Source organism: Aphis gossypii, chromosome 2 (assembly GCF_020184175.1).
Source record: "Aphis gossypii isolate Hap1 chromosome 2, ASM2018417v2, whole genome shotgun sequence".
NCBI lineage: Eukaryota > Metazoa > Arthropoda > Insecta > Hemiptera > Aphididae > Aphis > Aphis gossypii.
In genome coordinates, this window is record NC_065531.1 from 29671793 (window position 1) to 29728450 (window position 56658).

The window sequence follows — 56658 nt, forward strand, 5'->3', positions numbered from 1 at the left end:
TTTAAATACTTACTATTAGTTGTTAGGATATTTCATCCCAAATCATACTTAAATCCTCAGATTAAATCCTATTATTTCTATAACATTACCTTTTAAGGGTCTAATAGGTCTTTGTATTTATTACTTTGACCAGTAGTATTTTGATCAAAGTATATATTATTTAGAAAAATAACATAATATCCAATATATTAATGTTATTTAAAAAAAGACTACATAATAATATTTATAAAAATATAAATTCCAAGAAAATAATAGTAAGTTTTAAGAGTTCGTAATTATTAATTTTCATAGTATTAAAAACTAATTATTTAAGTAGTTGTTAACTTAATTTTTAAATTGATATATTCAAAGTACACAACCATATTTATTTTTATTTATCTAAGTCCTGCTTAAATATTCAATAATATTTAATCAATTTGTATATCTTACTGACTTATTTAAATTGTAGGTACATGTAATTTCAAAAATATGCTTGATCAAAGCATTTTGGTTCAAATACATTAAAAATATTCATGTACTACACCTACATAATAAATGCTTTTTTAATCCATAATAATGATTGTTACGTCGTTTTTATATTAAGCTAAATACCAAATAATATAAACTTATAAAATCTAAATGAAAAACAATTAATTCTAATTGTTATATATCTTTATACATAGTAGGCAAATGGGAGACAATAGACAATAATTAATTGTAATTATATTTTGTCTTAGAATTCACCACGCCCTGTAGCGCAGACTTGAGTGTTCTGTATTTAATGAGGTTTTTTTTATATATTATTGTTATACGGTTGACAATCACAAATTGCCATTTTCCAGTGTCGCAGTCTTTTTTAAACACGAAGACGCCAAGAGGCCTGACAGTGGCACGAGAAGCAAAACCGTGATTAACGACTCGCTATAACGCATTGACCATGTCATAAAATAATGACTATTGTCGTCTTACATTATAACCCTAATCAAAATATCAAAAGCGATATTGTTTTTATGAACTTTAGTCAACACAACGAGTACAGTCAATAGAAAAACATCAACTTTTGTTTTCATGTAATAGCCATTAGGTAATAGTAATTACGATGAGTACTATTCACATAAAAATATCAGCTTTCTAAATTTAACACGGCGTATTTTACTGATACTCTTAAAAATAGATTGTGAACGTTCTAAAAAAATAAAGATATTACATTTCTTTTATACTTCGTAATGTAAAAAAAAAATAGTGTATTTACTAAAATTACATTTAATATATCGATTATATTATATAATATTTAATTTAATCTAATAATAATATGTTCTCGATTTAACCAATCGTGATTTTAAGAAACCGACCGATTTTGAATGCTGTTCAGTCATTTACATAGACATAGCTTATGTCTATGTCACACAGGCCACGAATAATTACCAGAATTAATCAAAATTGAAAATCATCTCGAGAAGGAAACGACATATCGTATTGTCGATATTATATTAATTTTTAACGTATACGTACAGTAAAATATTGAGTTAATATTATATATTCCGAAATTTAACATTAATACAAGTAACATGTCAACAACAGGCATTTTTCATTCCAAAATCAATAATTTTTATACATGTGCACGACATATTATATAATATTATATAAATGCTAAGCTATTCTTAAATAATAACGTTATGTATTATTATATTTCCGCATATCACGTAGTACCTATAACAAATAACGAACGAGCTGATATTGTGCACCCTTATATTGAAAAATATATTTCAGTCGATATAATTATAACCATACTGTAGCTAAATTATTACAACCTTATCACATGTCACGCGGGAATATAATATGTACGAACTAAATTAATTTTGATTGGCTTTTGATGTCGTAACCGCGTTATAGTACGTATAACCAAATATCCAGCACGTTGCACGTACACGTGAAACAAAAACTTTATTGAACAAGATTTCACGTGCATGCATCTTAATAGCTTTTGTCTTAGTTTGGGAGTTTTAAGACAATAATAATTGTAATGCATATAGTTCTATTTGCGAAAGAAGGGGAAGACGTGTTATATTGTTTCTTCAAAATAAGCCAACCTCATAAAAGGTGCTTTTATGTATTATTATTATAGTACTGTTGTTTTGATGTCAACGTATTTTAACATTTTTAATTAGGTGTGACGATAATCTAACTTATCGATTTACACATCTTTCATTCACTATTAATTATAATAATCCAAAACATCGGAAAACATTTTTAGATTTCAATTTAAATTTGTATCTATATTCTAAAATAATTAATAACCGGTACATCGAGAAAATATAATAACATTTTTTTGTTTTTTTAATTATTACAGATTAGAAATAATATCATTTAGTTCAACTGCAAGATACCCGTTAATAAAATATGCAATAAATGCATTTATTTTTTTTTTTATTAACAGAAAAAAATCGTGATTAATTCAAATATCATAGAAGCTAAACTCGAAATTTCAAAAATCTAAAATACGTGTATAATACTATATCATACATTACAATGTCAAAATTACTAAACCATCACGAAATGTTCAAAATGATTATATGATTTACAAATGAAAAAAAAAAATGGGCAAGTGAGTACTACTCTACTGTACAGTAGGTGTCGAGTGGGTTACTGTGATGGATGTATTAAATTTGAATTCAATGATAAATCATTGTATACGAAAAACGATTCTGAGCGGAGACAGTTTGTCAGCCTATATCATTAAGTATATTTCATGATATGCTTTTTAATATTTCTATTAAAATAATTTATTTTACTATTATTATTACAGTAAGTTTATTTAATTTTTTCAAAAACATTGCATTTACTTTATTATTAACATTTAATTTTTATAAATAATAATAATAATAATAATAATATATATAATATATATAATTTATTCCATAATAATATATTGCTGTTATTAATTTATGATTCAATACAACACATAACGTGAAAAGTAAGAACAGGTTTATGGTATAAATATTAAATATATAATAGATATTATCTTAAAATAAATCTATGATATTGAAAATAGCATTATTCATTATTTAAATGTTATTTAATTTGTAATTCAAATGTCTTAATAAATTAAGAAAAATAATTAAATTAAAAAAAAATAAATTAATAAAATATATTAATATATTAATATATTAATTTATAAATTAATTAAATTTAATTAAATTAATTATTTATTAATGTCTTTACTTCAGTTATATTATATTATGTTTTAGATATTTTGATTCGAGTTTCTTAGTAATTTTAACTACTCAGAATAATCTTGTATTAAAATTTCAAATCTTAGAAGTAAATAGAAATATTTTAATAATTTTTTTACTAATAATTAATAGTTTGTAAATTTTTGTGGTTTTTTTTCAAAATTTTAATTTCAAATACATATAAAAAAAAATTGTGCCTATATATTTTTTAATATTTGTATTGTATACAAATATTTCTGATATTTTTAATGAGGAATCTCGTATTCAATTTTAAAATTTTTGGCAAGATTTTTATTGATATTTATAAAAAAATAACCAAACAATTTCATTTGTTTATAAATATTTCAAAAATATAAGAATTTGAACTCTTGTTGAAAATTTCAAGTTATTATGGTTGATCCTTTTTGAATTATAACAAAATAAAGAAATCAATTTTGTCAAAAATTGGTTTAGTAGAAATTTTTACTTTTGATACGATAATAACTGTAACTGGGATATTATTACTCATTACATCAAATTTTAAATTTAAAAACAAAACATTATATAAAAAATGATTAATGTTTTATCAAATAATATATGTATTGCCAAATATTCTTTTATTCTTCTGAATAAATTCTTATATTCCAAGTAAGTCAAGTACCTTTTGAAACAATCCCAGGAGAACATGGCCATATTTTAGTAATGCTAGTGTTATTTTTTCTTTTGTTTGTGTACAAACAAATAACAATCGAGATCATATTATTTTTAATTTTAGTTGCACTTTTACATATTTCGATACCATATTTTAATTATGCAAAGCTGAAAATTGTCATATGGAAAAATCAATATCCAACCATGTCGTTTTTAAACGGCCTAGAAAAGTCGTAGAATTTAATTTGTTGATATAACTATAGGAAAATAATATTATAGTTAATTACGAGAAATGCGTTACGTCTCACAATAGTAAAACACAGGAAGTATAATTTACTCTATTATATTAATATTATTACTTTTGGTCTGCCGGTCGGTCCGTGGCGGGTACTCAAAATACCTACACGTAGAGAGCCTATATATTATATAGGCTCTCTACCTACACGTATACGTGTGTATTTTTTCTCTCTTCCGTGTTCAATGTGTCACACGAGTCTTGATGGTCAAGAGCCCATTGTCGAGTGCAATATGTACACGATATGTGTACAATCGTATTGGCGAGTGGACTACTTGAATCCCGGTGAAAAACGACCACACCGCACGTTTCTCGACATTAATTGTCGCCTCCTGCATTTCACCCGGATGCTAAGTAATATTATTCCAAGTGACGAAATTTAATACACAAGCCTGAACTCGTGTATGCTATTAAGTAAAATAGTTTATTTTGTGTTCTTTGTGACCGGAAAAATATTTTTACGTCCGTATTATAATTTTCATTAAAAAGTATAATATAATATAATATTATAGTGTATTAGTTGTCCATACAGATACACATTTTAAATCACATGACAAATAAAAATATCAAATTGATAACAGTGTAATACTTTTAATGAAATAACATTATATACGTTTATCAAATTAAGTGTATATAATACATATTACTTTTATTTTGTCTTCACAAATAATTTAACAACTTCAAAATGCATACGTAGAAGATAATATTATTATACTAATATCTTTTAAATTAAATCTTTTATTTAAATTGTTAGTTAATTTTTTTTCCTTATCTCTTTCTGTGAATATTAGCATTTATGTAGCTACATTAGATCCATGAATTTTATAAACCAACCACGTCTCAGTCAACTGATTTTTCTTCGTTAAATCCACTTACAATTTTATTTTTTCTGTAGAATAATCTGTCAACTACTTTTTATACATTTTATTAAGATTGATATAATTGTCACAGTCACAAACTTTAAAAAAAAAAAAAATAAGTTTTAAAATAATAATTTTCACTATACTTATTACTTACTGATAATGAATTACTCTTGTAAATATTATACCAAATTAATGTAATTAGTACATAAATAAAAAATTATTATAATAAGTAAAATTCATAAAATATAATAAAAAATATTTATTTTCTCTTTTTAGTATTCACGTGTTCAAATTCAAAAAAGTTGAATCATTAGATTACTAACAATTTGTTTTTCATAAAGTACCTAATACATATTAATATACTCATATAATTTTAAACTTCATTATATCGATTGATTAGTGATAAAATAAAAATAAGTACCTATAATATAAGTACACATAATCAATATTATTATGATTTTAGTATTTATTATACTATCATGCATGTTTAAATTAAAATTACATATTTTTTTTACATAGTTTAAATTATAAGTATAACCTACGTATTAGGTAATTATTTTGTATTTTGTTGTTTTAAAAACAATAGGTAACCATATTTATAAAATAAATAGGATTAAAGTTGACATGAAACTTTAAAGAGAATAGTTAGTAACTTCAAGTCAAATTATTTTGTTTCTTAATTTTCTGAAAATACATTTTAACATTAAACCTATTATATATAGGTAACTTATCTGTACACATATAGGTAATATGTGTTACAATTCGACTTTTTTTTTTAGTTTATTTTGCTTGGATTGTTGATAATTCGGTCATTGTATTTTCACACTAAGTTCATAAGTGTATCCTGGTAGTATTTCACATACCTACTTGACAGATGAGTTGTGGTCTTTGATAATTATAAATACACCATATTTCACTCTTATAAGTGTAATGTAATTTGTAAGTATAAATGTGATAGGAGTGTGTCGTTTTTGAATAATACTAGAAAGCATGTATATAAGATTTTATATGGTATATCATATGACATATTTCAACTATATACAAATGAAAACAACATAGTGTTCTCATTTCTATAAATAAAAACATATTCTTTAAATATGTTTATAAATCCTAAAATTAAGTTAAAAAAGCCTCTTTAAATTACATTTTGTATGAAAAAAATATTTTTAATACCAACATTAATGTTAAAATTCAAATAATATAGAACTATTGTTTGGTTTACAATTTTTACTAAATGCACGACAGGGGTCATTAGGAATTTATCATTTACTATGTAATTATAAAACAATAAAGACTTAATGCAAATATAATTTTTAAGTTTTTATCTTATTAATAGTTATTATTGTTAAGCTTATTTATGTTATATTTTTTTTATTATTTTATACACAATGAGTTCTAGCTGTTTAGTTCATTTTGTTTTAATTTTGAAAATTATCTGACACCTATTCTCGAGTGAGCTACTTAAACCACTATTTTTTTAAGTTTAAGCTTAAGCATTATAATAAATTGATTAGCCTGTACTTGATACAATGACATACCTAGTATATTTAGGCCAATTTTTTTAATTAAAAATCTTATTTTAAAAAAAAAGCACCCATAAGAATCCTCCATTCAATGCGGGTTTTAAAAGGCGGCAACGCTATTTCCTTTTCAATTTCCTGAGCGGATATCCTAGGATTTGTTTTCTTTAAAATACACACCGACAAAACATTTCACGTACTCGTAGATTTAAAATATTCAATGAGTTTTTTCATAAATATAATAAAACATATAATATACAAGTTTTCGTTTAGTTTCGGAACACAGGTCATAAATGTTTCGTTCGTTGTATTTACAGTATTATTGGTAGAGTGATTCTTAAATCAAACAACATTCATTATTTAAAAATGTATTTACATTTTTGAAAATATTTTTCTTAAATAATTTATAGTCAAAAGAAAACAATATTTTTTATTAAATTATATTTTTTAACATATCTTAATTCTTTAACATATCTTATCGTTATAATTGTGTAGCTTTATATTTATTTTTTTGATTAACAACATACATTTTAAGCTCATATTCTGAAGCAGAATGTTTTTCAGGGTATTAAGTAAAAAAAATCGAAATTTTGTCTAATAATATGAAGCAGTAGACCAACATTTTGAGATATTATGGCCGATATTCCATTACACAAACCAAAACTTTAAATTTCTATAACCCAAATTTACTCGTTTAAATTTTGATTTTTATTAATCAAAATAAGTATGGAAACTTATCTAGAAAAGTATTCTATAATAAGTATAATAGTCATTTAATAAAATAAAAACTTAAAGAATATTAACGATAAAAAATGTTAAAAATTATAATTATTTTAAACGATAATGTTTTATTTTTGTCAGGAAATCATGCAAGAAAAATTTTCTCAAAAATATTTATCAATTTTGAAATAATAAGTGATTCAGAGATAAAAATATCGCTCTGTGTAAAATGTCTTTACGTGCGCGAGTAAAAACTCAGTTCTTAGTCCGAACTCATGAACTTCTTAAAACGTATACAATACGTATAATTTTTACGTAAATTGTCGATTTCTATCTATCAATTATTAATGTATTTTTATTTCGAACATCCATCAGAGCATTTTATTATTATTTTTTTAAACGAATAACGTGTCATTTAATCGACTGCAAAGTTATATTACCATGCTGTGTAATATATTATAGTCGTGTAAATGAATTTTGTGTGTGTGTGTAGGTGTCGTTTTGGAACAAGGCTGAGAAAAAGTGTTTGCTATAGCTCATCGTGTATTGTTGGTGAACCGCGGTGGCCATATCGCATTTGAAGAGCCCTTAACGCATTACACGCACACACACACATACACATGTGCGGTGTGTTTAATTAGGCGTTATTGTGCGAAAGTTTTCACCGTCACCGTCACCGTTGCTAAGCTCACTGAATAGGACAAAAAACTTTTTGTTGTCTACCTCTCTTTTCCGATGCTACTATATATATATATGTATAATGTATCTGTGACTAAGGAGAAGGGATGTCTTTTTCCGTGTATAAGTTGTTCGAAAACCGTTTTTCAAGTTTCGACTATAATATACCGTTGCCACGACGATTGGAAGAAAGCGCGGTCGAGATCGTAAAATAAAAAAAAAATAAATAAAAAGTAAAAAAATCCCTCGCGAATTTTCACGCTAAAGATAAAATAACAATAATAATAAATACCTGCACCCGCGATTAAATACAATATCCGTTGTCTTCTTTATTTTAGTCTTAAAACGAAAATCACGTGCGCCAAACTGTTGTTTTATTTTCCAGTTGAGTTTTTATTCTTCTAAGATATATTTTTAATATATTAAATCGTATGTGCAGTAAGATAATTTTTTTATAGTATAACTGAATTTAATCCCACTAATTAATGTTGTTTCAACAACTTAAGTTACTTTTATAATATATATTATACATAATGTATACCTATAAGTATTTCAAGTATACGGTAGATAATAAAGTATTATGTCATAAACACTTATAAATTTTGTTCCGGTTGGAATTTTTTTTTTTCAAATACGATTGTTAAACGATCTTTTTGAATTTTCAATCGATATAATATTTTAAAACAATAGATATACTGCTGTCATGTATATTGTACATATTATGTAAAAAAGCTAATTGAGACGAGTACCTAACTAGTGTCATCCAGTCATGTCTGGTCGGGTTTTTTTCAAAAACAAAAAACATAAGTTTTGTATAAAAAAAATTTAATTTACGGGTATATCATTCACATTTCACCTATGAAAAAATTTATTTCAAAACATATCCATTTAAAGACATAGATAACAATATTTTAATCAACTGATTATCTGGTTTATCATTTAAATACATTTTGTTATTTTATTTATAAGGACTTCCACAATGATGAAATGGTAATTAATTTTTTTGCAAAATCAATCTCTCACCGCTCCAAAGAATTCAATTTTATTTACTTTACTTTATTTTTTTATAAATTTTATTGTATTGTATTATATTCGGTGCACCATTATTTAAGACTGTTATTAGAATTCGAACAACGTTATTTTTAAAGAAAACGAATTTAAGTAGCTGAAAAAACGTTTGTCTCCGTGCAGTGTAATAATATTGAAGTTTTTACAATGAGCTATCGGCGTATTGTGTTATTCGATTTGTTCATAATAAATCGTCATCCATCGTTTATATTATATTATATAGTTTTCGTTTTAGATTTGTATATTTTTCACTAAAATCCTATCTATTACATTATTATCCTTAGCGAGCCCGTATCGATGTATCTTTTTATAATAATATATATAAACATAAATGTATGTATTGTGTATGGTGTATCAACTCGAAAACATTTCCTAGGACATGATGGTTGTCATCATCGAGATGGTCGTCAATACGTTACTGCGTTACCAGTAGAATATTTCATAACCGCGTTCCACTCAAACGATATACCTACACACCGTCACACCTATTATTTTCGCGTGAAATAACCAATTCGGTGACTAATAGGTATGTTATAATATTGTGAACCACTCACCACTTAATAACAAATTGTTTCGACGTTAATTTTGTATATGGATGACGAACTTATTATTGATGCACTACAACCACGCGCGTTTATGAAAATGAAAAATTACACGCACAAGAAAATTCCATGTCAAACAAAACGTTACGAAATGTTTGTATATGAAAAAAAAGATGTATTATGTAAAATGTACTTACCTTCTTAAACGAAATGTGCCATGTACCATCGACTAGCGGTTGGCGTAATTATGTTATGAGTACCTAAACACTAAAACACTGATCATAGTGTTATTATTATACGAATATACATAAGTTATTATTATAATCTGCTGACCAATCATAAGCCATGAAAATATAATATTATTAAATACTGAAGTTCAATTAATTAGTATATTATTTAACTCATACAAAACTCAATTAATAATAAATACCGCTTCAAATATATGTAAAAATCATAATAATCGAAAGCCAATGTTAATTTACTAGTTTCAAAAATCATTCCCCTCGAAAAACAGTACTTTGTAAAAGTTTTACAACTTTTACTCGTACAACGCAATTATTATTGACACTAATTAAAAACGGACTCAGTTAGTATTCGATAAATTCATAAATTAATTAAAATTAAAATTAAAGTTATATATAACTTAAAAATTATTATTTCTAAAGATTTCTATTTTCTTAAAAACTAATAAAATGCATATTATGCGGTGTAACGCGTAGTACAATTTCCTTAAGTACTGATATCGGTGGATATTCTGCTAGGAAAAAATGTGCCTCCTTCCGATTTATTTAACATTAGCGAATAAAATCATAACCATACAAAGTACCTATCTATAAGATATTGCTGGTGTTAATTCGTAAATAATTAAATTATATTGTATAGTTCTCTAACCGTCGCAAGTACGTCAATTTTCTGTTACGCGTACTTCGTTCTGAATAAACCGTCTCGTATTAATACGTGATGAAATTTTTTAGTCGGTTTATTTCAAAATGAAAAACGTTTTCAATCTTGACGACGCGTACCGCGGATCTCGTTGTGTTTTCTCGGTATACCTGTTGTCATACACATGGAGATACAGTACCTACATTATAAACGTTATAATATTGTAAATATGTAATATAAATTGATATTGTATACAGGCACACGCCCGGCCATCCGAGGAAATTGCGCAACACAATAAAATCCTGTCGCGCGGGATCTGCGGGGTTCCGTCGAGGACTATACAGGGTGTATCCGGCGAGAGTGCAGATAATAATGCTCATATAGTCCGTTAAGTCCTCTAAATATATGTGCTCTGTATATGCAACCCCCGGTGCGCATCTTTGTCGTCGTCGTCGCCGTCGTCGGTATTGCTAGATCACTACAACTACAAACGCGCGCATGCTCGGGGGGGATTCGCACGGCGATTAAACGACTGGAAGGTCCACCAAGCGCGACCCGATTTAATTAAAACTTACACCGCCGGCGAAACGAAAACCGCGGCGAGAACAGTGATTTTATTCCCATGACGTGTGTACACGTTGATATCGTTTATATGTACACGTCGTCGCCCGGCCGTGGTCCCGATATCATAACTTTATCAAACGATAATAATATTATATTAATACCGATCGTGTTTTGTATCGTCATTAGTGTTATTTTATTATTATATAAAAATCGGTCGTTGCGCCGTCAAAGAACTGACAAAAACGCGTACAACAACAAATATCGATTACGGCGACTAATATTCAACACATCATACACGCAGCCGCGAAATATTACACATACTAGCCGGATACTGTTTTCGATGCAGTTATTATTTTGAGTTACAACCTGGTTTTTGAATTATTTATTATTATTTTTTTTTTTTTACCAGAAATTCTCGGTTATTTTCACGGCTGTTTTATTTCCCCCTTTCGATTTTTTTCTATCCGCACGAGTCAAATCTCTTCATCGTTTATACTTTAAGAATCATCCGTGATTGTTAATCCTGATACTTACACGTCGACGTCGTTTCGGCAATATACACGTTTTCGATAGGAAATAATCGATGACCGTGTTATATAAATATACTTTTACACCTAAAACGTTTTCCACTCACCGAAGAATTACGTATTTGGTTAACGATAACTCGTTGAAAACGTCAGCGTGATTTTAATTTTAGTTAGTGCCTCAATTTATTCCTAGTCAAAAGTTTCAGTCTAGTATTAAACTTGGATATTTTTCTCTACTTTTGAGTCTATACTTACAGTGTATACCTATATATAATATATATAATATATATATATATATGTGTGTATATATATGTATATATATTTATGTGTGTGTGTGGTATATACCTCTACGAATGTTTGGCAATGGGTGAAAAATTGTGAAAGTGAAAATCGACCGAAATACGTACTCATTCAATGTGCAGACATAATTAGTATTGTAACCAAACATAAAACTCTATTTCTTTTCGTTCCAGAAAGCAATTTTGATTTACACATTTTTCGTCTGGTTTTGTGAAATAAATATTAAAAATAAAACGTGGTAATAACAAAAACTATAACAAGTACAACATTTTACAGCAATATTAAATTAAAAATAAAATTTTAAACAGTACAGCAGTCAGTACATTGGATTATTATGTTATACATATTTTATATTTTTATTTAAAAATCTACAAAATATATATTAACATTATATTGTAATTGATTGATGTCCGAATACCAAAAATTATTCTCATTTTTTTTTTATTCTAATATTATTTAACATTGTCATATATAATATTAGATTACTTAAAAAACACTGAATCAAATTTTAATTATTAATATAGTTTTTTAACTTCTTTCCATCAAAATGATTTATGAAAAATACATCTTGAACTTAATCAAGTATACAAGTATAATATATTTATACAATGTTCAATATTTTAAAATATTATGTATTAATTATCTGGAAAAAAGAAGAAAAATTGTGTTTATTTACACCAAATGCTCATAATTTATTTATGAGTAATGAATTGTCAAATGCCAAACACACTCATTTAAAAATCTTATATATACATTAATACTTTTATATATTTATCGAGTAATAATTAATTTGTGTTTAATAATACATTTAATTTTCAACTTAAAAATCAAATCAAAAATAATTGATATTTTAAACATTTGAAAATGTGAATATCAAGTAGCAATCAGTACAACATTTGCATACAAGTTAATTTATTTTACCTACAAAAAATAAATAAATTATTGATATATACTATATACTAATAAACACGTATAATAAGAGCATATACAATTTTTGATTCTAAAATGATAAAAAATTATTAATTATTGTTATCTTTACAAGCAAATTCAATATTATGTAAAAATTGACTTAGCCTAAAATATGTTATTGATTAATTCACTGGCGTTTATACAATATAATATAATACCTACTATACATTTACGGCATTAAACAAGAAAAATTAATTAATTTAAAGTCAATAAAATAATAAGATTATAGATTAAAGGCAATTAATATTACATATTATCTCAGAAAACATTTTAAGAGACAATAACATTTTAGAAATATCTTAAAAGTAGAATCGTTATTATATCATATTTATACTAGTTAAAATATTCTTAAATATACTTGGAACATTGTCATTTCAAAATACTGTATAATATATATTATAGGATAGCTACTTAGTAGTAAAAGTTAAGAAAAAAAATAGTGTTAAATAATATGATTATAAAATAGTAAATAGTATTTGTGAATGGTAACCATGTCAATTAAAAACTGAATTAAAAAGCAACAGATTGACAAGTCAAAATAGTGATAATAAGTTATTTTACAATATTATAATTATTATGTGTGAATCCAAAAATTAATTTAAATGTAATAAGTATTACAAACAAATTGGTTGGATTTTCAAATAAATCAGTCATTGAATAAATTATAAATAAATAAATATAAATATAAACATACAAAAATATAAGTACAATAATTATATAAATAAATAAGTAGTTTAGTTTTTTATCACAGTTATGAATTGTGAACGATTGAGTTTCCAAAACGCCTGGAATGCTGGATCTCTGAATTTGATTCCGAAAGTTCAGGAAATGCACCACCACAACGAGGTCAATATAATACACAAGGCAGTGACTGTGTGTTTTGGTGAACTACTTCTAGCAAACCTCGACTGCGTCTCGTTGAATTTTCTAGAGTTATCTTTAAAAAAAAAATTACAATTTTTGCATTTTTCATTTGTAAAATATTGCACAAAATTATAATGATCCCTTTTGCGCGGGATGAGAAGGACATTGGAAGTCACTTGAATTATTTTACAGGGACACTTGTCTATGTACCACTATCGAATGTATCCCTTAATAAGGCACTTGACCTTATTGATTGCTACTCTTTGGAAAAACCACGATATTGTAGTGTTGGTATATGCGCCCCCTGGTGGAGTATTCATATTCAGAACCTAAGTACTTGTGTTTTTTCAAAATTAAAATAAATAATTACTAAAAAATTTTTATTCAATTATATAAATTATACGATAAATTAAAATACGGTGAACATAGATTAAATATGCATTTACATAAATAATGCATATTTAATCCATGTTGTAAATTAAAATAAGTTTTTTTTTCAATTAAATTAAACTTAAACTAAACGCTCTTTAATAGTCTTTTAGATGGTGTACGATTATATGATGTTATAACAAATAATAGTCTTATAAATAAAATCTGTTAAGCTCTTATTATTTGAATTTAATATATTGTAATTTTTGTTTTTCATAAACCATATCATTCGACATTAAATTATAAACTTAAAACTAAACTTTAATTTTAAATATTTAAGTTAATTTCATAAATCTTCAGAAAAAAAAAACTCGTTTAAACTTTTTTTATGAATCATATGTTTTAATAACTAACATTTGTAGAACTAGTAATACCTAACACAATAACACGTATTCTGTTGACTAGAAAAAGATATTAAGAAAGACTACTAAAATATTTATGAGTATGTACCATTGATAGTTGAGATAATTGTAACATATAGCTATAAAAAATGTGATTATCTACTTGAAGTCATAAAAACTTTGAACTTATCAAGCTTTATTCGATTTTTAGTAGTATAAATAGTACCTAAATCATTAAATTATTAAAAAAAAAAAAAAAATAATAAATTATTAGCTAGAAGGTAAACAATTTGTGTAATTGAAATTTTTTACATCTAAACACGATAATATTATTTTAAAAATACATTTTAGTTATAAGTTCTAGTGGTATTTACAGTTACATATACAATTTAAGTGAAACAATATCATAATCCTTATAGTCATAAAACAGATTTATTAATATATACTATATTTGGAGTCTTGTCACTTGAGATTGACTTACCAATGCAGAATAATTTATTATTTTGTGAAAACCCATTTTTAAAGAACTAGATAACATGCTAATATTGCCAGAAAAAAAATATTTCAGAGTACAGATGAATAAGTCAAATGAATAAGCATACAAAAAAAAGACATCTCAAACCAGACTTCGATGTCAAGAGTCTCTACGCCAGCCGGTGCTTCAAAAAAGCTATTGTAACAAGTTACTACATTTTTTTTTTTTATTTTAATTTTAAACCACTTTTTATATTCTTTAAAATGTATTGAATATTACATATTTTCTAAGATCTTCTTTTATAGTTATCTCAAAGCAGATCACTAACCAACGAGACAACCATCATCTCGAAAAAAAAACCAAACTCATTCTATAATCTTTATGACAGATATACACCAGTAAAATATAGTACACAATGTATTATATTTTAAAGTTTATGAAATATTAAAATTATTTTTCTTTCATAGATAAAACACTCGATATTAAAAACATAATTATCATAATATTCCTATATATTTTTCTAATCACTTGAATAATAACTGTAATTAATCTTTTAACTATTTTCACAACTCAAGAACAATGAAATTTCAATTTCAATTTGACAAAAATGTACATTATAAACAGCTTAAAGAAGTGTAGTTTTACAATTATTAATTATTTCTCTATACATTTCATAAATAGTCAAAAACTTTTTGAATTAATGCTTTTACAGAATACTAATCAGTCAAAGTGTTGAATCTATAATATTATTAAAATATGAAAATATATAAATAAATGTCCTCGTACTTAGATGTCAGTATTAAATCTACAGTTAACAAATATTTTTTAACTATTAAAAATTCCGAAAATGATCATAAATTATTATTTTTAAATACACTACCTATACTGATATTATTTTAAAATATAAAACATCAATGGAGTCTACGTAGCAAGTAATGTAATTGAACTGGTTTTACGCAATTCCTAGAGCTTACATACACTTATAAACTATAGCACTTTGAAAAAAAATATTTGAATCAAATGAATATAAATATAAACCAAAAAAAAATTTGGGGATCCTATAATTATAAACAGCCTGGGCATAAACGAGTTAAAAAGTTAAAGTTAAGTTAAAAGTTAAGTTAATTTTAACTTTTTAATTTAACTTTTTTGAATTTAATTTTCATTAATTTAATTTTTAACTTAATTGATGTTTATTGATATTAACTTAATAAATAACGAGTTATTTTTAATAAAATTTAAGTTACATTATTTTATAAATAATTAAATTATAAATAAACCTAACCTAACGCTAACATATAAAAAAAATAACTTTTTTTTAACTTTTAACTTATTAAAAAGTTAAAAAAATATATGTATAAACTTTTAATTTAACTGAGTTAACCAACAATTTTATTAACTTTTAACTTTTAACTTTTTCTTATTGATGCATATTAACTTAACTTAACTAAGTTAAAAAAATCATTAACTTGACCAGCCTTGATTATAAGTGTACTGTAATACATTAATTTTTTAATTTATTAATTTTATAGAATTTGGTATTTTCTATAATTATAACATAATAAAACAAAAACATTATTACAATAAAATAATAACACAATCAACTACATGGGTTATGATAACTTAACTCATAAAATACCAAAAATATTGCATATCATATTATCAAAAATACAATTTGTCATTTATTTTCCATTTTATCGGTTTCTATTATGTTATGTTCCGTTTATGCCTAATTATAGTTTTTATTTTCTTAAGTAAATTTAACAGTTTGAAAATCCTATAATCATTATTAATATAATAATCGTTGTAAAATATGATAATTTATAAAATTCGTAACAGTTTACTTTTTTGATTTGGTTTGATACCATAATTTAGAAATAAACCATACTTTAACAGCTAACGTTTAATAAAACTCATAAAATAATATTCGTACTTGGAATATAAAATTATCGCTTGGTACTTTTTTTTTTTTTTTTGTAAAGAATAATAGTTTGTAATTTCATCAATTTTTTAAGGGGCTCTCCACACGTATAATCGGCTAAGCTTCGTCTTCGTCGGTCCTTCGAATCTTTCCGCTCCACCATAGCTATTAAATTGCCACATGCCTTTTTTCCTACGCATCGTCGTTTATCTTGCTTTTGAGTTTATTTTATAATACTAACATAACATTGTATTTCCCGATATAATTTTTTTTTGCATATGTTCTATGAAAAACTTTTGCCAAATTTTTAGATTTAAAATCATAAAATATACAATTTTTTTTATCTATCAATCGTACAACCAAAACAGTATTTAAAATAATGGTTTTCATGATTATAATCTAATACATTCATTTTACAAGAAACAACTATATTTAATTATTGTAATAAACTTAATAACGAGACGATTGATAAATATTTTGTAAACTTTTCTTTCCTTTAGACGTTAAAATTATTCATTGTTTTTAATTACGTAAACGTGAACAACTTGAAAACAACATATGATTTTACAATAAAATACACTTAAATCAGTTACAGTTTCTATATTTTCAAACAATATTCCAAGTTTCATTCAAAAACTGTAAAAGTTGAACAATGTACTAAATATATAAATGCAACATAGCATTGTTTCGCGTGTCATGAGATAATTATTATTAAAATAAAATACAAAATAATAAAAAATAATAATATCATGTCTACAAGGAATGAGAATAATAATAATATTCAAACAAAACAAACGTATGTATTACAATAAAATAATATTTACTACAAAAACTAAATATGTATAATTATATTATCTTAAATACAGGTACATAATATTATATAACGATGTGTAAAATTCAGTCTCTTAAAAAGTCGACCCAACGCTGAACTCGTACATTCAAAGTTCGGAATAAATATTAAAGGCTATACAAGGGCCTTTTGAATCCTAATAACAATTATTTGTTTTTTCTTTTTTTGTATAGTCATACCGATGTATACAAAAACTGCCTCCGGCACGGTGGCGTTGCAGTCGGTCGATAATTCGGTAGGTCCAGTAGTTGTATTCGGCACTTGACGTATAGGTAAGGTATTACACCGTGTCCAAAACATTCAACAAACAATATAATAAATCGATGCGGTCCCCCGCACAGTATCACATTTTCGAAATACTTGGGTGGCCACTATCTTCTTCTGTTAACACAATCCAATACCGGTGGTTTAAAATTTGTTGGTGGACATTTAAAAAAAAATTTTTTTTTAAGCGGTATATCTATAGATTTTTTCTAACCAGCATATTATACCAGCATACCGATATCCATAATGCGAGCGAATCGTTCAGCACCGAACAACTTGTTTACGCAGCTACATGTAATATAATAATATACAATATGATAAGTCTACAATATGGTCATATTTTTAGATTCAAAATAAATAAACTTTTTTTTAAAGTCGTTTTCAAAAAAAAAAAAAAAAAATTAAAGCGTGTGCAATAAATGGACTTCAATTATATAGCTACAATACAATAGTTATTTTTACAATATAAAAATAGCAATCAATCAAAACACGAGAGTCATGCTGAAAACTGAGTGTAAAATATATAAAACCGATAGAACAGTTGTATGAGCTCTTTCGGATGTTTTTACTCTCGAAAATAACAACCAATCTTACGTGTTAATATAATGAACATACACACCCATTGAATTCGTGCACCTTTACGCTATATAATGATTACAGTATTTATACACATTCCATTTATAATATTAAGTTGGAATCACCAAAATTATATGATTGTAGGTATAATAAAAAAAAATATGAAATATATAAATAAATTTAAACATTTTATAAACATTAAATTTTGTTTAAAACACAACACTGTATTATTATAACACCATATCATGCATTTACGCCAGCATACGACAGTGAATACACAAGTATCCATAAAAAAAATAATAAGCAAATCCATAAAAAAAAAATGACCGTTCACAAAAAAAAAAAAGACTGACACCCAAGTACACAAATACATTAACCGATTACGCTAAATGATTACAATATTTCCGGTGCCATGAAAAGGGACATTATAACAATATTTACAATGTGAAAATAGTTGCCATTGGTCAATAAAATTTGACGCGTTCAACGATCCTGATCAAACACCGGGAGCATTATTTTGAAATTCATAATACATATCACCATGCATCCAAAACAATTTACTAGAATAACTTAATATACGACGATGCTAATCGTATGTATTATAAACGCTCCGTTCACAATGCATCCGATTTATACTGCACCAACCGAACACCAAATATGCACCTTTATGCAAGTGCATTTTTAATTGTTCGATTATCATTGCAAAGGGAGCGTGCGTTCAATACCGAGTATTCGATTACATATAGGTAGATAATATTCAAAAAGACGATGAGATCAATTTTGACAGTGGTTACAGCACATACGCACACACAAAACAGATTTTTGTACAATTAATTTTTATTTGTACGTCTAATAGTTCAGGTAATTGAATACTCGGTATAAATAAAAAGAATAACAGAAAAATTAAAAAGAAACACACCGACAGCAATTATATCTAAGGCCCCTTTAACCCATTTTTCATAACGCGTTAAACAAAAGCCTCACCTGCGTCCAATATTAGATCACCGACGTCCGTGTTTTGATTGCCCTTGTGATCCCGCCTCACATCCAGCCACGACGGTCTGAGTATACTAGGCGCTGCGGTAACTTCTTGCCGATGTCCCTTATTTTCAGCTCTACAACCAAACCACCAATATCCAGCATTACGGGGGAAAGGTGGGTCTGCAACGTCGACCTGAGAAATTAAAACAAACATTTGATATAGGCACGTTGAAAACTTTGATAACTTATATCGACGTTGAAGTTTAAAAAAAAATAAATAATAATAATTTAATATTATACTTACTGCAAACGTCCTGTCATTGAACCTGTAGTAGTTTTCGTCTTTGAAGAAATAAGTATAGCCATTCGTGTAATGCAAGACTGCGTCGATGTTATCTGGTATACCATCCCAATTGCTAATAGGCTTCGGGTACGTGCTCTTTACAGGAGGCTTTTGCATTGGGTCAAATTTCCAAAACTTTGAGCCTAGAATGAATAATAATAAATTATTATGTACTCTCCATAAATAACAATTTGTGGTTTGTTTTATTTTATATTTGTATTATAATTGTATTGTTGAACTTTTAATATCTAAGTAATGTTGTTTTGTATATTTATATGCGATTTCAAAGTTCGGTATATTAAAGAAAAATAAATGTAAATTATTATACTTCTAATTAATCATAGTCAGAAGTTAATATCGATTAGTTTTTAAGCTTGAAGAAGTGCGTGAGAACAAAACATAAATTAAAATACTTTCATTTAAATATTATAGTTATCTAAAAAGTAATAAACTATAAAAGTAAAATAGTAATGCCAGTTGATAAATAAAATAGATAAAAAAGCATGAAAATAATTGAATTCACATTCGAAAATTATTAAAATATTACTAAATAAGACGTAATAATATGTAAGTACCTACTTATATTTATTTCATAATAACAACAATAAATTAGACAAGCTCTTGATTTCAATACAAAATTAAATTAAAAACCAGGGAACTCGCTCAGCTGTGTAGTAGATTTAGAATGTATCTCGTCAGTGAATGGATTACTGTAATGGATGTGTTCAATTTTAATAAAACATTGCAGATGTACGAAAAACAATTCTAAGCGAAGGAGACGGATGAATCATCATCTATTACTAAGGATAGTTGGATAGTTTATATTATATTCATATTATTATTATTATTTTCGTAAATTAGAAAAATATAATAATTTTACGAAAAATATCGCATATAACTTAAATATAATATATAATAACCAACGTATGGTTTTATAGATTCATGATATAAAATAGCTAAAAATTAATTTAAATATATGTTTTGATAATTATATGTTGTATAAAAAATGAAAGAGTTTATAGAAAAAATATAAACAGATAATTAAATATGGAAGAACAACTTTTCAATTATTTTCTAATAAATTAAGTTAAATTACCGATAAAAAAAGCAAATAACTACATGAATTCAAGTTGATTACATTGAGTTGCTAACTCATTCAAATATAATAAGCAAAAGCATTACTATTCTTAAAAAATCATTTACCTACTTAAAAATTATACGGTACAAGTACTGTAGTATACGTATTATTGCAACTCAATAAATGTAGTTCAATATATTATGGTATAATATTGTTTGTGCTGATTTTTTTCGTGTTATAAATGTGTTAGTAACTACTTACCATCCAATAGAAGAAATGTCAAATATTAAGTTTCAAAAAAAACTTAGTTGTCGTTGCTTAGTTAAAATAACGTAAACGGGTTAGTTATGAAACACATAATATTAAGTAACATTGTATTATTAGTAAAATGTTATTGGTATTTAAATTCGTTTGTATCACACGAATGCAAGAGGATAAAACGATATAATATATCGTCCATGATACACAAAACCAACCTTTGAAAAAGTAAATCTTTCCGTTACCGCTCCAAACAAGAGCCGCGTCAACATTATCAGGGATACCGGCAAAGCCTTCGGCTATATCTTTTGGATACCCGTCGTCCATTGTAGTGTCAGTATATTTCCAATACTTTGTGCCTTTGAAGAAATACGTTTTACCATTTTTATACGTGAATGCAGCGTCTATGTTGCCTGGAAGGCCAGACCATGTGCCTGAGATAGGCTTGGGAAATCCTTGAGCAAGTCCGTCGTCCGTTAACTTCCAATAATAATCACCTGTATAGAAACGTAGATTTGCATTATTTTATAATCGTACAAAACAAAGGAATGCTCGACGACCGACGTGAGACAGTACCTTTAAACACAAACGTTTCACCGGCGGCCGAATTGAACAAAGCATTCACTTTAGTGTCTGTACATAATTCAGCGTCGCTGCCCTCTGTGCCCGGCGGTTCTTGCGTTGTTGTCTTTTTACCTGATCCTTGGCTAGTGCTATCGTCGTCGTTGTCTGCTCCTTCTGCCGAAGTATTAGCACCGTACAGAGCCTGCAAAAGTGGACGAAAATAAATATGTTTTTCGTGTCTCGCCAAACTTAATATATCATAGGTAATTGTTTTAGAGCTCAACCTGAATGGCTTCAACGTCATCGCTGTCCAAATTAAATGACGGATTATAACCTCTATAGAATGGCGCCATTAATGCAGACCGGACATCCGAGTGAGATAGTCCTAATGAGTGACCAAATTCATGAGCTGCTACTTGGAACAAGTTAGTACCTGTAAAATAAAAAAACGAAACATGAATGTCAGTACGTCACTATCTGCACTCAATATATGTATTTTTTTTCTACAGTATTTTTATACAACAAATTTGTAAAATATATTATACATAAAAATAATTTGTACCGAATAAAAAATAAAAACGAATTAGGTATTTTTTTTTTTTTCATATTTTAATTTACATTAGTTACATGACATATTTTTTTTTATTCTTAATCAACCTGTGTTGTCAACAATGGTTCTCCAATCTTATTGAGGGGGGATACTATACGTCAATACTTTATAAAAATATTCATTCATCTATTTTTTTTTTTTTTAATTAAGACCATTTTTAGCTAAAAAAAATATCCTTTTAAAAATATTTCAAAAGCTGTATCACTTTACAAAGATCTTTAGTTAAAACCAAAAAGCTTTCAAAGGAAATTTTTAAAAGTAAAATAGTTATATTCAAAGGAAAGAAGGAGAGCTATTTATTTTACAGTATTGTTTTTTTTTATTTCTACAAGAATTTTTGGGATAATAATTATGTATTAGTAATTAATAATATACTAGAAATTTAACATGTCCTCACTTATCAATTTGAAATTGAATATTAACACACGGGTTATTTATAAATGTTAAGTGGTATTAAAATACTACAAATAATAAAGAAATTATCGGTTTGGTTAAGTTAGGTTAGTCATAAAAATCGCATTTCGAAGAAATAAAAAATATTATCAAATAAAATGATTAATAATTTTCATATTTAAAAAAAATATATAATAGTAGACCAATATATTGAATTTACGTCTAGATCAAATGTAGATGATTACATTAATATCTAAATTTCTATTATTTATATTATCCACACTTACACATTTTGTCAATACAATTTATTTTTTCGTTTATTTAAAAATAATCTTATATATTAAAACTTGACTACACCTAACTTATGACAAGTTAAATAGTATAATTTTAAAACAGTAATACTTAAATCATAATCTAACCTTTAAATGAACCTATTGACCATTTTTCTGAATCATCAAAATGAGCATCACCACCGTAAACTGGAAAGAAAGCATGTGCCAAAGTTCCACCCGGTCCGTCGAATGGATCCCCATCACCATGTTCCCCTTTTTCAAATCTGATTTCGATGTGCACCTATTTATAAAGTTTTTTTTTTAATTATTTAATGAAAACATTATATAAAAACATTATTAAAAAAAATAAGAACTCAATATTGTTAACATTATTCAACATATAATAAGATAAATTATAATTAAATACGTGATCAATGTATAAATTATGAAACTATATAACTATTGGTTTATTTATTAACTTATTGAAATTTGATTTCAAAATTAAAATACAATATTTAAAATTAGTTTTTATAATAAATTAATTATTTCGAAACAAAGATATACTAATGTATTATAATATATTCCAAACTTACTTGGCCAGACTTTTTGTGAGTAAACGTCAACGGTGTAACGTCAGACCATACGTCGAATGCTTTCCGGATTTCCGAGTCCGTTTCCGACTTACCCAGCAGTTTAGGATACTTGGATATTTTATACGTCAAGTCTTTCACCCTCCACCGACTACCTATAAATACATAAATACAATATACATTATTTATAATATTATGAATAATATATTATACAACATGTGTAATGTATATATAATATAAATACATTTGTATATGACACACAGCAACGAATAATTAGAAGAGATTAATCGGCTAGGTCGAAATATGCATAATTATCATGAGCACAGCTTATATAACCAACAATTCTCGTGTGACAAATATAATATTGTCTCATTTCCTTGATCCTACTAGTGTTTCCGAGTCCTACATTATTTATATTATTCTACGTACGTCGTACGCGTTTAACATTTTTAAAACAACACAATGCATTATTATTATTGTTGTTGTTGTTTATATTATTATTATTATTATCATCATAGTGAGAAATATATATGCGTAGGACATAAGTACGACAAATCTGTCGGATTTTTTACGGAAATTCGTTTCATTTCAATGTATACTCGTACAAGCGTAAAAATGTTCAATATCGTTTAAATAATTTTTTCAGTACTATACACAAAAATCAAAATACAATTGGTCATGGCATTACACGATAATTGCATACGTGTACGACGATAGGAAATAATATCAGTAGACGTTCATGACGAAATATGTAACAATTGTATTGAATTGTTTTTTTTATTTATTTGTTTATTTATTTATTTATTTTTTTTTTTACTTATTTATTTATTTATTTTTTTTTAGTCGAAAGAAGGTTGTTAAAATATAAAATAATTTAAACGACATTATTATTTAATTTATATAAGTAAAACAGTAATATTATTTATTAAAAAAATAATATAGTATACTTATTGTTACACAAATCAAATATTAAGTTTTTTTTATAATATTTTCTTGTATTTTAATAATATTATTATCATATATTAACAATCTTTGTTATTTAAATGTATAATTTTAAAATAATAACAAGAATCAACAAAATATTCAGAAAATAAACAAATGAATACATGTTATTAAGACAAGAAATACCATTTATTTATTATTATAATTATAAAAATTAAACAATGATTAAAAACTTACTTAATAAAAAAACACAGAATAATACTTTCATTAATGTTATAAACACTAAATATTGTCATTTTATTAAATTTAATTCGATTTGTATTATGAAATATAATATAATTTTTAGTATGGGAAATATATTTTTTTTAATTTAAATATAAAATACGTTCAATTTTCGAATACGTTTGTTACATATTTTAGTGTACCTTTTTTATTAATTAATTTTATGTATTAAAAATATTGTAAATGTTATTCGAGGTCATTTTAGTCATAAAACGTATTCTAAACAATGATATTATTGCCCAGCAAAGTTACAATGGCATGCGTGTAAAACAATTATTTTATTGTTGTTTCAGTTTTGGCCAAAGGATACTTAACAATAATGATGTTTGATTGGACCGGATATTCAAACATCCTAGTTGTATAATTTGACGCAAAAGGCAAGTTTCAATAGAGCTATACTAGGTACATATAAACAATTTACATAATAATATACGTCTTTCTGTGCATACATAGCAATATTGTGTTGATATATTAGTTGAACTTATGGCATAATCGGAGAATTTTTAATTAAGACTGTTATCATTTGTTGGTTTAAATAAGAACCCACATTTATCTCACAATATCTATTCTTGTATTAGATATACCAAACAATTAACGGCAACAATTTACTATTTAAATCGATTTCTACAATAAATTAATTTTTATTATTATTATTACTATTATTGTACAATGATATTATATAGTATACTGCAATTGTCTGAGTTATTATTTAACTCCAAACATTATATAAGAATTTTCTAATAGGTGTATACATACGATAAAATGTGACCCAGAATACACATTGAATAAGTCAGTACCAGATTTGAGGGACGGCTTACACACATACAAATATATAAATATATATTGCAATATTACGTTATCTCCTGGCAGTATATATATATATATATATATAATATGATGAATGTGTACGTCCTTTGTCCAGGACCGACAAGACAAGTGGAAAATTGGTCGCATTGAACTTGACAAAATAGCGTAAAAGAGATTTAACGCGTACGCATTATAAAAGAACAGGTAATATGGACCACAGCGTTTAAGAAATACTCGCGTATGTTCGTGTGTGTGTGCGTGCATGCGTACGCGTGGAGGGAGAAATCTTTTTTACCACCAATAACAATTACAACGCGTTTATATGTATTATTATTACAGTCTATGACTAAGTGCAATTATTTATTTTTCTATTGTGGAAAAAAAAATGCGGAAATTTGTATATGTGATGTCATCGAAACAATATTTTCAATCAAGTATTTCACGTCAAAATAATAGATACGGTACACGCATAATATTGTGATGGAACTCATGCAGAATACCTGTTGCAAAATAACATTATTGGCACAAAAACCGAGCACCGTGTTGAATACAGAAGCTGTATATTTTGTGCTCGATCGTAATTGTTATTGTTTCGTTATTTCAGAATAACTTGAAATATATTTTATTTATACATCACATAATATATATACATGTATGTATGTATGTATGTATTTCAAATATTATCATATATTTTTTGTATCAGTTTAAAGTATTGCTTAAGATAGTATAAAACACCTAAATCGACGTTCCAAATAAAATTCTTATTTATTTTTTATATTTTTTATGCTCTACTTTGTTTCCATTTTAAACTTTATCGCTTTATAGTGTATAAGAACAAGTATAAAAATAAAACCACATATAAAATTTATGGTTTTTATTAGATTTTTTTTCTCGGGAAAATTGGTTTTGAACAAGGCATTTATTTTTGATTCCTACTCTTGGTTGACGCTAAACAAATAATACGGGTAACTTTAGTACAATAATAATAATACTAGAATAAAAAAATTTATATTACTGCAATTGTTTGAATCAGTTATGAAAAATATTTCTAATTTTGCTTTAGTTAGTTTTTAAATTAAATACAAAAACCCAATTTATATTAAACACAAATATTCGTATGGTTGAAAATAAAATAATTGATAAAACAATTTTCATATTTCAATAGGTACTGTGTATCTCAAACCAACTGTACGACCTAATATAATTATATTTATTATATAAACACATAATGGATGTATTTGAATTTAAACACTAAATAGTATTTTAGTTAGAAAATAGAAAATCAAGGCTACAACAACAGTTTTGAAATTTTCGATGAAATATTATGTTATGCAAACGTACTTATTTTGTTTGGTTCAATGAATAAAAATAATATGGAGTATGCATTTTCATACCTTTACTCACTAATATTTTTAATGAATAATTACATTTTTAATTCATTGGTGGATTATAACTTTCATAATTCAAATAAATTTTTATTTTTCCCTCGTAATTTGTGTTATGATTGAAATAATAATGAAATCTATACGTTGAATATATTATAATGCCAATGCATAAATTATGAAGTATTTATTTGTCTTTAAAGTTTATTGTTTTAATAGTTTTTAAAAATTAAATGTTATTTATACATCTCAAACTAAATATGGATTCCTATTGATTAATAGTTATTAATATAATAAAAATATAGTTAATTTGTACTACATTTGATATTTACCTTGTAGAGCATATCTCCTGGACCTGGAGTCAGTGGCAAATCCCACCTTATCTCGAACACCACATCTAGGCATACTCATAAAATGTAGAGTATCGTCATCCAAGTGACCTTCAAAAATAAAAACAATGTGGTTGATTAATAAATGACTAAAATCGCATGTGTCAGCTTATAATTAATATTCAAATGGTACAAATACGTCGTACATAATTGATATAAATAAATATCAATTATACATACAATAATAAATACAATATTAAATACGATTATGTAATTTTGTAATTTTAACCTTAAATATTATTATTAATATTCTTTTAATTTAAGAACTACTATAGTACATATTACAATCTATTCCATCTTCATTATTTTTCAAAATATATTTTTTTAATTGTTATTAATATTAATTTTCACTATATAGTATACAAAGTTAAAAACATCGGTTAACACAATATGATTTAATCTTTTATGTTAGATAAATTTAAGCATTTATACTTTTGACATATGTTCTAATTTTTGGTTAGGAGCATGTTAACAAAGTTAAAAATCAATCTTTTTCATCATAACAAAATAAACAAATGCATGTAACATGATAATGAATTCATTACACTCCGGATTTGGTTCATAACTAAATAAATTGAATGAATAAAAATTGTAGAATATAGAAAATGTCTTTTATTAATCATAATTAATGAAAATGTATTAAATATATTTTTAAGTTATAAACCGAAAAGCTTGACAATCTTTAAAATAAAATAAGTTAAGTCGAATAATCATCAAATTTAATGAATATTTTATCAAATACCTATAAATAAACACCTTGTGTATATTTTAAATTTTAGTTTTACTTGAATTTTATAACATAAATAAAAAATAAATACATTAAACGCAAATATATATCCAATACCCACTGTAATAAACTATAGATTCGAAATATTATATTATTAAAGCAATTTATTTTCATCAGCATTTAATTTTTAATTGTTATTTAATATTTTAAAGTTAGTAAGTATACAAAAATATTATATAATATTGATATAACTGTTTTATTATGGCTGTCAATTATTTCTCATAAATATGAAATAATTAAATATTTGTGACTCATTTGGGAATTTAACATGAAACATTCACGATTCAAATGTATCAAAATATTGAATAAAATACAAAATATATGCAATATGCATAGATACCTAATAAAATATTATGTACGTTTTGCGTAAAAACCCGCCAAACAAGTTTATTTGACCGAGTTTTTTTTTTTTTTTTTGTCCCAAGGTCTACCGGAAAAAAATCATCTTATATATTTTTGTTTATACTATATGAATACTTAATAAAAAAAAACACATAGGTTTATGGTGTACGATTAAAACACCATGACAGTGGCGTGTTAAGGAAGGTCATTAATCTCCATGCTCACGCCCTTGGATCACGATATGAATCATTGAATCATCTCATTGATTTACATTAGTAATATTGTATATTATATTAAAAACGGTTATAATTAATAAACAAAGTATTATATGAAGATATATATAGCTGATATATATATTATGGTATGTTTTTTTTTTTTAACAAATACTTTATTAGAATTTTTCAGGACCTGATCATTTTGCAACGTTAATTCACTTTTTAGGTTCACTGACATTAATACGATTTCTTTAATGATATTTGGATGAGTCAGGTAAAATGACGCACTTACCTGTCAGATTTAGACCAACGAATGATTGAAACTCCATTAACGCTTTAGCCATTGTTTCCTCAGACATGATATGACCTGAATTTGGATTTTTCATCGAAGGGCTCAAATAACCAAATTGAGATAAATACATCTGCAAAATAATTTATATTATTAATTTTTTTAAATTATTATACCTTTGTCAGTTAAGTATATTTAATTTTGAAGATTGAAAAAAGTTAAAAATAAACTGGTTTAGAAAAATCATAATTAATTACCAATTGCAATTCAAAAAAATGATAACAAAAAATTCTAATCTAAAAGTATTAAGTCTCTAAATACATGTGCTTATTATACCCATATATTTATAAAATTATTAGATATTATATAAAACTTAACCAAATAGTAAAAATTAAATTTGAATAAGATAATTTGATTGAATTATATTTTTAAACTAAATAGTGTATATTTTCTTACTAAAAGTTGTAAATTAGTTAAAAACGATTTAATATAATGACACAGAGTACTATTTTTGAGAAAATTTTCATTATCAAACTGTATATAATTTATTATTTATTAAATCACAAAACAAAAAAAAAATCATTAACCTTAGAACTAGTCTTACGTGTTTATTTTTATAATACAAAAATAATTATTTTACACACGTAAGTATAAGTTAAATCGTTATTTACATACATTTTATGTTTATCAAATAAGTATTGGCTTGTTATATACGTACAATTTAAAAACATTGTTAAGCGTATTCTAAAATAAATAGATTCGTTTAGAAGCGTTTTATATTGGTTATCAATTTTGAAAATATTAAGAAGCAACGTCGACGTCGTTGAAGTTTTATAACGGTTTTCTCGATCCGCTGTTTTACCTTATTTACCTACATAGAAACAAAATAATATTGCCATACTGACCATTGCTTGTGCGTCCGTCTGAACTGCGACCGCAAATCGCAGCGCGCAGGATAACAGGATTAGTGAGCTCATCAACATGATACAAGATTTGCAGGTCGTCATGATGTATGATATTGCGCGGTGTAAAAATTATACAGTTTCGTGCGTACGAACGTTTTTGCGAACTTCTCTGCTATTGGAATTTTCGCGATATTTCGATTTACGCGTGAATATGATAATAATACAATACGGTATGGTGTTAAACCTCTGTGTGTACGCTCGATTCGACTGGCAAATAATTTTCGCACGTCGAAACGATCGATCTCGGGAACGAAAAAAAAATCACGGTTCACGTGCTAGTTTTCGTGTGTGTGGAACGCGCGTCAACAATTTTTCTAAAAAAAAAACTAAGAAAACGACGGGCGATCCCCGAGTGCCTGCGAGGTTCGTCACGATTCTGCAGCCGATTCACGCAGTCGGCTGCCTATTATATGGGTCTCCCACACCACTGGGCAAAACGCGTTATAACGTTGTACTGGATGACTGGCGGGCGAGCGGTAGGGCGATCGGTTGGTCGGGCTTAGGTACCTGCCTGATTGCCATACCTGTATTTACTACATATATGTTTCTATATATTATTATTATATCAAGCATCAAGCGGTCTCTGTGATTTTTCCCGTGACAATTTCAACAATTGTAATTAGATCAGTATTGTTAAATAGACTTCGCTATGAAATTTTTGTCATCGAGTATGTCGCGCATCGGCTGCAGGTATGTGCAGGTCAGGTATTGGATTGTACCTGTTCAATGTTTTGGTTTTGTATTAAAAAACGTTTCCTTTTTGAAATTGAAACCTTGTGGTAATTTAAAATAGGTGAATTTAAAATAAAAAACGTTTTAAGCTCAACAGTAGTTGAAAGTATAATAAAAATATCATAATTCATAAATACTCATTTCATATTTATGAAAATTAAGAATAATTAATACTTTAACCATTAAAATATAATAATCATGTACGTAACTGAAAAATTACTATACTATTACAGTCATGTTTTTGGTTTGAAATTTTCTTGAATATATTTCAAGTTGCATTGTTTCTGGATGCCAAATTTCTGTCTACCAATTTATGAATGTGGCTTAGATTATAATACGTCTATTAAACTTCATATCCTTTGTATATTTTATACATGAGTCGTATAAATGTTTAAAAGAAAAATAAAAATGTTAAACTAAAACCTTAGTCATGATATACTGTCTAGTGGAAATTAGCTCGTTTATTCTAGCGATGTCTATTTTTTTAAACACTGATAAATAATCATTTCTTTTCAGACACAAAAGACTGTTTTGCTATTCATATTATAAAACAACCATGTCATTAATCATTGTTCTAAATAATAATAATAGTATTTCATTATGATACATTTCGATAACATATTTATAAGTGTTTCTATCTTTTTGAAAGGTATTCTTAAACATTTTCCGTGATAAATTTACTTACATTTTGGTCTAGGTCCCACGAATAGTATTTTTAACTACTTTAAAAATTATACATGGCTAAATTTATGTTAATTTTTACATAAAACTATTTCATATTATATAAACCTACATATTTAGAATTTTCTAATACATACTATAAGTAATACGTCAATATTCTATACACATATTACATATTTCGTAATACCATTATAATATGTTGTATAGTATGATACCAAAACAATTTTCAAAAAGCCTTCTTAAATCTTTTATTGTCATAAACGTCTACAGATTCCTCTACTTTCTTCAAAATTTTGCCATAAGAAATAAATTTATTTTATGTATATAAATCGTATCGTTTGTTGTACTAGGGTTTAGTCACTACCTACACAAACAGTGACATTCTTAACTATTCACCGAACATTTAATATAAATTAAACAAAATTAGCAAGACACGTGCAATAAAATCCGAAATGTATAATATTTAATATTATTTTATGAGACCTAATGTAACTCGTGCTAGGGGTTTGACATTTTAGTTTTAACGATTTTCAATACATCCCAACAATGAGCCATATGTCTGCTAATTACTTATACGTAGATGATTGACGTAAATCTACTGGAAAATCATTTAGACATTTTCCAAAATAATTTTCTTCTATATAAACATTATATTAGGTTGAAAAAAACAACAAGAGAAATTTCTTCTACAAATACTTATGTCGTTAATCCCTCGAGCATATCCAAAATTACTACTATAGAGTACAGACCCTCACAAAACGTTAAGCGTGATACGCAGACAATTGCGATATATCTCGTGAGTCTCCAAAATATGATGAACTGCAGTGAGCACACTGTGTCAGTGATATTCATCAGTTTTGATTCTTTCAATACATTCCAAACAAAAAACTGTTGGTAATTAGTATATGTAAAATGTCGAATCTAAATTTTTCATTAAATTTCTTAATATTTTTTTAACTAAAACTATTTAGGTACTTGTTAAGTTTTGAAAATCTGTAGAAATTGCATAATATATGTATTGTGTATGCTACTGACATTATATATTTCATAAAAAATATAGCTATAAAAAATGAATATATTTATTATTATTTTTTTATTATTTTTTTTACATATATAAATCGATTCCTAAGAATTAAATCTAGAATAAAACCCAACAATAATATCGATTAGTAACTGATAACTCTAAAAGGTTAAAATCAATACAAACTCCATGATCTTATTAGACCATATTATTATTAGTTTACTAATAAATAGATTGGTTTATAAAAACAGATAAATAAAAGGAAAATTAGAGATGTAAATTATGCTTATAATTTAGTCAAAGAAAAAATGTCTCATAATATTACTCGTAATTTACACATCGAAAAATCTAGGGGTACCTTGTTACCTAATAAAAAAATAAATTACTAATTAATATTCCAACCAACTTTTTCAGTTAATACTATTTTAATACCAAAAATAAATTTACAACATGGTAGGTATAATAAATATGTCGAAATCATTTTTTAGATTTAACACCCATATTATTATAATATAATGTTATTAAAAGTCATAACTATGAATTATATTAATTATTACCCACAACCTATCAGTTAAAAATTAAAATACAAAATCAATGATACAATTATTTTAAAATATTAGAAAATTTTTTGCATTAAATTTTGCTCAATAGTTAGTAAGCGTCAACTTAATAATATCAACATTTTCAGAAAAAAATATTAATGAATATTCACAGTCGAAAAAACCAATACTTCAATGCACATTATTCATTCTCAAATAACGATAAAACATTAATATATTTTTTATATACTACATATACAAAGTAAATCTTTTGTTAAAAAACTTCTACTTATATTATCAGTAGTTTAAATAAAATATATAACTTCATAATTAAACCTATGTAGTATATATACAAATTTTTTTCAACTATTTAACGTTATCAAACTGTGTACTATAATATGCCTCATGCAGTTTTATATTACTCTTAAGTTATAACTTGTGTATTCAAAATTTCAAAACCGCCAGTTCACAACTAACACTTTATAGACATTAATTATATAAAATCGAATGTTATTAATATATTTCTATCATAGAATATTACAAAAAGTAATGCAATTATAAAAATAAATAAAAGCATTAATATGCTATACTACCGCAAGCAAATGAAAAAAGTAATACTTAATCTTTTTAATTACATTTTTTCTACAGAGGTACGTTCTGCTTCAGTACTATTCAATATAAGTAGTATGAATAATGTCAACAGTGTCATTATATGATATCAAATGTTTAAATTATACTCTTATGTATATTGTATGAGTAAAGAACATTCTTGACTCTATAGGAAATGTCGAACTTTTCAAACTCCTTAAAGTAACACTAAGTTTTAGTACAAAACAACTTAATATACCTATATGTACTTTTTCATTTCGTTACATGTTTTTTATGTTAAATATAACAATACGCAATTATCTGTACATACTAAATAATAATATATAAAGCGTCACACAATGTTTGGGATATATTTTTTTTTTTCAGTGGCAAGAATTATATGAACTATATAAAACACGTACCACCACTCAAATAAAAAAAAAAACCAAACACTGCGAGATCACTGTATAATATATAAACTCGTAATTAAAATTAAAATTTTACGGACTGTTAATTATTAATATTAAACGTTCAACGTTGGTTAAATAAACCACGTACGTATTATGTAGGTATTAATTTTATACCTAGTAAAAGTCACTGTAAAACTAAACTGTTTTGAAATATACGTATGAATTGTTTTTGACCTAATTCTTGAAACCATTGACCCACCCTGGATCTTATCCACCTATTTTAAACTCAGATTTACATTCGGTTACTGTCTCTCACCAGTCTTTAATTGAAGTTGCGATGAACTAATTGAATTCTAGACGCAAATGATTCTATTTCGAATAGCAAGTAACAAAAGGTCCTTTCAAAATGACAAATCGTATTTATCTTAAGCACGAAATACATAATGTAGTTAGACGACGAGTTGATGTTTTACAAGTAATTTGCTTTTATCAGTTGGTATAACTAAAATTTAAACACAATATAATATAACCCCGTACCATTTAATAGATTCACGGTGAAGACGCATATATTTAAAATACAAGAGGTTAGACGCAATCTAAAATGGGTTATTTTTCTTTTACCTTTAACACATTTCTATAAAATAAACTTAGCGTTCAAACTAGAAAAATAAATGTTTATTAATGGTAATACATATTCATGGTTTATAAACGACTGGAATTTTTTATTAAACATTTACTGGAATAAATTGCATACATTAATATATTATTATTATAATATTTTAAACAGTTAAATATATATATATATATGTATTATTTTACATTAATTCAATATTAATAAATTTATTGTACTGGGAATTACCAATCTGTTTTAAAAATTCTATGATACTTAGGTATCTAGAAAATATACATGTTAATTACCATTATACCTACTCTAAATTATCTAACTAAAAAACAAGCTGATATGAAAATTGTTGATGAGAAAAATAAAAATATTAATATTTTTTTCGGATCTCTCAATACGATATTCGTTTAAGATATTTTTTTTTTATATTGTTAACAAATATTGACAAGCAGAATACAAAAAAGTGAATACAAACTATGGACACTTCTTACCGGAAGCGATTAACTCCGGTTTTTATTCGTATATTATTTTTATTTTGTTACTTTTTTTTTTTTTACTATTCTGATCTTGTTAAAGAAAAATTGCTGTCTATAAAGTGCAATTAATATGACGTTTTTGGGACAAGTACCGTTTAATAAATTATTTCATCATACCGTAAAAATCAACGACTTGAGAAATTTTGTAAAAAAAATAATAATAATAATAATAATAAAAATATGTCAATTAAAACTCCTCTTTGTTGATTTTAGTCGAAACACAAGTGCCTGAACGAACGGAAAATTAAAATTAAATATCAGTTCATTTACATACCAAAAAATGCAAAAAAAAAAAATCAATGATTGTCAACAAAGACAATAAGAATGTCAAAATGTAACATTTTTATTCATCTATAGCAAACTTGTTATAAATATTTGATTTCAATTTTTAGAGAAAAGTTTAATTACTTGATGAAGTTAAAAACTGTACTGATTACATTAATTTAGTTTTTATTTATTATTATTAATTTACATTTCAATTATTGATTTTTTTTTTTTTTTTTAATAATATAATATTTTGTTATAATATTTGATTTTGTATTTATTTTTATAATACTAAAAATAATACAATTATGATAATTATCGACATATGTATGTGTTATATATTATCTAGTATTCTAGTATAACATTAAATGTTATATAATATGATGTATAAATATAATTAAAATATTATTTGCAATAATAACGCATAAGTCAATGTTTTATCATATAAATAATTATTGTTATTTTACCCAACTAAGATATTTTTAGTACCTAATAGCTCATATTTACATGGAATTTATTTTTGATAAATAATAATGAAGAAATATTGATATTTTATATTATCAGATAATAAAAAGGAAACTCTTTCTTATTTTTTGACGTAAGTATCTCTACTGGATTTCTCATTATAATCTTTGTAATTATTAAAAAAAAGTCTTTGTCAGGTTTCATTGAACGATATAATAATTAAATAATTAAATCTAGTTATGATTACTGTAAACAAAAACACCAACTATTATCGCAGTTAATTTAGCTTAATTTTCTTAGAATCATATCAAATATATTTTACACACCTAGGAAGTGTTCGTTGGTTATCATAATTTCATTGAGAGTACCACAGAAAAATCAACTATTGTTCATTAACATTGATTAAGGCTGCAGGTTTTTAACATTTTAATTTTTAGCCAACTACAATCTTTATATTACGCATAAAATATAATTTTATACTTAATGAAATATACAATCCTATAGTAAGTGTAGTAAGTAAGTGTATCCCTATTTATTTTACGCGTAGTAATTATGCTAATCATTTTTAGGACAAATGCATAATTAAGTCAAACTTTTTAAAAACATCAAAACATAAATTTGATGAGGGCTAAGTTTTTTTTTACTGCTTTGAAAATATTTTAATTTGGTTGTAAATCAAATTGTTTAAGTAAATAACTATATGATATAATGGGTAAGTACCAATATATAATCTACCTAGTTGTGGAGGTTTTACGATAAACAATAAATTACAATTCAACTTATTCGTAAATACTAAGAAATTTTCAATTTTCTGAAAAGCAACGTTCAATATTTTCATTGTAAATTATACATAGTCATTTTTGGTAGTACAAAAAAAAAATAATATATATAGGCATGTATTATATTGCATGGAAATTGGTGCTCTATTAGTCACTGACGTGATACACATTGTTGTAGTGGCGGCAGCGGTATACAGTAACTCGTTCGGTTAAGAAACCGCAATCATATTTTAGAACAATATCTACCTGTTATACGGCCATGTACACTTAGGTATTTTAAACAGTTGCGTTTTTATTCCTACCGTGTATACAGGGCGATCATTTTATTATTATTAAATCAAATGTATTTGAGTATAATATCGTTGAAGATATCACTGGTCAGCAATAAAAATTTCGCTCTGTATATTACCGATAATCAAAATGTAACAATTTTTCTATTAAACTCTTAGTGCATACAAATACGGGTGTTGCAAAACGAATGTATTAAAATTAAAAAATAGGCACGCATCATTACAAAACAAAAAATAAACTATGTAAGTGTTTCGTGTTAGAAGAATCATGCTTACTTACAATTATTGTTTTATTTTACCAACTGCATTAGTCATATTATAATATATACGTTTTAAAATAAATGAGTTGTTCCATAAAAATTTAATATTTTTAATTATTTTTATATTTGTTATCATCATAAAAGCATGTAATTTTAAAGCAACTTTGTAAACATATACAAACAACGTAACAATCTTATTGACAAGTGTAGTTTGATAAACCTTGATAAAAATACATCACGTAGAGCTACATGAATGGATTACCAATAACCGATTAGTTGCCCTTACAATACAAAAAAAAAACATTTTGTTCGAACTATTTATCACGACAGTTATAAAAGTACAAAGCACAAATAATTGAAATCATTTTAATGTTTGTGTTTTAACGTATATTTGTAATGTAAATCTATATTACACTTTTTTGTAAAACTAGTTTATTTTATTGATAATAACATAGTAGTTTAACTATGATACATCGATGTAGGTAACTATAATTAATTATACAATTATTTAACAATTGTTTTTTAAATAATTTTTTGTGTTTAAATTTTTAAATTTTTTATAATTAATTGGCTGTAGTTCAATATTGAAATATTGAATATGAATTAAATTATAATAATATCTAAGTTTTAAACAACATCGAATTTACCTAATTTTAACTCAAAATTATCAATCCATGACACTGGTCGGTATTTAAATTATAGTATTAAAAATATCTACATTTAATAAATTAATTATAATTAAAAGGAAAGTTTTTACGGAAATACACACATCAATACGCATTTTTAATACACAATACATTGTATTATGTAATAAATAAATAATACACATTATGTCGTTACACGAAGATCAAGGACTAGGAAATGGCAACGTTATTTTATTCTGTCTAGAGGTTGTATTGAATTTGGAATCAGATAAACTAATATATACTCCGAATAACAAGAATAAAAAAAAAAGTATTTCAATCATGTTCGAATAACAATAATTCAACGAACAATAATATAATATTATGCTTTACCTGCACATTAGGAATAAAAAGCAGTCTAGGAATTAATTATTTCACTCACAGTTAATAATTTTAATTAGTTGCGCTTTTAATATAATTGGTAAAAACACGGTAGATGACATATTTATATCATATATAATATAATATGCATATACTATATAATATAGTAAGAAAATTTAAAATATTATCAATAATGTATTAAAATCCAAGTACGTGTAAGATATTATAATCAATTTTCTTGGTAGGTACCTGTTTAAAATAAAAAAACAAGGCTAAGCGTTATCATTGTTTTCTTCCGAAATGTTAAAAAAAACATACATTTATTTAAGATAGAACTAATAATTGCTTTATATTATTGTTAATTAAAACCATACTGTATATCACATGCAACGATTAAAGATTAAATGGGATTTAAGTATATATCATTATTTTTGCTGTTATTTTCAATCTGTTCATGGTAGCATAATATGTAATCCGCTGATCCCTAATACAAAGTTAGAGTTTCAAATGAACTTAATTATTTGTATGAACACAGACATACGTATACAGACAACACTATATGTTGAATGCATTAAGATGACGTGATGACCGCATGACGTTTAATCTCTGACTTACAGACGTATAAAATTGCACATTCACGTTCGGCAGAAACAACATTTTTTGTTGTTATTTTCAATGTTACAGTTAATCGACCGATAATCAAATTTAAAAATAACGATATTATGTGTGATATCTAGATGGTTTTATGCTAGGTAAATTTACTATTCTATTAAAACTAACAACGCAAAATATAAGACATAGATAACTTCAACGGGCATAGAAATGTTATGTTTAATATTTTATTTCGTATATTTAAATTTAAATATCAAAACTAATAGTACCTGCATAAACTTCAAATGGTCGATTAAGTTTTAAATTAAATTGACTAAATTTTGGTACTCAAATGTCTAACATTTATTTTATAAACGAACAGTAGAGACTTCGTAAACGCTTTATAATGATAATATAAAGTACTATCAGGGATTCGAAATTATTACACGATTGTTACATTATTATACCGTAACATGTACTGAATCAATAATATGAATAAATTATGCACTTTTACTTCGATAAGACGATAAATATGAGTTTGATAACAATTTATCATAAAATAACAAATTAAGCTTTACATTTTTTATACATTGACAATATAATTGTCATATTGAATATTATTTTAATTATTATTATTATTATTTTTTTTTTTTTTGGACCTGTTACATGTCTTAAATCATATTTTGAGATAAATACCGGCAACCAAGGTTTTTTATTTTACAATATTATTGTTTAATGTGTTTTCGCTGGAAAATAAGCAAAAATTTTCCAATCATAATTTATTGCCAAATATTTTCGTTGATGATACGGCTACTACCAACAAAAATTATGAAAAAATAATAATAATTAACGGAAATAGATTTCAAAATATCCTAACCCAGAGAAGTCCATCGCCGCAATGTCACAATATTTGTTTGCTAAGTTTTTACAGTCCACTAAACAGCAAAACCATGTGTCCCCAGGGAGTAGGGGACCAGAGAAAATGGTCTACAAAAATCCACTAGGTCATAAATATAGGAATGATGCAACGGACACGTTATTATTTAATGGAACGGTAAACATGGATTAGCCTGCGAATCGAATGACTGCCTGACGCAATTACAGGCGAGAAGAGAAACCCATTTCTTTATATTTCTTGTCTTCTCAAATTTCTGTTAAAATATTTTATGGTACAAGCCAGAATAATTTAATTTCAGAGCTTTCATATGTTCAACTAGTGTTAAGTAGAATTACGTATTCAAAATGTGAACTATACGAGATAACTATATTAATTTTACTAAGCCTCGACTATACTTTATCGTACTTTTCAAGACCTGCTCCAAGTTTAATAATATTTTATATTATTTTTCTCTAATTTTAAAGAGTATCTATAGTAAGTAACTTACAATATCACACTATGTTTTATTTATGTTAAACATTTTAATACATTTAACTAGCATTATATACCATTCATTATTTAGTTATTTATTTTAAATTTTGACAATCTAAAGATTGGTATACTATATTATTTTAAACATTAACGATTTAATATTTTTTTTTAATATTTTATTATTATATAAAATATAAAATAATATAAAGTGTATAAGAAAAATGTGTAAATAAAATTATTTGTATAATTGTATATAAAACTAATGCCTGAACTTTAATAAAAAATATATACTAACATAATTAATTCCATAATAGTTCTAACTAATTTCAATAATATATTATCAACATATGAAATATACCCAAATGAAAACTGTTTTATCTTTATCAATATCACAAAATATTCTCTCATATCCGAGTTCCATAAAATCACTTCGCCAAGCTAACTTAAATATTGATGTTTAGACATTTTCAGTGCCGGTAACTTATTATCAGCTTATAATTTATTGATTTCCTAATATTTTTGTAAAAAAAAAAAAAGCTAATTTGTTAAGAGGTTATAAGTCAGGGTAATGCAACCTTTCACTCCATAGAAACGTATATATATATAAATATACAATATATATTATATGGCAATAATTAATAACCACCCCAGTAGTTTGCATGTTTGACAAGTACCAACTAACAGCTCATTTCACTTCGATAAGCCCAATCAGTTGTTTGCGTTATAATTACCTCGTTAATATCTGATTGTAATACTGAAGTTCTCCAGTAAATATTTTTTATAATAATAGCTAACTTTAATGAAATACTATAGAGTATAGGATAAACAATAATAGAGAATTGTGTGAAATCATCACAATTACATGCAAAGTGGTAAAAATATATAATATACCTATATATATACGTAGATCGTGTTATTCAATGTTAACTGTAAAATTAAACATTTTAATGGTCTGCTTAAAAAAAAAAAGTGAAATAATCATTAATTTTTACAATTATTGAGGATTAAATATAAACTATAATAATAAACTTTTATATATGTTATTATATTCTTTTTAGTTCGTCTTAACAAAAATAAATATATTTTCGTATTATAATGTTGGCATAAAATTAAGTACTCATAGTTATAAAATGCAGTAACAACAATCTAATCTACTTTAAAAATAATTAATTAAAACAGTTTTAAAATCTTAATTTCTAAAACTATAAGGATTTTACTATAGATGAGTCATTTTTAAAATAAAGTAAATTGGAACTTCAAAAATTCTTATTTGATATGATGAATAGACATACTTATTACGATGAATACACATTAATAATGTTGGCGTAGGTATATTTTAACGAATAACAAATAAATAAATAAAAATGGAAATACGATAATTATAGTGTTTAAATAATATACGATTTTTGTTTTATATCCATTTGATCAAAAAAAAAAAAAAAAAATTTAAATACATAAAAAAAAATTAAAGCTATGATTTAGTTCTTCTCTTAAAATGTTAACGTACATTTCATTTGTTGTTTAAAATGTACTCTGTTTACGCCTATATAACGCATCAGCTACACGCGCGTGCTTGTGATCGACATAAAGTTTATTTAGCAACTCCGTTGTGTCGCACGATCGCGACAGCAAAATAATTTATTATATTCATTATATACGTCCACAAGTCATTTGCAAATACCGCCGCCACCGCCGCCGCCACGACCATCTCGTGCGTGACGACGACGACGACGACTACAATAATACGTATGCCTAAACATTAATGGTATAAAACAGTGATTTATTCAAGTTCGTCAATTAAAAATTATTATGATTTAACGGCACTCCTCTGGTCGAACTCACCGGTAATAACGTATACTCTGCACACGCCGTACTCGACGTTTCAAAATTATTATTTTAACGATACCGCCACGACCGATACAGCTACTGTTCCTGTAGAATTTACACCGTCAGATGTGTAACGTAATATTATTGTAATAATAATGATCTGCCCCGTTTCCTATTTACAGACAATCATTTTTATTGCGTCCACGCGACATAATATTATGGTCTGCGCTCGTTTTACATCTGTTTATATCGGCACGATCGAAAACTCGACTGTTATTATTGTTGTCGTTTGGTGCTGCTGCTGCTGCTGGTGTCGTTGTTGTTGTTGTCGCCGTTTTCGTTGTTATTATTGCTGTTATTATTACTTATTATTATTCTGCGCCCAGATAAATAACCGAACTACCATTTGATATACATTTTATAATATACTCGTTTGACCGCGACCAATTTTCCACTATCATTTCGCCGCAACCAATATGCCGCGACAAATTTACGGGACGCCGATTATAGTAATATATTATTCCGACGTTTGTCGTGAATGGTCGTACGATTATAAATTTAAGTCGACGTGATATGACACGAATTACCGAGATCACCTATGTACCATTATCGTGTACACATCGCACCGCATAAACACGAGTCACACTATCTAAATCTGCACGCGAGACGAGAATACATAAGATAACGAGAATACTGTAAAGCGTATAATATTATGAATCCACGACAAGATTAATTAGGTACCAATCATTTCAATATAGTTTCCACGATTAATTCGTAAACGACACAAACTAATAAATACTGCGCAGTGCCAGTGCACTCCATCATCAATTTTCCATTGAATTACTCGATGACATGCTGTATAGCTTTGTTACTCGGTCTCGATGATGGAATTCGTCTATTGTCATTGACGTGGAGTCGAAAATTGATGTTTATATTATAGACTATACTATGTATATAAGCATGCCTATGACAAAGTCAATTTGATGATAATTTTGTTATCTAGATATTGTAGTTTTTTTATTTTTACGTCTTTGTGCCTAGGAAATAAACATAAGTCATAACTAAATACTCAGAATTTACATATTTTCAATACCATACTATGCAAATTATTTAAATCGATCGTATTTATTAAATTCATACCTTACCCGTCACCACGCCGCTCAGATCAAAAATAAAACGCATAGACCTCGTACATATTTGTTAACGGTCATTTGCCTCTCAGATATGACTACACAATATTTCAAGTCAGTTAGTCAGCACCGTGATATTGGAATAATAGTGAAATACGTATAATAAATTTGAATTATATTTTTACCTACCTAAAAAAAACAAAATGTTTGTATTTTTAAAATGTAAAATTATTTTATAGAAGTATACTAACTCTAAATAACATTTTATGTACTTTAATTTAAATGACAAGAACCATTCGACAGTAAGTACTACAAGATAAATGTTTGATAAGTTCTGGAAAGTTTATACCCTGTTATAAATCTTAAGTAAAAAACGTTTAAAACAAGTTCCAGATTAACGTTTTATATCTTTGAAAGAGAAATTGTCTTGGGTCACGTTAAGAGTAGTTTTGGACCAAAAAAAGTGTAACTTAACATTAATACATAATATATTATATTATTAGCAATAATATGTAATAGTTTATTACGTATTATTATAATAGGTACTACTAAATAAAATAATAAAATATTTTTCTCATATTTCATAGTTTTGAACGATTAATAATTAAAATAGTTAGTTTTAATGAACATACAGTTATACGAAATACAATAGTTTCATAATTTATTCATCAGTGATAATTACCTTGATTAAAATCTCTAATCAATTTTACAAATTTAATACTACGATGCCTTACATGATATAAGCCCTATGTTTAAAATAATATAATATATACACAATAATAGAAATGTAATTAGTAATGACTAATAGGTATTATCATACTTTTAATTATTGTAATTAAAATAAAGTATAAAATTCTTTCATCCACCTACTCTTGCTTAAACATTCGATCACAGATGTTTTTGTTTAACTTTATTCGTAATCAAATAATATTTTGAATGTAAATGAATACTCTCATTTATATAACTGTATATAAATAGTGTTTTTTAATCAATTAATTAATTATTTTTATGTGCAGATTCTTGGTCAAGTAACGACGACGAGTATTACAATTTATTACACCGTATATAAACCAAACAAGGAAAGAAACCTTGAGATGAGTGATGATGACATGTGTATACAGTATACACGTAAATTTGAACTTTAAATGATTAAAAATGTTAATAATACATTGGAAAAACAATTGTAAACTTAGATTTTCACAAATAATAATGACATTAGTTGTAGAAATACAATTAAAAAATATATTTATTCTACACTTGTATGGTAGGAAAAATATAACACCCAATAGGTACTCAATATGTAGCTCGAAAACTTTGTTTCGTACAATTTTCATCCAATAATATCCTATGTACTTATTAATATTGAAACTGAAGAAATTCGATAGTAATTATGCAGTATCTATTATATTATAATATTATAAAACACGGGCTCAATTAAATTGTGTGGTCAGGACGGTTCAACGGTAATACTCGTATTAAAATATATAAGTATCAGCTATTCATACTACAGCATTGAACATAATTTAGTTTTTTTTTTTTAAATAGAACTTCATTATTTTATTTAATATTAATAATAATAATTATTATTATTATTATTAGTATTATAATTAGTAACACAAGTATTACTATCAAAGGTTACTCTTAAAACTTTTAAATTATAATAATAATTTTAAAATACTCGTGGAAAACTGTGAATTGACTATGAAACATTTACCATACTATTATACTCGTATTTTAGGAAATAGATTTTACTCATCTATTTTTGCAACTAAAAAAAAATATTCCAAGTGAATTTTAACCAATAATTGTATCACTTTCAAAACGGTTTTACCGATTTCTTATATTAAATAAAAATATTTTTTCATTGGTATTTATTTTATAAAACTAGGTACTCAATTGACAATAATATAATATAGATGGAGATGCGTAAGTCTGAGTCATTCTCAGATTTCTTGTCTTAATCGTCACTTATAATTTAATATTGATAACATTTCGTATTTTAACAAGTGTGCTCAATGTATGTGCAAACCTTGATCAGTTTGTTCTCGAAACTATAATTATGCTACGCATAGTATCACAGCAACGAATCCCGTTCAAATGTGCTGTGGTATTATAATAGCGGTTGATCTATTGCCGGTACTTCATTATACCTAAGACATGTTTTAAGCGAAAATGATTGTCAACACTCCGGTGGTTTATCATCTCATGTGCGTAGTCCACAATGGGCAGCATTATTCTTTGGAGCCATTGTCGTAATTTTTATTAATGAATCACAGTTGAACTTAAAGAACAATGCTTACATTTGTGACTTGTTATTTTCGTTAACATCATTATTCACTGGTCTTAATACTATAACGTATATGATCTCAAATAATCTAAATACAATAAATTATTGTTATTTCAGATTATGAGTAAATAACAATACAATAAAGAAATAAATATAATAATTTTAATATGTAAGACACAACATCATTTTTTGGAGGCAAATTTCTTCTATAATGTTTAATATATTTTTTTAATAAAACATAAGAAAATGAAAAATATCATCAAAAATTTGCGATCATAGTATATTTCAAGAATATTTAGTAAGTATATAATTCAACGCAAGATAAAATGGTTGACATCATAGTCATAAATCGTGGGAGAATTATCCCCTCATTCACCAAAAAACATAAACCATAAAATATTTCCTATTTTGACCTCGTCAATATAAATACATTATATTATTGTAATATTATTCACTATTTTCGTGTTAATTTATATTTTTAGTCCCCTTCTCCAGATTTTTAACTATATTTACGCCTATAATTGACACGATACAGTACCTAATCGCGTGTACACATCAAACAACGAATGCGGTCATGAGCTATAATTTAAACTATTATAGCATTTGAAAAACACTTCTGAACGAAGTTCGGTCGAGTTCGATCTAAATTTTTAGGTGGTTATCACGTATGATTCATATTACTTATCAAGATAAACCATCGAGTAAATCGAAAAGTATTTCTTACAAGCACTTTATATTTAAAGGTGCGCATTGAACATTTTTTAGCACACATTCAGTACGATAAAAATGTCTATAGTAAAATATAATAAAAAAAAATAGTGTTGAATATATCAAAATTTATTAAATATTATAAAAACTTTATTTGTTTTCAAGATAAAAATTGTATATTATATTATTTTTATTGCATGATGTATGCATATATTCAATAATGTTGTATTACATGTTGTCTAATATTGTATTATTGTATTTATGTAAGTACAGAGTATATCTGGTCGGAGTTTCTATGTCTGCATAATTCATCAAAATTATATTTAAACATATTTTATATATAAAAATTTATATTTTTAGGACGGATTGTGATACTTAGATGATACATTTTGATTAAATATTTCAAATTTTTAACAAAAATTTGCTTTAATACCCACACAAAGTGTTTTAGCTCTTTTCAATATTTCATCAAAGCATTTTACCATCATTAATATTATATTCAATGTTACGGCCATAATATAATATTCGTAGTGCGTATATTGTACTCGTATATATTATATCATTACAAAATGTGTTTTTTTAGATGCTGGTTAAACTGGCTAAACAACTTGCAAAGTACCGTTAAAACTTAAAATTGTTTTTTTAAACTATATTAATAAGAGTCTGATAAAAATATTATTTAAATTACATTAGTGTAGTAGTATACAAAGATGATATATATTAATACAATATTAAATTTATTCGTCGTTATTTTTGTAATAAAATTATATCAGTCACAAATTTAATTTTTTGCGATATACCTACTATACATTCAATCTTCGCTAGATAATACAAAATTGTTCAACCAACAACTAATGATGATTCATGTAAAAGTCAACATTTAGATAAATAGATATCTGGTATATTATATTATATTTGTAGTCAATATTTGTATTGGTATTGATGTACTATTGATAACTGCACTAAGAGGAGTATACACAAAATTAGTGAAATTACACAAATTATTATAAACCAACTACAGATTAATTGAAATAAGTTCACTTTTATGTGTAAAATATAGTTATGTGTACAATAATTATTGTACAATTTTACATTTACAAGCCACGTAATTTTTTATCAATAGGTATGACATAGTTAAATCAAAAATTATAATAATCAAGTAAAGAATAATTTTATGTATTACTTCAAAAAGTATCAAAAGACTTGCAGTTATATAAACTAGTATATTAAAAAGAAAGGCCTGATGTAGGTACATAAAATCAACCTTTGCAGTTATTTACAGTAGAATATATGGGTAAACATAAACATACATACCGTTAAACAGAACCGAACATTATTAGATCAGCTTTAGGTGATTGATTACCATATTTTTTTTTCATTTCCTAACCTTTTTCACAATAATAAAATAGATTTAATATGAATAAAATAATTAAAATTTAATATAATTTTAAATTTTGAATACATACAATTCATGTTTTAAAATTATAAAATAAACCTATTATAAATATAAATTAAATGAATGACGTATTAATGTATACTATATAGATGCTTATGATGTTATGACAGGAATAGAAATCTATCGACAAAAAATCGAGGTAGGTAGTTAAAATAAATATAATATGATACCTATCAAATAAAAACAATATTTGTATAGGTAATAATTTAAATTATTATTTTTAGATTCAAAGTATACGTACTATGTGTCTAATGTCTATTATTCTAATAAATGTAAAATATCTAATACAAATTTTTGTGTAAAAAAATCTAGTTGTTTACAAATTGAAACACTTTAGACATAAACACATAACTAGGTATACCTACTTCATTATAATATTACAATATCAATAACATTGTAAAAATACTGAATAGCATACATCATATTATGTAGGTAATTATTTAAATATATGTAAATATTAAGTACAAATTAACAAACCTAAAATGGATACCTCCTTTCTTTAACGTTTCCTTATGAAAAAAAATAAAAGAAAATAGGCAGTACAAGTGATTATTCGTTTTTCCATTTAATATTAAATGTTCAGCTAATATATAACGAGGAAGAAAACAAATTAAGAGAAAATGTAACAATTATTACGAAATTTGTCAATACATGTCAATAATGTATCAATACAAATATGTACAAAATATAATTTCCTATTATACGGCAACAGCAATATCATCCGTGAAGTATATATAAGAATAATTGTATTGTAACTGTCAATGTTAAAATGTATTTTCTAGAACTATTACATTATATAAAAATAAATAGTACCTATTTTTCGATAATAGCAGTAGATGCATACTCGTATGTGTTCTGTAATATATTTTAAATTTTGGATTTCGATAAAACCCGTTAGACTGTAAAATTGTATAGGTAAGGTATTCATTATCTCAAAGAATAAAATACTAGTTTATCAAAAACGACAATATATTGTGTTCGTGCCTTATATTATATTTTATAGACTGAAATGATTGAATATTATTATTTTGGTTGCGAGCTAATAATAATTAAATGAGCCTCGCATGACTTTTTAATATTTTAGTCAATAATTAAACGTTAATGTAAAATACATATATCTAACGATTAGTCGTTTAAAAACCCATTCCTGTACTTTCATTTAATCGCTATATATTAAAAATTGTTCACAAAACTCTTGTTTGACTCATTATTATTACAATGATATAATCGAACAGATGACGGGAAGTCGAAAGAGTTCATAAAAATTCTACAAGTGAAAACCGGTCTTGCCGTAAACTACCGGACGTGAATCACTGTGCGCTATTTGACGGTACTTATATATACTAGATTATAATATTAACATCGACACCATCTATGTCAGTATACTTATGACTCATAATCGTTTTCAGTGTTCTCCCAGTCTTGGCGCCGCCACTGTAATTATATATTCCACTCTCAAATATGATAATTATCGATAATCTGTGCTTACGTGTACAGAAAAGTCTGTAAAGTATTATGTACATTTTAATTTTATCACAGTAAAAAAAATTAATCTATACTTACAAATTCAGGTATATAATTGTTATTTTTAGTGGTTTGAGTAACAAACCATAATGAACAATTAACAAAACTTACTAAAATAATAATAATAATTGACGTACCTACATGACACTGATGCGTTGTGTGTACAGACGAAACGAAGATAATTACCTAAAACATATAGGTAATAAATAAATAAAACAACATTTAACTGTTGTCAATAAAACGGATGTCTAATAAAATAATTTATAAGACAAAATATCCTGTTCTTAAGATAATATCAACACAATTAAAAAATAATTAAATCGTCTATCCCATTTAAACGTTGCAATTTAATTTCACATTAAAACACATTCGAGTACAAACAAGGTATAAACCTATAATAAATCTTACTCGTACATATTTTTATCTAATATATATATATATATATTAGTATATTATACAAAATAGCCAATAGATGATATTACCATTGATTATAAAATATACTTATAGTGCAATCAATGATAAATGACTAAATATTAAATTCTAGTATAGTCGTATTTTCAAAATTATTGAACAAACGGTTTTTATTTTATGAAAAATACGTACGAAGTATAAGTATAAGTATTATAAGTGTATAACTATATAGTTTATCCTAAAAATCGAACTCCATATTATTTTAGCAAGTACTTAATATTTAAATAATCTATATAATTAATGGTTTAAGTTTATCTAAATAAGTTAAATTTATTTTATAAGTTTTAATTATTCATACAAACATAATAGGTATAGATATAATAGTGGAAATTTCAATTTAATTTTAATAAAACTAAATTAATTAGCTACACAATTTGTATGAGTTTATTAGTTTGAACATCAGCACAAATATTTATTCTAATTTAAATTAATACTAAATAATTATTTTATATGAATACACTTTTAACTTTAAGAAATGAAAAAGTCCGAGAAAACTTAAATACAAACCATACCTTGCGCCCTTACACTAATGAATATTATATTACTAACATTTTTTTGTTTGCAACTCATACATATATTTTGCATGGGAAAAAAATAAAATTATAAAATATTACTATTATTTTATACAATCATATTAACTTAATTTTTTTATCAGTGTTACATAAATTAAACTATTTAAAAAATAAAGTTGTTTTTATAGTTTAAAATTGAAATGCTTCAAGCGTTTTAGATGGTTAACTACCTATAAAATGACTACTACTTTGACAATATATTTTTAGGTCCCAAGTGATACTCGTGGTGTATTGGTATTACAATGAATATTTTTTTTATAAAACACACTATTGAAAACGCACTATTTGATCATCAAAATCAGTGATGTAATGAATTGTTCAATCTTACAACTGAACCAAATGTCGAATAGTTAAAATTCAAATACGTAACGTTTAATTTTATTCTATTTATGCCTTTTGAAATGAAGCTAAATGTAAAAAATAAGAGCTTTAAATAAGTGCTTGTAATTTTGAATTATATATATATATTTTTAAAGTTCTGTTGTTCTATTTCGATGTATAATTTTAAATTAGTTGGATTATATTCCGATAAATAGTTACAAGTTTTGTTCAATCTTCAATATGAGTAAGTCTTCGAAAAAAATGACCACAAAAATCAAAATTTGTACCTAATATAAATTTAAATGTTTCTTGTAAGTGGTGAATATTGTTCTTATTTACCTACACAATATTCATTCTATTTTTATACCACCAAATTTTAATGATTGTATTTATTTTGGTTTTCCCATGACTAAGGTCAAATTTAAAATAATACGTAATACCATTACTATAATATTTATAATCGATGGTTATATGTTTAATAGATATACAAGGAAAATTGAATTCTAAAAATCCAATATACGTCTTTATTTTTTAAGTTCATTAGATTTATTGCCGTATAGAAAAACCAAAAGGTATATTTTTCGATCATATTATTTTTTGTTTATTACTTTATTAAATTTAAAAATCTAAATATTTGATTAATGGCTGTAAAAATAAACCATACATTTGGTCATCAAAAACGTCAACTGAATATTTAATATTAAAGCTAAAATACATAAATTCAACAATATATTTTATCAATGTTATATACATTTCTACTAACTGTATATAATATATGTATAATGTATATAATATATAAACATTTTACTTGCATGATTTCAATGCCCCATGTATCTTTTCAAACAGAGTATGTATGCATAAAAAATGGAATATTATAAAGCTAAGTAATTAAATAATAACATAACGTAAGTAACATCAACTTATTACTTATTCATTCATTAATAGATTTAATTAAAATATTTTTAAATTAACTACTTGTTAATTGTTATTTAGAGAATGTCTCATTTGTAATATTGTTGTATCCATTTTACAAACGTACAACATGTATAATTTTCATCCAGTAGTCACAATTTTATTTTATTAGTACCTAAGTTATTATTATTAGAGTTAATTGACAAATTTCCCAATAATTATCAAACTTAATAGTAAAAACATTATTTGTTTTTTTTTTTATATATAATAGACAATAGTCATTTTCGATATTTTTATTTGAAGTGGAGTATGAACATTTTTAAATTGTGTTATAAAATGTATAAATAGTTATATCAGATATCTCACAAAAAAAAAAATAACAAAATAACATAAATTAACAAGTTATGTCAGTTAATTTTTAATTCATATTCATATTAAAACCTACAACACACAATTAGAACTGCTGAGCATAAATGTATTATACTATACATGTATACGTTTGTAAGACCAAGAAGACACGGTTTACGCGGTTTAAAATATTGATGACATTAATAATCATTAGTTTATTTTATACATTCATATATGTAAAAATATATAAATTATATTATATTGCAAATGTTTAAGAATGATTGGCATATTTTAAAATTATGTAGTTTTCATCGTCAAGGTCCAATATTTATAAACTATGTATGGTGTATCCTTATGACTCACTACTGTATAATATTATTAAATACATCGTAAATTGTAATGCGCATGAACAATACAAAATGCCTTTATTACATTATACATTTTATTGTATAACTCCGATCAAAACATTTTAATTAGAAATCATTACGTATAGTAAACGTAAAATAATACTATTTTAATGTAAATTAATTATTCAATTTTTATCAAAATAACGTTAAATTATCGTTTACTGAGTAAAGTATAGTGTTGAACCTCAAAGATGGAAACTGGTATACACAATATCTTTGTATAGCTTCACTACTAAACAAACTCATTCAAACGATCACGCCTCGTTTTAATATAAAACAATAGAGTTACGTTAAACAATAAAAGCCAAATGGTTTTCCCATCATGGGATTTTGGAAATGGATCTGTCTTGGAGAATAATAATATAATAATAATTATCAGAAATCAATATGCCAGTCAAAGTAATTTCTATAGATCCCGAAAACGGAGGTCTTTCACTTACCCAATTATAAAATATGTATATTAACCCATTCTTATATATTCCATGGTATTTAAATAATATCTATGAGGGTAAAAACTATTATACTGATTTGATATTTATTATATTTAATTATAATATTTATTTTAATTTTAAAATATTACAAACTTCATCTTCTATAAAAGTTGTAGGTAGGAATATTATGAATTATTATTAATTTATCTAATTATTAGTGGTAAAATACAATAGAATAATATAGCATAATATTTCCTAAATATTATAATGATGTACATGACGTATGGATATTTTTTTTTCGAGACATTCACAAAATCCATCAAAATCACTGAAAATTCCTAAAATGACCTGTCTAAAGTATGTTCCTACCATATGTATCAAATTTTGACATTATAAAGGTACTCTATATAAAAGAACTAAGTACTACGTTATAGTGCATTTATACGGTTCCGGGGTGCTAATAGAAAAATAAAAAAACACCGAAACAAATGGCTCTTCCTATATATATTATATTGTATGTACCGCATAAAATTTAAAACTGTGCAAAATAACCTTTAGTATTATGTTTGGTTAAATTTTACATTTATACAACAATATTTGTATACACGACGTAATAATATATATGTTAATATTTTTCTTTCACACCGATTTGGATATATTCCCGGAGGTTCCAGCTGCAGTATTCCTGCATTCACATTAAATAATTCTAGTGGACACGACACGAAGAAAATAAAAAACAATAACCCCTCGATTTTTTTTTTTTTACTACAAAGATGATACACGCGAGTCCTTCGTTTGCGTGCCAAACAGTTTAGTTTCGTGTACGCGGAAATAATTTGGTACGCAGGACTCGAAGCAGTGACCTTATGATCAATAAAAAAAAAAAAAAAACTTATAAATGATCCGTGAGTTTTTCAAACTATTTATGTATTTATATACACACACGTGTCAAAAATGTGTGTATCCTCTGCCCATTTTAAGTGAATTCTTAGTAACCATTTGCCCTGCAATAAATTGGATACAATACTCGCCGTCGGTATTACGACGTATATAGTGTACACATACCTTTATTTTATTATTCTACGACAATGCGTGTGACAATAATCGAACAAATTGAATATTTTTTTCTACACAATTTAATATAGTTATTAACGTGACGCTGTTTGGATATATTATAAACAAGTGAGTAGGTACTCCCATAGTGCGTCACCACTTTGTAATCGATGTTAAGTCGTTTATAGTTTCTCTAATAAATACGTTCTTTTATTTGTATCCCAAAAAAATAAGTAATTGACACGATATGGGTTCAGATCTGGTTGTCTAGGCTTACGCAGACGGTCGGCACTGGTAAGTTTTTTTGGTTTAGGATTGGACTTCATGACAAATATAGGGAATATTTATTACCTATTATCTATAACAATTGATATTTTTTAATGGGTATATTCTGTTTACATGACCATTTAAGTAATAAATGACATTTGTAATTTCCAGACATGAAAACCTCGCTAGAACGAGAGCATCGGTGTCTGGAAACGCTAGGTGTTACGGAATGGGACCCACGATTCGTCTATGAAAAATCTGTCTAGCTGTGGACCATCGTCGAAGTTCGCTAGTTTACGGTATTTCTTGGCGCCTTTCGGACTTCGGTTTGGCAACCGGCTGTGTACGGCTCAGTGATCACCTGCATGAATACGGTGTGTGTTATCCTGCGGCAAGGACAAAACTTGGCGCCGTCCATTGGTTAGATAGGCAATCAAACATGGTTCAGTCGTCGAATTCGGTCATAGCGTATTATTATAGCGCCTTTACGCTCATCGTGTCGTGTCGTCCATAATTTAATGTGTTAATAGCATTAAACGTTTTAATTCGCCGAATACTGTGATTATATCTAGTTCAATGTATCAGTATTCAAAATGTAGTATATAATTTTAAGTTTGAGAAGAAGTGAGTGTTCTAAGTTAGTTACTTTAATTTGGTTTTGGTAATATGTATCGAGCTAGTCTTTTCTAAAAGAAAATTTCAAATTGTAAGAAAGTGGTTCGTAAGTTTTGTACCTATTAACAAATAATTAAAATCTTATTGATCTGGATCTGAATCTAGGTGCTGTAGCCTGTAATTTATCTTTGGATAATATTTTCATGATTTCTATGGTGACGTTGATATTCTATATTTTAAATTATCTGTTTTATTAAAATTCGATAGTTAACATCGACTTGATTGTGACGTACAACTCATGAAATAACTTAAATTTAAAAAAAAAACTATTATTACATAAATCTAAGGCAAAATTAAAAAAATCAAACATTTAAAATACTAACAAAAAAAACATTTTGAAAATTATGCCATATCAACAAGTAAATAGTAATATAAATATTCGATGAACATTTAAAACTCTACAATTATTCACTTTTGATCTACAAAAAGCTAAACATGATCTGCTGAGTGTAAATTTTCAATGTTACACACTTGTAAGGCTGAGACAACACATGCGGGTTTTGCGTCCTCTTAACTGCAGTTATCTGATCCTGTTTAAAGCAGACAATTAATATTTATAGCAGCTATTTCATCCTATAAACACAAAATCATATTTTTCGATTAATCCTGATTTACGTTTATTCCGTCGATGTATCGGACACTTTGAGTACATTCTATACGAAATGAAGTATATTTCTACGGAAGATATTTGCCACCACCATCAGTTACTCCTGAAATTAGAACATCATATTATAAAATTGTTTTTAAATTGGAACAATACTTAAAAGTTGATAGGTACTTTTACTTAAATAATATAATACGAGTAGGTATAATTTACTTTCTTCAACATCGTAATACTATGAATTTATCAGTTACACGGACGGCGGACGGACTTCAATCCTAATGAAATATAAATCAATTCAATAACTTTATTCAATATTAGTTTTTAAGTATACAACTAACATGTTCACTTAAATACATATTTCCATTGCAACAGATCACGTATGAAGAGTTTACATATTTTTTTTTTTATTAATTCCAACTAATTAAATAGTTCAAAGTATATTATGTATAAAAAAAAACTACATCTCAAACCAGATTTAATATCAAGAGTCTAAACGCAAACCAGTACCTACTTCAAAAATGCAATTGTAACAAGTTAAAATTACATTACAGGAGCGTGCTCACTAGGGGAATGAAGGTATCATATCCCCCCATGAACTTTTTTTCTTATGCATTTATAGATTTTGTGTCTATGACAATCAACAAAACAAAATACAATTCATCCCCTCATCCCTCCAATTTGGAAAAAGCTGATCACGCCCCTGCTACATTAATTTAATTTATTTTAATTTTGAAATATATACACATAAGATCGCATCGAATATTACATACCTATTTAGTTTTAACACTATGCGTCTATTTTACTTTTTTACAAGATAAAACTCAACACGATTGCACTATAAATAATAGTACGATTGCGTCACATATTGTTCTTCAAGGTACTGTTCTTGGACATCTTCTGTTTATTATATTTATATATATTTGTATATGTATGTATAAATAGTTTGATAAAGTCATACAGCATTAATGCTGGAATAATTTGTAATGCTAATGATACTACAATTTTAATTCATGATAAGACTGTAAATGTTTTGTATATGAATATATGATAAACGCAAATAAATAAAATATAATGTTGTAAAAGAAATTAAATATTGATTTGATAATAACTAATTAGAATTAAATCAAAATATGTTTACTTTAATATTAATTATTAACTCTGATTGAAAAATACGAGTTCATTCATTCAATCGTCAAAGTAGTTGTAATAATTATGTAACCTTAGAAAATTCAAATTATATTAAGTATCTTAGTCTCAGTGCGACTATCGCATATCTAAAACGGTGATCAAGCACCCCTTTCATGGATAATTAAATGTATTCACATATACTTAGACTTGGTACATAGTATGTGTAAAGTGAATAGGTACATTTTAAAATTCAAGTTTTTATACAGCCAATTCTAGAAAAATCAAAAACCAGATTAAAATAAACTTTAAAATATATTGGTAAGGGTACTGTCTGTCTGTACTAAGTTTTTTAAGTGAGCACCTGTACAATTTTTCGAGATAGCAGCAATAGATTATTAATAACTTAC

General features: G+C 25.8%; 1 protein-coding gene across 5 annotated transcripts; it reads right to left on the bottom strand.

Annotated features, from left to right (window-relative positions):
* Positions 1–13411: 13411 nt before the first annotated feature.
* Positions 13412–30372, bottom strand: LOC114124803 (matrix metalloproteinase-16). Of its 5 annotated transcripts, none has more exons than XR_003592476.2 (12): positions 29920–30371; positions 29018–29147; positions 27325–27432; positions 23583–23734; positions 23137–23290; positions 21999–22147; positions 21727–21916; positions 21369–21647; positions 19776–19957; positions 19475–19664; positions 18129–18202; positions 17797–18031 (listed from the first exon to the last, which is right to left on the bottom strand). XR_003592476.2 is itself a non-coding variant. In XM_027988175.2 (12 exons), exons 1-11 carry the CDS (start codon positions 30019–30021, stop codon positions 18195–18197), a joined length of 1644 nt encoding a protein of 547 aa, XP_027843976.2. In that variant the 5' UTR covers positions 30022–30371; the 3' UTR covers positions 17797–18031; positions 18150–18194. The 5 variants fall into 5 exon arrangements, 4 of the variants coding, with proteins under 4 accessions (XP_050056387.1, XP_027843973.2, XP_027843974.2 ...); XM_027988175.2 differs by having other exon boundaries at positions 18150–18202; XM_050200430.1 differs by lacking the exons at positions 17797–18031; positions 18129–18202 and adding an exon at positions 13412–13707 and having other exon boundaries at positions 29920–30372.
* Positions 30373–56658: the final 26286 nt, after the last annotated feature.

Excerpts from the sequence above, each read along its gene's own strand:
- LOC114124803 (XM_050200430.1), bottom strand. The coding sequence starts at position 30,021 with ATGACGACCTGCAAATCTTGTATCATGTTGATGAGCTCACTAATCCTG. Across the intron at positions 29,148-29,919 it reads AGACGGACGCACAAGCAATG|ATGTATTTATCTCAATTTGG; the intron begins GTCAGTATGGCA and ends ATTATTTTGCAG. Across the intron at positions 19,665-19,775 it reads TCAATGACAGGACGTTTGCA|GTCGACGTTGCAGACCCACC; the intron begins GTAAGTATAATA and ends TTAATTTCTCAG.